The sequence below is a fragment of the Eleutherodactylus coqui genome, chromosome 1 (assembly GCF_035609145.1).
Source record: "Eleutherodactylus coqui strain aEleCoq1 chromosome 1, aEleCoq1.hap1, whole genome shotgun sequence".
Taxonomy (NCBI): domain Eukaryota; kingdom Metazoa; phylum Chordata; class Amphibia; order Anura; family Eleutherodactylidae; genus Eleutherodactylus; species Eleutherodactylus coqui.
In genome coordinates this window covers 392,973,055-393,030,443 of record NC_089837.1, presented here as the reverse complement: position 1 = coordinate 393,030,443, position 57,389 = coordinate 392,973,055, and the positions used below count along the sequence as shown (strand labels likewise).

The 57,389-nt window shown below is 44.6% G+C and overlaps 1 protein-coding gene across 1 annotated transcript; it reads left to right on the top strand.

Annotated features, from left to right (window-relative positions):
* Positions 1-30,244: 30,244 nt before the first annotated feature.
* Positions 30,245-56,580, top strand: LOC136579858 (inosine-uridine preferring nucleoside hydrolase-like). The gene is made up of 6 exons (XM_066579922.1): positions 30,245-30,279; positions 30,571-30,763; positions 33,711-33,890; positions 39,656-39,767; positions 43,439-43,575; positions 53,220-56,580. The coding sequence occupies exons 2-6, from the start codon at positions 30,581-30,583 to the stop codon at positions 53,559-53,561; spliced, it is 954 nt and encodes a 317-aa protein (XP_066436019.1). The 5' UTR covers positions 30,245-30,279; positions 30,571-30,580; the 3' UTR covers positions 53,562-56,580.
* The last annotated feature ends 809 nt before the right edge of the window (positions 56,581-57,389 follow it).

The following is a 57,389-nucleotide window of genomic DNA, read 5'->3' as shown; positions in this document are numbered from 1 at the left end:
CCACGCCGCGCGACACCGACTGCTGGCGACGTGCTGCTGCTGACACGTCTTGATTGCGAGACAGAGGTTGCGGAGGAGGAGGAGGGTGGTTTAGTGGAGGAAGCATACACCGCCGCAGATACCACCACCGAGCTGGGGCCCACAATTCTGGGGGTGGGTAGGACGTGAGCGGTCCCAGGCTCTGACTCGGTCCCAGCCTCCACTAAATTCACCCAATGTGCCGTCAGGGAGATATAGTGGCCCTGCCCGCCTGTGCTTGTCCACGTGTCCGTTGTTAAGTGGACCTTGGCAGTAACCGCGTTGGTGAGGGCGCGTACAATGTTGCGGGAGACGTGGTCGTGCAGGGCTGGGACGGCACATCGGGAAAAGTAGTGGTGACTGGGAACTGAGTAGCGCGGGGCCGCCGCCGCCATCATACTTTTGAAGGACTCTGTTTTCACAACCCTATACGGCAGCATCTTCAGGCTGATAAATTTTGCTATGTGCACGTTTAACGCTTGAGCGTTCGGGTGCGTGGCGGCGTACTTGCGCTTGCGCTCAAACACTTGCGCTAGCGACAGCTGGACGGTGCGCTGAGAGACATTGGTGGATGGGGCCGAGGACAGCGGAGGTGAGGGTGTGGGTGCAGGCCAGGAGACGGTAGTGCCTGTGTCTTCAGAGCGGGGTTGGATCTCAGTGGCAGGTTGGGGCACAGGGGGAGAGGCAGCAGTGCAAACCGGAGGCGGTGAACGGCCTTCGTCCCACCTTGTGGGGTGCTTGGCCATCATATGTCTGCGCATGCTGGTAGTGGTGAGGCTGGTGGTGGTGGCTCCCCGGCTGATCTTGGCGCGACAAAGGTTGCACACCACTGTTCGTCGGTCGTCTGCACTCTCACTGAAAAACTGCCAGACCTTTGAGCACCTCGGCCTCTGCAGGGTGGCATGGCGCGAGGGGGCGCTTTGGGAAACAGTTGGTGGTTTATTCGGTCTGGCCCTGCCTCTACCCCTGGCCACCGCACTGCCTCTTGCAACCTGCCCTGCTGCTGCCCTTGCCTCCCCCTCTGAAGACCTGTCCTCAGTAGGCGTAGCAAACCAGGTGGGGTCAGTCACCTCATCGTCCTGCTGCTCTTCCTCAGAATCCTCGGTGCGCTCCTCCCTCGGACTTAATGCCCTTACTACTACCATACTGATAGACAACTGTGTCTCATCGTCATCGGCCTCCTCACCCACTGAAAGGTCTTGAGACAGTTGCCGGAACTCCCCAGCCTCATCCCCCGGACCCCGGGAACTTTGCAATGGTTGGGCATCAGTCACGATAAACTCCTCTGGTGGGAGAGGAACCACTGCTGCCCAATCTGAGCAGGGGCCCGAGAACAGTTCCTGGGAGTCTGCCCGCTCCTCAGAATGTCTCATTTTCATGGAGTGAGGAGGCTGGGAGGAAGGAGGAGCAGCAGCCAGAGGATTCTGAGTTGCAGCAGTGGACGGCGCAGAACTCTGGGTGGACGATAGGTTGCTCGAAGCACTTTCTGCCATCCACGACAGGACCTGCTCACGCTGCTCATTTTCTAATAAGGGTCTACCGCGTGGACCCATTAAATGTGCTATGAATGTGGGGACGCCAGAAACGTGCCTCTCTCCTAATCCCGCAGCAGTCGGCTGCGCTACACCAGGATAAGGAGCTCGGCCTGTGCCCACACCCGGACTAGGGCCTCCGCGTCCTCGACCGCGCCCACGTCCTCTAGGCCTACCCCTAGCCCTCAGCATGCTGTATTACCAGGAATGCAGAAACACAACACTGTAATTAAATGTGTCGCTTATTGGCCTGTGGTTTGAGGCTGAGTTCGCTTAGGGAACGGCAGGAAATAATTTTGCGCAAGCCTGCTGTAACACTTAGCTGGCTGCGTATTTATTTGGAGAAATTTTACCCCCAGCACACACGGACCCACAACACTGAGCACAGTGACAGGCAGGCCAAATAGATTTTTTTCTAATCTTTTTTTGCACAAGGACCACTGCGTATATTCAATCTATATATGTCTTCTGGCCCTGCCTACGCAATTCTGTCCCTGATGTGTGTGACGGAACTGCAGTGTTGCACTGTCTGTTATTAAGTGCAACAGAGCGGTGATTTCAGAGCCAGGAAATAATTTTGCGCAAGCCTGCTGTAACACTTAGCTGGCTGCGTATTTATTTGGAGAACTACAACCCACAGCAGACACGGACCCAGAACACTGAGCAGAGTGACAGGCAGGGCAAATATTTGTTTTTCAAAGATTTTTTTGCAAAAGGACCACTGCGTATATTCAATCTATAATATGTCTTCTGGCCCTGCCTACACAATTCTGTCCCTGTAGTATTACTGCAGGGCGCAATGCTCTGCACGGCCGATATAGCAGAAAAAAAAAAAGTGCAACACTGCTAAAAGCAGCCTCCACACTACTGCACACGGTTAGATGTGGCCCTTAGAAGGACCGTTGGGGTTCTTGAAGCCTACACTAACTCCTAACACTCACCCTGCCTAACCACCACTTCTGTCCCTGTAGTATTACTGCAGGGCGCAATGCTCTGCACGGCCGATATAGCAAAAAAAAAAAATGTGCAACACTGCTAAAAGCAGCCTCCACACTACTGCACACGGTTAGATGTGGCCCTAAGAAGGACCGTTGGGGTTCTTGAAGCCTACACTAACTCCTAACACTCTCCCTGCCTAACCACCACTTCTGTCCCTGTAGTATTACTGCAGGGCGCAATGCTCTGCACGGCCGATATAGCAAAAAAAAAAAAAGTGCAACACTGCTAAAAGCAGCCTCCACAGTACTGCACACGGTTAGATGTGGCCCTAAGAAGGACCGTTGGGGTTCTTGAAGCCTACACTAACTCCTAACGCTCTCCCTACAGCAGCTCCAACACTATAGCACTGTCCCTCAGCTATCTCACAACGCATCTGAGGCGAGCCGCGGGAGGGGCCGATTTTTATACTCGGGTGACACCTGATCTTCCCAGCCACTCACAGCAGGGGGGTGGTATAGGGCTTGAACGTCGCAGGGGGAAGTTGTAATGCCTTCCCTGTCTTTCAATTGGCCAGAAAAGCGCGCTAACGTCTCAGAGAGGAAGCTGAAAGTAACTCGAACATCGCGTGGTACTCGTTACGAGTAACGAGCATCTCGAACACGCTAATACTCGAACGAGTATCAAGCTCGGACGAGTACGTTCGCTCATCTCTAGTTATGTTAATAAAATTATTTGTAATATATACAGTATATATTTTTTTAAAGTCAGTGGAATGTTATGAAAATGCAAGCCCTACTTTAGTACGGTAAGCAATGTATACCCTTTTAAGGAAAAAATAAAGATTTCAGGTATTTACTCCCATACTGTTTACAATTTTTGTTTTTAAACACCTATACCTTGTGAAAAATGATCTGCAAGGTGACCGACATTACCCACTGTATGCCCTGAACCAACGTCTTGTAGTGCTGAATGATGGGAGCGCTGAATTTGTTGAATAGTTTAGTAGTTTTCAAGTAAAGACAAGTAAATATACCGGTAACATAATGTAAAAGTTGGGCAGAACTCAAAGTAATACCAAGTGCTAATCACTGTCAGAAAATGACTCCCTGTTTGTGCATAAAAGGAAATGGGTAGCTGTTTAGTACAAAACATTCTGTGATTGGAGCTTAATATGCTCAATGTGAACTCTCTTCCCCAGGGGAATGGAACCCTCTTTTATATTCATCTTTTTATGGAAAACATTATGGTGCCCTGCTACTAAAATATAAATGGTTCTTCTTATGGCTCCTGGTAAAATAATAAACAGGAAAAATAATTCCACTTTCATCCACTAGATGGCAGACGCAGTCTGTGTGACACTTTTTTACAAAGCAGCAGGGACAATAATAATCCTGTTATATTACTTTGTCATTTCAGATTAACATATTCAGAAAAAAAGCATTATGCATGAAAAATCTGTAACTAAAAAAAACATATATATATATATTTTTTTTTTCTCTGTGGAAAAAATAAGCGACTTTAATACAGAGTATTTGTAGGAACTAGAGATGAGTGAACGTACTCGGTAAGGCCGATTTCGCAATCGAGCACCGCGATTTTCGAGTACTTCACTACTCGGGTGAAAAGTACTCGGGGGCGCTGTGGGGCGGGGCGTGGCGCGGTGGAGCGGGGGGTAGCAGCGCGGAACAGGTGGGAGCTCTCTCTCTCTCCCCCCCACTCCCCTCTGCAACCGCTCACCCACAGCGCCCCCGACAACTTTTCACCCGAGTAGTGAAGTACTCGAAAATCGCGGTGCTCGATTGCGAAATCGGCCTTACCGAGTACGTTCGCTCATCTCTAGTAGGAACAACAGGGGCATTTCTTACAACTGGCAACTAGTCTAGGAGACTTTTTTTTCCCACTCTTCCATGAAGAACTTTTTTTAACTGTGACTTTTGACTTGGCTGTTTAAAAACCCTTCGTTTATTCCAGTCTTTTCAAAGTCACTTTTTTCAGAGTCAACAAGGGAAGTTTATGTATTTGCTTACTCGTAAATAGAGATGAGCGAACCTACTCGGCCACGCCCCTTTTCCACCCGAGCACTGTGATTTTCAAGTACTTCTGTACTCGGGCGAAAAGATTCGGAGGGCGTCGTGGGTGAGTGGGGGGTTGCAGCGGGGAGTGGGGGGAAGTTCCCCGCTGCTACCCCCCACGCCGCCACGCCTCCCCCCGCCCCCCGGCGACCCCTGAATCTTTTCACCCGAGTACTGAAGTACTCGAAAATCGTGGTGCTCGATCAAGTAATTACTCGAAACGAGTACGTTCGCTCATCTCTACTCGTAAAGAGTCTTTTTTTTTTTGCCAAGTCGCATTTCATTTGCACAAAAATATGTGACTTTTTGCCCTTTTTGCACCCCGTTTTGTATGCTGGCATAGCTTAGCAATATAGGCATGGACTTCCACTGCGTCAGAGACTTATAATTTACACCAACCCACAGCTGGTATATAGTTCACATTCGGGTACATTGACCGGCCAAGACATCCACCTCTTAATAAATTTGACCCATTTCACTCCAGGGCACTTTGTATAGAACACCAGTGTAAATAAATGTCCCCAGTTTTGTTTAAAAGGTTTTTTGCTAAATAAATTTAATTTTCTTAAGCTGCCTATATAGAAAGAATAAAATAGCTTCTCCCGGGTCCCGCAGCTCTAGCACTGCACCAGAGTTTCTCCCACAGCTGCTCAGTTTTTACAGGCTGCAGTCAGCTTATTGATAGGACTTCACAGCCTCCTGCAGTCAATCACCGAGCTCAGCGGTCTTCCAGCAGCTAAAAACTCTTAGGTTGGCTTGATAGGCAATCTGCAATGGCTGCTCTGGGGTCTTTCAGAAGGCCCCCAGCTGCCATGATAACCACACAACACAATGATCTAATTGCGGGGGCTGTTTGGAGCCCCCAAACATCGATCGTAGTATTCAAATGCTGCTGTAAGAACTGACCGTACCGTGGAATTAACAGCTCCAACCAAAGCAGTTAGGGGTGGGTGTCAGCTGTCAGAAACAGCCAGAACCCACATTGTATGTAGCGGGGTCGACGCCAGATTATCTGCATACAAACCCTGAACCTCCATGATGTAACTGTATGCCATGAAGGGATAAGGGGTTAAATGTGGCTAAATTATTGCAGTGACTCTGCTGCGTGATAAATCTGGCATATCCTTAGGTTGTCTAATCCAACTTTATACCACCTACAGTATATTAGTTTTTGTCTTTTTTTGAGGTGGAGGAGTTCTCATGCTGCATCTTTGTTCTACCCTGTTTTGATTAGATCCAGAGGAAGGCAAAAAAACCCAATGAGGTAGAAGCCAATTTTACTCATTTAAGGGAAAAAAAGCCTTCCTGACTCCAATCTGTCAATCGGAATAATCCCCGGATCAACAATCCTTTTCAAGTTATTAGTGATTAGAACATATAATATTGTTTCGCACAAGGAATACATTTAGGCCCCTTCTTGAACTCTTTTATCGAATTTTACATCACCACGTCCTCAGGTAGAGAGTTCCATAGTATCACTGCTCTTACAGTAAAGAACCCCCTTCTATGTCGGTGTAGCAATCTTCTTTCCTCTAGACGCAGAGGGCGTACTCTTGTTACAGTCACAGTCCTGGGAATAAATAGATGATGGGAAAGTTCTCTGTATTGTCCCCTAAATGGGCTACCGCTCAAGCCTTGAGTGCTGAGTTAGAACAGATACATGAATTATCCTACTGATGTTAATAGATCTAGATGATTAATGACTGATGGTTTAACCCCCTAACAACCGCTCATACACCTTTTTATGGTGGCTGTTTAAGGGCCCTTATTCTGATGCATATGCATTTTTACGGCACTGTATCAGAAGCCTGACACAGGTCCCCATGCCAGGAGGAGTGTGTGCTCAGCTGTTGGATGGCAGCCTGGCACGAGGTCAAAGAGCGAGGACTGGAGAAACCGCTGAGCCCCATTGTTTAACCATTTACATGCTGCAGTTATTGCAACTTCGGCATGTAAAGGGCTGACAGACGGATGGAACGCTATGGCACTAGAGGCTTGAATATGGCCTCCAAGTCTGCCAGGTACAGTGACCTATGAGGCTCAGCCTCAGGCTTAGGGCTCTTTCACACGAGCATAGCGATTTTCGGTCAGCTGTGTCACAGCCACAGTGCGACCGAAAATTGCGTGAACAAGCACTCAAATTGTGCGCCTATTCAGACGGGCCGGGTCTGGTGCATATACGCTGAGCCTGGATTGCTGTCGGGCGGGGGAGGGACAGTTTGGCTCTGTTAAGCTGCCTCTCCCTTTCCACCCCCTCTCGGCAATGGGAGGGGGTGAAACAGGGCGGGAACCACCTCCCATTACAAACAACTAGCAAGGGGCGGAGAGAAGGAGGTGGGAGTTTAGCAGACATGCTGCTAAATTCACTCCCACCTCCCTTCTCAGGCAGCTCCCATTGGTTCCCATAGGAGTCTATGGGAGCCGCCACCATATTCCAGCCAGGATGATTGTTCCTGAACTATCTTTGCTGTTCGACATAAAAGCTTTTACGCTGCGGGAATACGTCCATCTGAACTGATCAGATGGGCAGTGTATATCGGCCTGACATACGCTCGTGTGAAAAAAACCTGAGGTTCATAGGCTTTATAATACACTGCTACAGTGAAATATAGCAGTGTATTATAAGAATAATATTCAAGTTAAAAAAGTATATATAAAAAAGTTAAAAAAGTTATCAAAACCCCACTTTTCTCCCTATACTATGTAACCATAAATAAATAAGATATAATACAAAAACACAAATCTAATATCGCTGCATTTGTAATGCACTAGAGAAAAAAGTTAGTACATTATTTTACCCATATGGTGCATGCCATAAAGAAAGAAAAATACAAAAAATCAAAAATAGCTTTGTCACCTTACATGGGATATAGAGTAAGCAAAACATTCTATGGATCAACAAATTGTACCATTAAAAAGTACAATACAAAAAAAAAAGAAAAATGTTAGGGGTCTTTGAATACAGCAACAACAAAAAAATACTTTAAAAAAGGGTGAAAAATAAACCTATATAAATTTTGCATCAAAGTAATCATACTGACCTGCAGCACTAATTTAACATATTATTTATACTGCACGCTATAAATGTTGGAAATGCTGATTGTGTTAATCTTGCCACTTAAAAAAAATTGAATAAAAAGCAATCAAAATGTTATATCTTCCCAAAATGTGGCAAGTCTGCATGCTGAGGGATGTGGTGTCTGTACCTGCACTTGTATTTTATATCAGTAATAAGCATGGCCACTGAAAGGGATTTTTGGCAATCAGTCTAGTAAACTTTTGGTACACATGGTTTGCCAAAGCACTTCTTCTCCCATACTACAGATGCAATCCAGCTTCTCTAAATTATCTGCAGAGCACGTCTCCTATTTGGATTCCCCCATCACCCTGGAGGAGATAGCGAAAGGTAAATCACTGGGCTCAGACGGCCTTCCAGTAGAGATTTATGTACAGTATTTAGGTTTTACTCCCTCGGCTAAACTTTCTCTTTAGAAGGATATTGGCAGAGGGTTGTCTCCCGGACTCATTAACTGATTGACTATAGTGGTCCTGTTGAAGCTGTACAAGAACCCTAAAGAGTGTGGGTCTAACTGACCTATGTCTCCTCTCCACACAGACTATAAACTTATTACTAACATACTGGTAAATAGAATGAACTTGCTTATTCATGATGCTATTCACTCGGACCAGTCAGGGTTTATACCTGGGAAGTCTACCTCCAACAATATTGGGTAGGTTCAGCTAGTGTCACAGATAGGCTGAAAGCAATAGCAGGATTGAACCTCGCATCTTTAGACCCTGTAATGGCTTTCCATTCAACCAAGTTCTCCTATTTGATGGCAATGCTACAATGTTTTGGTAGTATTTTCATTAACTGGATCTCCATTATATTCAGGAGTCCTTGCAGCACAATTCTCCTGAATGGGTTGCTCGCCTCTTCCTTCCACCTGGGTAGAGGCAGTAATGTCCCATTATCGCACATCCTGTTTGCTATATTGAACCCCTAGTCTTGCTCATACAATAGAACCCAGATTACATGGGTGTAATAACTGGCACTCAGGAGGACCGCATTGGTTATAGGCCAACAACATGGTCTTATTCATGTCTGACCCAAGATGTACTAAGCCATTTCCCTTATTGATATTTTTTTTTCCTGGGTTGCTCATCAAGTGGCAGAAATCTATGTTCATGCCACTTGTGGCACAGGGGTAGGTAATGCTTATGTGCCCAATAATCAATGCCTTGTCCGTTCATCTCATCCTAGTAACTGGGATTTTGCATACACAAGGGCCTAGAGGATTAATCTCCCTTTTCTGTATACAGGAGGTGGACAAAAATATGGAAACACCAAAGCTGTAGTCTCTTTTTTTATCTCAACCCTACACAATGATCGACTGTCTCTTACACTCAGCACATATTTCCATCCACGCTGGTGTTTGTCGGATGCAGTTTTTGCAGTCTTACTGTATATGGTCATAATCTTCGATACTGTGCCTTGTGATACAGCAAAAACTTCTGCTACCTTTGTTATAAGCCCCCAACAATTTGACCGTGTTGGAATTCCATCAGCTTTGCCATGAGTCCCTCACAACTCCACAGAACGCTGACTCGAAGACAAATGACGCTTACCACATGTTGGCGCTGTTATACAGATCACTGCATCATGCAACAACTACTGACTCAGTTGTATTACACATGTATGGATCCCGGACCATTAGGAGGGATCTGTATGGGATTTTAATCATTAACACTGAGCTGCCCTTTTGATATAGTTAAAATTTACTTGTAGTATTGTGAAATATAATTCATAGTTCCAGCTAACTTAAGGCAAATATTTTGTATGGTGTTTCCATATTTTCCCTCTGTACATATATTATTCAGTCTAAATTCTCCTCTATGCAGTTAAAAGTGGAAAATGAATGGAGAGCCTTTATTCTCTAATTTATGAGTTGAGGACTGGTGCATTGCCATGGAATCTCATTTATTGGTACCTCCAGCGGCAAACAACATACTCATTCAGCTCTACATTCTGCACCAATGTTATTTGTCTCCCCTTAGATTGCATCTTATCAATGGGCACCCCACCTCCCAGTGTCACTGATTTTTGCACCAGGTGCTGACTTCCTACATTTGAAATGTTGAGGTCATGGGATCCAGGCCTAGTAGTCTGTAGTAAGAAACAAAGCAGATTGGGAAATAGCACCCAATTGAAACTCTAATATAAAAGAAATGTGTAAATAATGACATGGAGGACTCACCTGGTGCGGACAGCTAACCAAAAAAAATGTGGCTGCCATACCTACAGTTCCGAAAAGCTGGGGATGGATTAAGCAACACTTCTTATGCATCCAATGCATCCATAGAGCAGGAGAGCGTCATGGAAAATCCAAAATCTAATGATGGAATTTCAGAGGGAAGAAAATTATGTGGTAAATGAAAAAAGATCCACGCTCATAAGAAAGTGCTATGAAAAATGAAGTATCGGTACTTACTGGAGAGAGGGGACTCTGAGGCCTCGTTTACTTGGGCGACAAAGTCACGCAATTTTGTCGAATTGGTACAATGCTACAAATTGCATGTACGTGAAGCTAATGCTTTCCAATGGGTTAATTCACATGTGCGATTTTTTGCAGCATGCAACAACCTGACACAAAAACCTTGTGGGTCTCGAGATATGCACGCGACTAATGAGGTTTTGCAGTCCATAATTTCCCATGGAGCTTTTCTCTCTATAGCATCGCATAGCATGAAAGTACGATTTTCGTGTTGTGCAATGCAACTTTGACAGTAGGAAATCCTACTGTCAAAGCCATAACCTAAGCCCTAGCTGCAGAAAAAAAAAATTTATATACCACCTTAGAAGCACTGTCAGCTCCGGCGTGTCTTATCCCCAACACAGTTCTCCTTCATCTCTTCTGGCCAGGGATTAAAAAATCCTCGCCTCCTAGAAGTGCTGCCTTTGACTGGCTGACGATCAGCCAATCACAGTCAGCACTCGATGAACCAATCACAGCCATTCGTTGAGCGCTGTCACTGATTGGCTAAATGTCAGCCAATCACAGCCAGCACTTCCAGCGGAGATTTTTCAATCCCTGGCCAGGAGAGATGAAAAACATTGCCGGGGACCAGGGAGAAGATGCAGCGGAGTCCCGGAGAGCGCTTCTAAGGTAATGTATACATTTTTTTAATTTTCTGCAGATATGGCTTATTTTTGGGCTAGGGCTTATATTTTAAGCCTGCCCAATTCCCCCCCCCCCCCCCCCGGAAATCCCCACAGGTGGTGCTACAAAATCGCAGTATCACCACGAGAAACCGCAGTGATATCGCACGGAGCAGCGATGCGATATCGCTGCGATTTTCTCTCGGCGATGCTGTGTCACCCATGTGAACAAGGCCTGAAAGAAACATTTGCTTGAGAAAGGTGTTATGTATACACCGAAATGCATTGCACTGCATTTATGTCTTATCTGTTTCTCACTCATTAATGGGTTTCTGTCATTAAAAAAAAAATTCTATACTTACCTATTTCTCTCCCATCAGTCTACTTACCAGATCTTCACTTCACCTATTTTTTCCTGTCTCCTGCAGTCCAGGGGGGTCACCACGCCTCCAGCTGGCTAATTCTTCCGCTTCCTGCGACATTATGTACATTCACAGGCAATTTCTTTTCTGCTCGGCAATATATGTTACGTCACAGTTGACAGTCCAGCACAGGTAGTGCCGAGCTATTGCAGTGTCTGCTCATGTGTGCTGTCTCTGCAATACATCAGCATTCCTTTCTAGCCAGTGAATGCTATGTCACAGGCACGTGACCTTAACTGACCTCAGGAAGAAGAATGTGAGGAATGCCGGCTTCATTACAGGCCAGCCGGCTGGAGGTGAAATGACCCGGGGCACTAGAGAAGCTCAGGGAGAAGTCTGCCTGCGGAGAAATAGGTGAGTATAGAATTTTTTTTTTTCCAATGACAACCCCCCTTTAAACCTATCTACTACTAAACCATCCTGGTTCTGGTGATTTGCTGTACCAACAGAGGGGAGTTCTATGTTTCTATGAGACTACCCTCTCTCCAGTAAGTACTGATACTTCATTTTTCGTAGCACTTTATTATGAGTGCGGATCTTATTTCATTTTCTCTTGAGCTACAGAGGTATTGTTCCATCTTCCCATTGCCATATTTCCTGACCCATATCTACAGGCCTCTCATTAGCAAAGCCATAAACCCACTGCACGCTGATGAGGGACAGTCACCATGAAACAGCTATCTGTGCATCATTATTCTGTATTCTGGCTTTGGCTTGCAATTCCCAGTCGTTGTTATAAGGCTTGTTTAAAAAGTCTGACATTGACTTGCAGGAATCCTGCCTTACAATTGTCTATCTTCCTATGTGCATATTTCCCAGAGGAGCATGGATGGCCTTACAAGTCTTTTTACACACCTTCTAGGTTCTCCTTAAGGAGAAAAGATACCCTTCCTGATCCATGTCTACAGGCCTCTCACTACCAAGCCAGAAATCTACTGCACACTGATAAGGGGCAATCAACCCAAAACAGTTGGCTTTGGCTTACAATTCCCAGTCTGTTATAAGGTTTGTTTAAAAAGTTTGACATTGATTTGATGTTGCCTTCAAATAGGTGACATTGCAGAGGTATTGTTCTATCTTCCTATAAACACTCCTTCTGGCATGTAAGGCAGTGATGATGAGATGGATGGATGGACAGACAACCTCCAATTGTGGCCCAGTCCCGCATATGGTTAACTCTATTATCCCTTACAAGAATAGGAAGTTCCCTGAAAAAGTTCCAGAAGGCGTGGGATATATGGTGTAAGTCTCTAAACACAGTTTTTACACAAAATGCCTTTCAGTGTCTATTAGCTCAACTACAAACTAGTAGCCACATCAGGTAACCCAGGCTGGCATGTGAAACATTTTGAAAATGAGGGAGATGGAATAATACCTCTGCAGCACCACCTATTGGAAGGCAGCATTCCTGCAAATCAATGTTAGACTCTTTATACAAGCCTTGTAACAATGCCTGGGAATTGAAAACAAAGACTTTCTCTATTTGACATGTCTCCAGGGCACTGACTGCTTGTTCAGATATGACCAGTTTCCCCTCTTCCCCCTGTCTCTTTTTCTTTTCCTACCCTTGAGAGTTTCTTTTTTGTTCGCAGATTGAAATACTTCACAACTCCGTATTAGTTTATATACTTCAATCTTTATTTACTGTCTGGTATGAAACATTGAAATTGCATTTGTTTGTACAAGTTCTTCAATAAAATGAGTTAAAAAACAAACTGTGCATGGAATGTGTAATAGGCATACAAGTTGAGATCTTAATCTTGGCATACACATAAACATTATACATTATATACACATATGCATATACATTCAAAATTAAAACCCAACAGACGTAAATAACCCCATTCTACCCTGTACTGCCAATTACAATAGCAAATTACCACTTGGTATAATGAAGGGGGAGGGTAACAGAAAGGGGAAGAATAAAAACCAAGGAAATGACTGCAAAGGATTAACCCTTGAAATTAAAAAGACTATGCATACAAATATATTGAGGAAAGAGGAAGAAAAAGAAACACATGCATTTTTATATGCGTTAAAACAATGGATAGGGAATAACTTTTTATATTAACACAACCCCTTTAAGAGACTGAGCAATGCAGCTTTTCGTTCAGCGTTCATTTTATGCATGTATAAAAATCATTGTTGGCCCGCTCACTAATCATTAGGTTTAAATACCAATAGTTCAGTCCAACTCATTCACTAAGGGCGTATTCAGACGAATGTTGTTTTCTCCCCTATGCGGCAGTAATAATCACGACCGCATAACTGGACAAAACGAAAGACTTGCCCTATCTTTCCCATGCTCATCGGAATAAGCCCTTATACAGTGAATGTGAATGACTGAACGATTTCTCGTTTGAACGAGCCAATGATGTATCTGCCTGTATAAACAGGCGGCACAGGCGAACAAGCAAAGTCTTGTTCGCTTGTTCACATGATACATCGTTTGTCGTAAACAGACCCTAAGTCCCAGAGTACAGTGGGCTTCAGTGCTGTGCATCTATGTCTCTTGATGAACCACAAAGTCTTGTTAGATAAGAGGTAGAGGAAGAGGATGGACCATGGTTGTTGGTTCTGACATCCAAGCTAAAAACCCCTCTTGTGTTTGGCCCTGATTCTTGACTCTCACTGTTCTCCAAATTGCATGAATCAAATAGCTTTGAATTCAAATCCAGTTATTACATATTAAGTTTACATCCAGATTTCCTAGATCCACAGTATTTGGACATGGAATAAGATAAAGCAAAGGTTTAAGGAGTAACAATTGCCACTGTTATCACCTTAACCTTCCTCTCCGCATTCTATACATCCTCTTTGCCTTTTATTCCAAGTGTCTCTTTTTTCAGATATTTTACAAATATTCTTGAGATAAGTGACCCTTTTTCTATGGCAATAATCACGCAAGGCACGCCATAAGAAACCACGAGCCCAATGAAGCAGTAAAAGCAGTAAATGCACATGCATTGTCTACATAATGAGCATGCTGAGATATTGTGTAGCGTGGTACATAGAAAATACATGGCTTATTAAAAGCTTTTATAAAAAATGTTGTTTTAAGAATTCTCCCACAATGTTAAATAAGTGCCCAAATGTAATGTTTAGAAAGCAGTAAACGGCCCTGTGAAATGTAAATGGGATGCACATCTAAGTTGCCAATTTAAGCCTGTCAGCCATGATGGATGGTTTCAGTAACCAAATATTTCCCACAGAAAGCAACATGATTTTGTTTGCGGCATCCTGGTCTCTAACCAATTACCTCTGATACAGGATTTTCATTCCATGTGGGTAAAGAAACGCAAGCAATGTTTCATCTCCTTTTTTAAGCAGTCATTCAGTATGTAATAGTGTTCCACAGAGATATCATGAATTCATGTCAAATATAAGAGATGATGAAACATAAATACAACTTCTGAATACTGTCAGACACGACAATACTACATTACCTGGAAAATACCTTGTTCAACCAAAAGAGATTACATTAGGTGATTTCAAACAAAGCTCTATTAAATGATCTTAAGGGCTTATTCACACAAGCGTATATCAGGCTGATATACACTACCATCTTAGCTGTCTTCCCTTTCCCTCCCCCTCGCCGGCTAACCTCCTCCCCTCTGGCTGTTTGCAATTGTAGGGGGCAGGATGGGGGCAGAGCTAAACTTCCGCCCCTGTACCTTGTCCATAGTCCCATTTCAGTGCAAACAGCCGGGGGGGGGGGGGGGGGGGGGGGGGGGGGAGAAGAGAAGAGGTGAGCCAGCGAGGGAGAGGGAAGACAGCTCAGATGTAGTGTATATCAGCCGGCCGTGAAAATGGCGGCCGATATATGCTCGTGTCAAAAAGCCCTAAGAGTGAGTTCACACATCATGGAATTGCTGTGAAATTTTGGCTGCAAAATGAAAACTGTATGAAGGAAATTTAAAGGGGGTGTCCAGTTGTAAATGATTATTGGTCTATTCTTAGAGAGGTCATGAATAGTAAATTGGTGGCAGTCCGCCACCTGAGCCCCCTGCTGATGAGCCATTTATCAAACCAGTGTATGCATGCACTGACTTGATTTCTGGAGGAAGCAAACAGCTCTGTTCTTACTGCAGTGGCCAGGCTTGGAATTACAGATATTAGTTTCTATTCACTTAAAGCCTGATCACTGCAGTGGGTACAGAGCTGTCTGCTTTCTACAGAAATCATCTGAGTGTGAAAGAATGTTGACCCAGTGAACAGTTCATCGGCGGAGTTCCCGGGCAGTAGACCCCCTCTGATCTACTATTGATGGCCTATCCTGTAGATAGACCAGCAATGCTTTACAAGTGTACAACCCCAAGAAATGTCTGTATTGTGCAATTGTTTGTCTGGGGTAGTATGAATAAATTAACACGTGGGTGTTATCAATATATAGTAGCATAGTATGTAAGGCAGAAAAAAAGACATATGTCCATCCTGTTCAGCCTATTACCCCCCAATGTTGATCCAGAGGATAGCCAAAAAAAAAAACATGGCAGAAGCCAATTTTCCCCATTTAAGGGAAAAAATTCCTTCCTGACTCCAATCTGGCATTCAGAATAATCCCCGGATCACCGACCCTTCTGAAGTTATGAATGATTATAACATACAATATTGTGTCACTCAAGAAAGACAGCAAGGCCCCTTATAGTATTTTTTTGAGTTTGCCATCACCACGGTCTCAGGCAGAGTTCCATAGTTTCACTGTTATTACAGTAAAGAACCCACTTCTGTGTTAGTGTAGAAACCATCTTTCCTCCGGATGTAAAGGATGCCCCCTTGTTACTGTCACAGTCCTGGGTACAAACAGATCATGGGAGAGATCTCTGTACACTCAGCCTCCTTTTTTCTAAACTAAATAATCCCAACTTTGATAACCTCTCTGGGTACTGTAGTCCATCCTTTCCGTTTACTACTTTAGTTGCCCGCCTTTGTACCCGCTTAAGCTCTGATATGTTCTTCTTAAGTACCGGTGCCCAAAATTGTACACTATATTCCATGTGTGGTCTGACCGGTGACTTATAAAGAAGAAGAACAATGTTCTCGTCATGCGCCCCTAGACCTCTTTTGATGCACCAATGATCCTATTTGCCTTGGCAGCAGCTGCCTGACACTGGTTGCTCCAGTTAAGCTTACAGTTAACTAAAATCCCCAAGTCCTTTTCCATGTCAGTGTTACCCAGTGGTTTCCCATTCAGTGTGTAATGGTGACATGTATTTATTCTGCCCATGTGCATAATCTTACATTTATCAGTGTTTTACCTCATTGCCACTTTTCTGCCCAAGCACCCCACTTATCCAGATCCTTCTGTAACTGCTTTGCTTCCTCTCTAGTGTTCATTTCTTTACATAGTTTTGTGTCATCTGCAAATATTGATATTTTACTATGCAATCCTTCTACCAGGTCATTAATAAATATATAAAAAAGAATAGGGTCCCAAACCAACCCCTGTGGTAACCCACTAGTAATGGTGACCCAATTAGAGTATGTTCCATTTATAATTACCCTCTGCTTTCTATCATTTAGCCGGTTACTTACCCATTTACACACATTCTCACCCAGACCAAACATTCTTATTTTATACCTTCTATGCTGCATAGTATCAAATTCTTTGGAAAAGGCCAGACATACAAAGTCCAGTGACTCTACTTGGTTCAGTCTAGAACTTACTTCCTCATAGACATTGATCAGATTGGTATGACAGGAGTGACCCTTCATAAACCCATGTTGATATGGAGTTATACAGCTATTTTTCATTAAGTACTCCAGGATAGCATCTCTTAGAAACCCTTCAAACATTTTACCCACAATGTAAGTAAAACTTACTGGTCTATGGTTTCCAGGGTCCCTTTTTGCCATTGCCAATGGATGTAACCCTACATATTGATTGGTTAGTATATCCATCTACATTATCAAGCAAAATGAGAACACACAGTTGTTAATTTATAAAGTATTTCAGGTGTACAGATCTTGGGATCACTGAGGATCCTAGCAGTTGGGCTGCCAGTGAAAATATTTATCCTCTTTCCTGTGGATAGGGAATGGATGTCATTAGTTGGAATACCCCTACGCAACTGTACTTTGCCTTGACTTGTGAGCTATATATATTGTTATATCTGTTGAGTGGTGTTGTGTAAGGGGAGAATACGGGTGTGTTGATAAGATTGTAAGCTCTTGTGCTGTGCCGCCGGTGCTTCCCTAGCATCCTCACTGATTGTTCCTACTTCCAGGGTGATAGAAGGTAATAGCGGCTGGTTAGAGACGGCCTGCGGCTAGGCAAAAGCTTGGAGGATATTGAAGGCGCACATTATAGAGCACAGCGCTGCATGGCACAAGAGTCTCAGCTTCCCCGCTGAGTGTATGTAACTTTCTGGGGGAGTTCGGGTTGGTTAAGGGCTCTGCCAAATTAAGTAAAATCTCATTGCTACGGATTGGTTTTGAGTCGCGTCTTTTGTTCAGGACTTCGCTGTATTCTGGAAAGCCCACCCCGGTCGGCGGCTTACACTTGGCGTAGTTCGGCAGGATACAGCGATCGTCATGGACGAAGACGTGGCGGGAAACATTCCCCTAGCGCCAGCGGCCCAGGGTGCCCCGGCGCAACAAGATTTCCTAGCCCCAGTACCTGTCACGCCAGCCCAAGTAGGGTACTTATCGGCTGGAGCACTAATGCAGCACTTGCCAAAGTTTAACGGTAAAAATATGGGGTTGCAGGACTGGACCGAAAGGGTACAAAGTATAGTTAAATTGAGTAATTTGATACCTGCGCTGCGTGCAGAGATAGCATTGGGAGCCCTGGAAGGCGACGCTAGACGGACCGTGATGGTACGGCCCGAGTCAGAAAGAGATACTTTGGAGAAAATATTCTCCCTGCTGGAGGGGGCACAGGGAGGGCGAACCAGGGTAGCGCAGTTGCGCAGCAGCTTCTTCAACCGGTCCCAGCGAGAGGGTGAAACGTTGATACAATACTCTAACACCCTACAGGAAGTGTTGAATGAAGTGCAACGACGGGATTCAGGGGCCATGGGAGCTTTCAAGGAAGTGGACCGGCTACTACGAGACCAATTTATTCTAGGACTATCCAATAGATTTTTACAGGATAAACTGCAAGAGATGACCCGGGCAGATGCTGACCTGACATTTTATAACGTTTACCGGGCTGCTGTAGAGAGAGAAGAAGAGCCCACGGCTGTGAGTGTGCAGGCAGTGAGTAGCACCCAAGTGACAGGGGCCCGGGGAGGTCTTGAAGACTCCGAGTCCTTGAAGGATGTGGTCCAGGCCCTACGAGCAGAAATGAGAGAACTCCGCCTGGAAGTGTCCCAGATGAAGGCGGACTCATCCAGGGCCCCGGGATTGACCCCATCGTCCTGCCCACCTCCACAGAGAGTGTTCCGGGGGCGAGGATCCATTAATCCAGACCCATCCGGGGTGCGGGGATCAAGGGGACCTCTTTGCTGGAGCTGCCGACGGTATGGCCATATCGCTCGAGAGTGCCACCAACAGACGGAACCTGAGCTGGCTTTAAACTTCCGACTGCCGCAGTAACAGGGCATCCTGCGGCAGTTCCCTCAGAGCTAAGCCCACTACGCAATGAACGCGATCTCTATGCTAGCAGTCCCATTATGGAAGCTGAGCTGGAGGGCCAAAAGGTACACTGCCTAGTGGATACCGGATCGGAATGCACCCTGATGCCGTTGGAGTTTTTCGAGAGACACTTCGGGCATATGATGGAACCGGAAGATGGAAGTGTTATCCGGTTGACAGCTGCCAATAATGGTGCAATGGATGTACAAGGGATCGTCTGGATGCGAATCTGGCTGTTTGGGCAGGACATTGGCAAAAAGGGGATCGTGCTGGTAGATCATCCGTCCCGAAAGGGACTCGATGTAACGCTGGGCATGAACGTGCTGAGAGACCTCGATCATCACCTCTATGCCAAGGAAGGGCCTAAATACTGGCAGCGGACCACCACGCACCGGCCAACTCAAAAGGTCCTACAGCAGATGGTGAGGAGCTGCAGTTTACAGAAGAGCCTCATGTCAGGGTGTCCTATTGGGCATGTGAGAGTACCGCTGAGAGCTCCAGTGAAGATTCCACCACGCCAGGAGAAAATTTTGATGCTTCCAGTGGGAGCTGGGCGGCCACTGAATGGACTGGAGGTCCTGATCGAACCTGCTCCACGGGGAGAACTGCAGAACCGCCCACTGGTAGCCCGAGCACTCGTCACCGTGAAAGATGGGTGCGTGCCTATACGCTGCCTCAATGTCTGGGACAGTGAGTCGATCGTTCCTGGGAATACCCTGCTGGCTGAAGTTCATGTGCCCGAGGGCGGTGTCATTCACCGGAGGAGCTTCACGCTACAGCCAGATGGGAGGTCAGCTTGGACCTTTGCTGTGAAGGTCCAGCAAGAACAGGCCCCAACAGCTGAGTGGAACGGTCGAGTGATCATGTCTCTGATGGGAGTGGACCCCCGCTCTCTGACCCCGGGGCAACAAAAGCTTCTGGAAGACACGCTATGGGAATACCAGGAAGCGTTCTCAAGGCATGATGAAGACTTCGGGTGTGCCACCGCTATCGAGCATGAAATCCCTACCCGCGACGCTGCGCCAGTTCGAGAACGGTACAGGCAAATCCCACCCAAGATGTATCAAGAGGTGAAAAATATGGTGGCCAGAATGCTGGAAAACCAGGTGATACAGGAAAGTAAAAGCCCGTGGGCTGCTCCTGTGGTCCTGGTGCGAAAGAAAGATGGAAGTCTTTGGTTCTGTGTAGATTATCGGAAATTGAATGCCCGAACCATCCAGGATGCTTATCCTCTACCACGGATCGAAGAGTCACTATCCTCCTTGGGTCGAGCCAAGTACTTTTCCACGCTCGACCTGGCTAGTGGATATTGGCAAGTGCCAGTAGCTGAAAAAGACAAGGCAAAGACAGCCTTTATCTTGCCCATGGGACTATATGAGTTCAATAGGATGCCGTTCGGACTGACCAACGCTCCAGGGACGTTTCAGCGGTTGATGGAGCACTGTCTGGGTGACCTAAACTTTGAATCAGTATTGATATATCTGGATGACATTGTGGTGTTTGGGACTTCATTCGAAGATCATCTTAAAAAACTGCGGCAGGTCCTGGGACGACTACAAGATCATGGTCTGAAAATCAAGCCCAAAAAGTGTCAACTGCTTCAACAGCGCATAGAGTTCCTGGGACATGTAGTCACTCCAGAAGGGGTACAACCGGCCCCTAGCAAGGTGGAGGCCGTGCAAAAGTGGCCCCAGCCAAGAACCCTACGGGAAGTACAAGCGTTTCTAGGCCTGGCCGGTTATTACAGGAGATTTATACCCAAGTTCTCTCATCTGGCCGGTCCACTAAACGAGCTGCTGAGAGGCACAACTGGAGGGCCCAGGAATCGCCCCATTGAGTGGGGGCCACGACAGCAAGAAGCCTTCGAGGCATTGAAAAGAACTCTGACCAGCGCCCCAATCCTGGCCTATGCACAGTTTGATAGCCCGTTCTTGCTGTACACGGATGGAAGTTTACATGGTCTTGGAGCTGTGTTATCTCAAGTTCAAGACGGGCGTGAGAGGGTCATTGCCTATGGCAGTAGGTCGTTAAGGGAGTCGGAGCGCAACCCTGACAACTATAGCTCCTTTAGGTTGGAGCTTTTGGCGCTGGTCTGGGCCATGACTGAGAAGTTTGCAGAGTATCTGACGGGTGCAGAAGTGACTGTGATGACGGACAATAACCCGCTAGCGCACTTGGAGAACGCTAAGCTAGGCGCCCTTGAGCAGCGATGGATGGCCCGCCTTTCCAAGTATCGATACCGCATCCAGTTCCAGTCAGGGAGGGAGAACGGCAACGCCGATGCCCTCTCCCGAGTTCCAGTGGGGTCGCCGACCAAGAGGGGAGAAGAGGATTTAGAAGACACTGAAATTCCACACCTCGGCAGAGTACCACCATTCCAGAATTTGACACATTCAAGTGGGGTGGCTTCAGGGATGCCGATGGTGTTGGGGAAGACGTTGGGAGATTGGGACCGAGTCCAAAGTAGCTGCTCGGACCTATGGAAAGTGAGAGAGTGGGTCCGAACTAAGGTTTGGCCTCGCCCGGACGAGCGGGCCAGTCTGACGCAGGAAGGTCAGAAGTTGCTGAGACAATGGGATAAGCTGAGTATTAACCAGGGGCTCCTGTGCCGGACCATATACGTACAGTCAGAGCTGCAGCACCGGCAACAGGTTGTCATCCCTATGTCACTGGGACCAGCTGCCGCTCAAGAAGCCCATGAGAGGGGGGCTCATTTCGGGAGCGCGAAGACGTACCAATGGCTCCAGCGCTTCGTATATTGCCCGGATTTGGGAGAAATGGTGACCGAGGCATGTCTGAAATGTCGGTCCTGCGGGCTGAGTAAAAGCCCCGAGCAACGGGCCCCTGTGCAAACTATCCGCACTTCCGCCCCCCTGGAAATCTTATTGATTGATTATGTACAGATCGGGTACTCTACCTCAGGACGCCCCTACTGTTTGGTCATGACGGACCACTTTACAAAATATGCAGTGGCCGTGCCCACCAGAGATCAGACGGCTGAATCGGCTGCTGAGGCAGTCTGTAAACACTTTATACAAGTGTTTGGGTGTCCGCGGAGAATTCATTCAGATCAGGGGGCATGTTTCCAGGGTGCTTTGATGAGGGAGCTGTATCAGCTCTATGGTATCGAACGTTCCCGCACGACTCCGTACCATCCACAAGGGAATGGGGCGTGTGAGCGGTTCAACCGCACCTTGATACAGATGCTGCGGACTCTAGAGGAAAGTCAAAAAGCCCAGTGGCCAGAGTACTTACCTGAGCTGATGTGGGCCTACAACAATAGGGTTCACAATACCACTGGTTACTCTCCACACATGCTTATGTTTGGGAGAGCAGGCCAGGAGATCGAGGATCTTCACATGCCGGATCCGAGACAGCCTCCGCCGAGAAGCACCACCGCCTGGGTGCAAGATCATCGTCGCCGACTGAGAGCAATACATAAGGTTGTGGGTGAGCGCCTGAGACAAGTGGTGCACCCCAACCCGGGGCCAGTGCAGATGGACGAGTATGCTCCAGGTGATCGTGTGATAGTCAGAGCCAAGAGGCAAACCGGAAAATTGGATGGGCGGTGGGAGGCGGTTCCATACATAGTGAAGCAGAAGGTAGATCCTGATATCCCCGTGTATGAGGTTGAGCCCGAGGGGAATGGGGGACCCTCAAGGAACCTCCACCGTAACATGTTGAGACACTGTCACTTTCAGCAACCTGCGGCTGATAAGGAGATGCTTATCCCTACCCCTAGTATTGGGGAACCCCTGGTAGATGATGAATGGTGGGTAGTTCCTGTCCCGGCCATGTCGGAGTCCCCGGTCGTGACAAGCTCGCTACCCAGGGAGAGAGATGCCCAGCCAGCAGAACCACATCCACCGAGTGTGCCAACTGTCCCTGGTCCTATGACTCTACGCAGGACAGCCAGGTCCACCGCTGGTGTACCCCCACAGCGCTACGCGCAGGATGAGTTTGAGTGGGGGAGGTTGCCGGGGACGGCAACATCTAGTGGGGTGGCATGTAAGATGGTGAAACAGTCCTCCTGCTGGGAATGTCCGTTTCTGTTGTAACTGTCATTTTGTTTTTTGACCGCAAGAGGTCACTGTGCTCTGGACTGGGACAGAGAAAAAAGAAGTGCATCATGACCATAGAGAGGAAAGCGGTTAGATGCGTGTGAGCGAGATGAGATGAGCTGGTGAGGACTGCAGCTAGCGAGACAGACACTGCGATCCACCGGAAAAAATACCCCAACGAGGACCGGAGCTTCTGTGAGGGGAGCTGCATTAGAGACTGTTCCAGAGCTTGTCAGACTACCATCTTAACGGAGAAGATGGTCATTACAGACCGGGCTCAGAAGTAGCGGCGTCAGTGAGTTCATATGGTTCTTGGATGAAATCCTATTCCTGCGTTCCGGACAAAGTCTAAAGGTACCCACCAGACCCGGGTCAGCCAGAGAACTAAGGCCTCTGGTGTAACCGTGCACGCACCGCCAATCTGACTGAGACTAATAACAAGGCCGGCAGTTAGCTAGTTTAGTTAGGCATACTGATGGCCGCCAGCCGCACTGCTGGGGACTGAGCTGTCCGACATAGTCCTAACACACAGAGAACTCTATACTCGTAGAGCTGTCTAAGGATATCTACAAGTCACACGTTACGCAACTGTACTTTGCCTTGACTTGTGAGCTATATATATTGTTATATCTGTTGAGTGGTGTTGTGTAAGGGGAGAATACGGGTGTGTTGATAAGATTGTAAGCTCTTGTGCTGTGCCGCCGGTGCTTCCCTAGCATCCTCACTAATTGTTCCTACTTCCAGGGTGATAGAAGGTAATAGCGGCTGGTTAGAGACGGCCTGCGGCTAGGCAAAAGCTTGGAGGATATTGAAGGCGCACATTATAGAGCACAGCGCTGCATGGCACAAGAGTCTCAGCTTCCCCGCTGAGTGTATGTAACTTTCTGGGGGAGTTCGGGTTGGTTAAGGGTTCTGCCAAATTAAGTAAAATCTCATTGCTACGGATTGGTTTTGAGTCGCATCTTTTGTTCAGGACTTCGCTGTATTCTGGAAAGCCCACCCCGGTCGGCGGCTTACAATGGCACTCTTTTATTAGGCTGGTTTTACACGACTGGATTGATCACGGATCAATCAAAAGCATTGGATTACACAATTCTGCTCACATTAGCGGGTCGGAATTACATAATCCACTTGCAGAACGCAGCATGTTCTATTTTACCTCAGATATATGCGACATAGAGCACATTGTACTCTATGGTCGCGGATATACCGGCAGCCCATACACAACTACATGTGAGCAATGGGGCCTGGAATTTATTCAGTTGTGCCCTGAAAGCAGAAGGGTCTTCCCTCCATTGCAGGCCTAGCCATGTGTCCATTAAGCAGATTAGGGCCACAATGGGTATGTTTCTGAACACAGGACAAACGGGGGGATCCATTTTAGGGTGAAAGTCTTCATTCCTATGTGTGCTGTACAAAAAAACTTTTAAAATGACATAATTGCCACAAAAAAAAAAGAAAATCGTAATTTTTTCTTTCTGCTTTGCTTAGATTCATTCAAAAACTGTGAGGTCAAAATACACACCACAGCCCTAAATGAATTCGTTAAGGGTTGTATTAGTGTTCAAAATGGGGTCATTTGTGGGGGTTCTCTGTCGTTTTGACCACTCAACGGCTCTACAAGTGGGCAATGGGGACTAAATCACCTTCATGCAAAATGTCTGTTCTGAAAGCCACCTGCTGCTCCTTTCAGTTTGAGCCCCATTATGCATAAGGACATAATATTAGGGCCACAATGGGTATGTTTTGTGAACACAGGACAAACAGGGGGATCCATTTTGGGGTGCAAATCCTCATTTTCATGCACTATAGAAAAAAACTGTCTTTAAAATGACATATTTGCAAAAATATAAAATTTTATTTTTTCTTTTCTAAATTGCATTGACTCCTGAAAAAAGGTGCGGTCAAAATACTCCTGACCTCCCTCAGTGAATATAGTAAGGGGTGTATTTTTTTAAATGGGGTCATCTATAATTCTGACACCTAGCGTACAAATTTTACGTATAGAATCTAATTCTCTCACTTCCTGGTGTCATAGAAACTTGAAATTTGGCACGGGCATTGATTATGCCATAAATAGAAAAAGTTGATGGGTCCCAACTCAATTATTCAATTCTATGCGCAAAAGAATTAGCGTCCAAATTTTACGTACAGAATCTAATTCTCTCACTTCCCGGTGTAATTTGGCGCGAGCATTGATTATGTCATAAATAGGAAAAGCTAATGGGTACCAACTCGATTATTCAATTCTATGCGCAAAAGAATTAGCGTCCAAATTTTACGTACGGAATCTAATTCTCTCACTTCCTGATGTCATTTTATATAAAGGAAACGTTGCATGGTTGCCTCCCCGTGGTATTTCCTGGGTAACGCAGAGAACTATGCAAAATGGTGAAGATATGTTTTTCCTCAGTATCTCTAAAGTAACCACGACTTCATAAGATTTTCCGTGTGAACACCAGATAAACACCAGTACCAAATTAACTCGGGCGGAGCCGGGTATATCAGCTAGTAATTATATATACAGCTGATATGTTATATATCGCCTATATATAGTGTGACATGGAGCATGCTGGTATGACCTGGGTATCTCCTGTATATAATTATACATTCAGCTGGTATAAGTTTTACATCTCCTGTATATAGTGATATGGAGCATGCTGGTATAACCTGGATATCTCATGTATATAATTATATGTACAGGTGGTATAAGTTATACATCTCCTGTATATAGTGATATGCAGCATGCTGGTATAACCTGGGTATCTCCTGTATATAATTATATGTACAGCTGGTATGTTATACATCTCCTGTATATAGTGATATGGAGCATGCTGGTATAACCTGGGTATCTCATGTATATAATTATATGTACTGTTGGTATGTTATACATCTCCTGTATATAGTGATATGGAGCATGCTGGTATAACCTGGGTATCTCATGTATATAATTATATGTACTGTTGGTATGTTATACATCTCCTGTATATAGTGATATGGACCATGCCGGTATAACCAGGGTATCTCATGTATATAATTATATGTACAGCTGGTATGTTATACATCTCCTGTATATAGTGATATGGAGCATGCTGGTATAACCTGGGTATCTGCTGTATATAATTATATGTACTGTTGGTATAAGTTATACATCTTCTGTATATAGTGATATGGACCATGCTGGTATTACCTGGGTATCTCCTGTATATAATTATATGTACAGCTGGTATGTTATACATTCCCTGTATATAGTGATATGGAGCATGCCGGTGTAACCTGGGTATCTCCTGTATATTATTATATGTACTGTTGGTATAAGTTATACATCTTCTGTATATAGTGATATGGACCATGCCGGTATAACCTGGGTAGATCTTGTATATGATTATATTTCAATGGCTTTGCTTCTGCTATCGGGATTCCCGCTTGTTATTAAGATCAGACTTGCCCTATAAAACATACATGGGAGAAAGATGGGGCAGATCCTGTCTTTCCTTGCGTATATTATCACGCGAGAATCACGCTAATGAAAACGAAACTATTGAAGTTAGTGGTTTCATTTCGTTACATTTTGTGTAATTTCCACGGCTACAAGCTTTGCTGGCCTCACGTTGTGTTTAAGCCCTATGAGCCTGGGTTCACACAGGGCAGATTTGCCGCGGCAAATCCGCCCGCGGCCGCTAATCTTGGGGTAAGCCAGCCATGTGGACGAGATTTCTCAGAAATCTCGTCCACACGGGACGGCTAATCCGCTGCGGTAAGTCAGGCTGAAACCACGGTTTCAAAAGATGCAGCATGTCTGCTTATTGTTTACTTCCTTCGCGGCCGCGCTCTCCTCTATGGGAGCGCCGGCCACAACGGAAAAGCGAGCGGATGGGCCACTTCAAAGCCGCCGCGGGTTTCTCCGCGGCAGAAATCTCGCGGTTTTTGCTGTGGCCAAACCGCGGGATTTCCGGCGGGAATACGCCCCGTGTGAACCCAGCCTAAGGGCGGTTTCACAGTTGGGTTGAAGATTTGGCACAAAATACTGGAAGAGCCGCCTGCGCCTTATATTCCAGCGAAGACCGGGCAGCTGAGCGGGAAGCCAACGGGCCCATTATAGACAATGGATCTGCTAGGTTCTCTCATAAGCCGTTCAACCATGGGGATTCCTCTGTCCCGCTCCCTAAAGCAGGAGCTCCACCACCCTGACAGTCATCTACTTCTCGGCCAACCCACAACCTGACTGCACTTCCCCAAATCAGCCACTTGTCGGAGTCACATTTCTCTTCTCATTAGTGGGGGATATCTGCTAATTAACCGTCTCCGGGCTTCGGCTCCGTTTTCTATGCCCGTTTGCACTCTCCGTCAGTCACGCGGACACTACAGGATGTCACACCGCATCCAGGGAGGCCCGCTCCGTCAGCCGCAGCTTCCCGCCCCGCGGTCACAAGGCAGCCGGGGGCGGAGCCTCGTGAGGCATTCCACACCGCTAATGATTAACAGCACAGGGCTTGTGGGAGAGCGAATCAGAGCAGTGGGCGGGACTTAGGACAGAAGTGTTACTGCCGGGAGCGCGGAGGACTCGTGTGCAGGCGAGTACTGGATAGCGGTGGTTATAGGGCGCAGCGCCGGTGTGCGGGCAGTACCAGCTGTAGCTGCTGTGCTTTCCCGCTCTGGAGACTTGCAGCCGGCCCCCGGCTATAGCTTACCTCTGTGATAGAACTTCGTACTACTTAGTAGAGTGGGAGCCCGTTAGTCGCGGCCGTTATACTCTCCCCGCATCACTGCACATAGACTGCAGGCTTCGCCATGAAGGTACCTGCAGGCGCCTGGGCTTGGTGCAAAAGTTCAGGCAAAACCTTGTTAAAGGGACCCTGTTATGTCCCCACAGCACCGTAAACTAAGTTCTAGTAGCGGACGTGACCGGGAGCCGCCATCCAGCTGTGTCCCCTCTGGAGGGCGCACAAAAATGTAACTTGTCCCATGTATGTGCTCTCCCACAGACTTGCAGTGCAGCCCCCTGTCTGATGCTCAGCAGGCACCGTATTGATGGGGAGATTTGTTATTTTCAGTTTCGCATCCATCCCACAGTACTAACTAGAGGCTATACCATTTCTGCCTGCTGGGAGGGTTACCAGTTTAATTACTTTCTATAGCCCCCTAAAATAAGCTGCAGACCATAAGTATATGTCAGGAGGATGAGCTGTGATCTCCTCTATTATAAGGCCGATTTCGCTTGAGCATAAGCATGATTGTGCACACTTTAGTGCAACTTTTTTGCACTATAAGGCTGCATTCCCACGAACGTATATCGGCTCAGTTTTCACGCCGATCCGATATACATCGTCCTCATGTGCAGGGGGGGGGGGGGAGGATGGAAGAGCCAGGAGCAGGAACTGAGCTCCTGCCCCCTCTCTGCCTCTCTCCGCCCCTCTGCACTATTTGTAATGGGGGTGGGGCTAATTCTCAGAACTTAGCCCCATCCCGCCTCCTTTCATTGCAAATAGTGCAGAGGGGCGGAGAGGAGGCAGAGAGGGGGCAGGAGCTCAGTTCCTGCTCCTGGCTCTTCCATCCTCCCCCCCCCCCCTGCACATGAGGACGATGTATATCAGCTGGGCATGAAAACCGAGCCGATATACGTTCGTGGGAATGCACCCTAAGTGAGCTTTTTTGGGGAGTGTATCAGCATATTGTACTGCAAGCAGATCTGAGCTGCTCAGCATTGAGATCACATGACCATCTGACGGGAAAGAAGCCAGGAGTTTCATACAGAAATAACTAACCAAAGTAACAATAGCTGACTTGTATATGCTGGGGATAGCTACATAATGAATGAATTATAAATCCCCGGGGCGGCCCTTTAATGAATTTGCTTTAAGACAATAATTAAATAGTCACATATCTGTTTGGACAGCAATATCTGGACTTGACTAGTGAGGGGCTGCGATGGGACCCTTGTGGATTACATAACACTTGCAGGCAAATGGGACTTTTACCCCAAAACAGACCTGGAAGCGAACAGTCAGAAGACTCCTCTTACGGTCTGTGAGCGCTTTATGTATTTTACTGATTGTTGTGCCGCCTCTCATATGGTAAAGCCTTACATTTAAGGACAAATAACTAGAGAACTACTTTCCCTTATAGATCCACAATACAGACCCCCTGTGGCTCTATACTGTGGCCCCGTAGACCCTGCTTGTGCCATATGGTAGCTTGAGCTGCTGTACCTCCCTCCGCTGTCTGCGCAGTGCCTGATCCTAACCTAGCCACCCATCGTTGCCTCCTTGAGGTGTTTTTTGTAATTAGTCAGGTAATATACTCTATACAGATGGCAGCAGCTTTGTGGTTGCCCAGCAGGAGGGTGTTTGAGAAAGGTATTGACATCTTGCCCCTTCTCTTATGAGCCAATTACATTAGTTTATTGGTGCATGTCCATGGGCGGACTTTTGCTGCGGAATCCGGAGCGGGTGCCTGCCTCTGGGTTCCGCTGTAAATACCTTCCATAGCAAGCTATGGAAAGGTGATTTTTATTTATTTATTTTTTTGCTCCATTTTCCTGCAGTATCCACACTCATAGCTTCTATTGAAATCAATGTAAGCCGTCCAGACTGCAATTGACATTGCAGACAAGCCGTGGGAAAAGCAGGAGTTTAAACCCCCCCCCCCCCCAAAAAAAAAACCTGCAGTGTGCATGTCCGACGGTGAGCCGTGCTGCCCATCCGCAGTACAAATAAATCTAACCGAAAGCAGGTACGCATGGACGCCACTGCTGCCAGTGCCAGATTCCGCTGCGGATTTCTGCTTGCGCAATCCGACCCGCCCGTGTGCATGCAGCCTATGGCATCATAGCAGCTGAAGATTGGGGGCATGTCCTATATATATATTGGCATAGCATAAGGAAAAAATTTTGCGTGGCATGCTATGTGGGCACCACTTTCTGCTCCCCACTTCACAATAGAAACCAGTGCCAGATCCGTCACATGAAGGACACTATGTGATTATTAGTTAGCTTGGCTTCACATCTGCACTTGGCATTTCGGAATCCCCAGTGCCGGACGGACCCCATTGACTATAATATGGGCCATCCGCTTTCTGCCCAGCTGCCCATTTTCTTCCAGCATTTTGACGGAACCTATGACTGGAGGTTCCGAAGCAGATGTGAAGCCAGCTTAAGAGAAACAAAGTAATCGTGTAGACATGATACCGTCTAATGGCGAACAAAGAAATGTTACAGCAAGCTTTGGTTTCTTCATCAGGCTCATAATAGGAAATATCTGAAGGAGCATCTTTACACATGAATGAACAGTAACAGCGCTGCCCCTCCCCCGATGGTGACATACAACGGGTCCATCAAGATCCCACTGTGGTGGCCGTAGCATTGGCCGGAAGAACAGGACAGCATGTTGTGCTATTCTTGCTGTCGTATCTGCCAAAGCTGTTAATGGGGGCTCCGACAGCTGCCTTGGGGTGCTCGGTGGGAAAGTATTCTCACTTGGGAGTAGTTCGCTGGAAAAGGTTGAGAAATACGGCATGCCACAATTAATGATTTTTTTTTTTCAAAAAAAGCCTCAGTGTGAAACGGAAAGCATATAGGAGGGCCTGGTAGATTTATTTGTGCATTAGCTCTAAGCTGCTTCTTTTCTACTCTCCTAATGTGTGTTTTATGCAACCAGTGATGGTCCTCTTTTCTCAGAAAGCTGAGGCCTGTATACAAATATTCTTCCTCTGGAGTTCACAGATGAGATGAAGTATGAGCGAGCCGGCCGCAGATGTCATAAACGTAACTCTGTCTTTTTGCTTTGTCAGGCTTCACAAGATGGACAAGAGATTGCTGCTGGTGGATGTGGACTGCGGCGTGGACGATGCACAAGCGCTTATGTTGGCACTGGCGGCTCCTCATGTTGACATCTTGGGAATCACCTGCTGCCATGGAAACACTTCCTTAGACAATGTCTGCAGGAATGTTCTACGTGTCTTAAAAGTCTGCAACAGACTCCAGGTGACACGTCGTTCCCTGCTCTGAGCTTCATTTTCAAAATAGGCCAAGGAAATAATCTTTGATGAACCGCTGCTACCAAAGCTGAACACTCATCCTTGGGTGGGAATGGGTTTGTTGTCAGACCTACAAAGGGCCGACTCCAGAGTGGTTGTCCTATACCCTGCGCCTGTCTCACTGCATACTGGCCAACCTTCACGTCAGCGATGATCAGAAGTGGTAGTCACCCTTCTCACCATCTCCTGCCAGTGCCTCCATAGTGAAGACTCTCACATAAGTATTACTTGGAAGTGCCCAAGATTTTGGTTGCATTAACTCCCTAGTGACAGGCATATTTTGGGCCTTAAGGTCCAGTAGTTAGTTTTTTTTTTTTTTTTTAATTGTCACATTCCAAGAGCCACAGCTTAGTATTATATTTTACTGGACAAATTGTGTTTTTTAATTACACTATTTTTGGGTACAAGTTACCTATAAATTAACTTTTTTGGTGGTAGGGGCATTTTAAATTTTTACACTTCATCATGCCAGTTGGCCTAACTTCACATCAGTGTTTTTTTTGTCTGTTTTTCTGTTCCGTCTAAGGCTCAATGCACCCGGGCGTATTTGCATTGTGGAATCCGGAGCGAGTGTCCGCCTCCGGATGCCGCAGCAAATACTGTCCATAGACATGCTATGCAAAAACGCTTTTCCATGTCCACCAGCAGAAATCGATAGCGATTTTCCGCACGCTGAGGAAACATTGCAGCATGTTGTGTTTTAGCGTGATTTCCGTGCAGACGGCTTCCATTGAAGTCAATGGAAGCTGTCTGATCTGCGGCCTGTCTGCAGCTGTCACTGCAGACAGGCCGCGGAATCCACGTCATCATCTAGCGACGACGCGATGCCATGTGTACTACGCATTAGGCAGGTGGAAAGTCCGCATTACCGATGAAGACACAGCAGACAGGTATGCAGGGGTCAGCGGACAGGCATCGGGTCGGATTCAGCTGCAAGATACCGCATGCAGAATCTGACCCGGCCGTGTGCATTCGGCCTTAATAGAAGAAAAACGGATTCAGTAAAAACTCCATTGATTTCAGTGGGAATTCTTTAGTTGGTTTCAGTTATTTGTGGTTTCTGGGTTTTTTTGTTTTGTTTCCATCCAAAAAAGTGTGAACTGGACAGAATAGACTTTTTTTTTTCTTTTACGTTGTACTTTATTGGGGACAGACATAAAAGGAAAGTATCCTGTTTAATATGATTGTGCAAGTGCAGTTGTAAAATAGAGATACATTTCAGTGAAAACTGATCATAACGGATGTGTAATTGATGCAAACTGAAGCTAGCTATCCTACTTTTTGACAGATCTGTTCGTTTCAGTTAGACATCCAGTTTTTTTTTTTTTTATTTTGAAAAACAATATTTTAGTTTTAGTTGCACTACGGGACTTCACCATGTGATCACTTCTGTGATGCACTGCAGTACTTCTGTATTCCAATGCATTATACCTAACTGTATAAAACTGTCAGTTATTCCATTAGGCCTTGCCTCTGGCTTAATAAGCATGAAAATTCAGCAGATCTGGGAGGCTTAGTTTATTTACCGTCTGCCATTACAACCCTTCAAAACTCTGCTATTGTGTAGCGGGGTGCCAATGGGATGACGGGGAGCACACTTCCCTTTATAAACAGCCATGGTCCCACAGTCGCTATTGACCACAGCTTCTAAGGGGTTTGAGGACCAGCATTAGAAGTTCTTCTGATCCTGGTCATTTGTGTAGGAACTCGAGTGTCATTACATATCTCATTACCCACAACACCCAGTTTTGGACACCTGTGCATGCCTTATGCTGCAACATCACAAAAACACGGCATTATGGCATAAGACCCCTTAAAGGGAACCTGTCACCTGCCTAAAGCACCATTAACTGAGTTATGCTGTTAGGGCAAGTGATAGAGAGACGGGTGCTGTATTATTTTATACTCGCCCATTCTCAGGGTGCCCGCCAGTGAAGTCTGCGTGCTGACCGAAAATCTGACTCTTACCAGAGCAGAGTCCCGTGTGCTCGCTCTGCTATACAAGTTTATGGGAGACCGTGCATGGGACACTGAAAAGAGTAAGATTTTAGGCCAGTGTGCCGACTTAAAGGGGTTCTGTCATTAGAAACAAAATCAATACTTACCTATTCCTCCCCAGGCAGCCTTCTTATCACATCTCCTCACCAATCTTCTCCTGGCTCCTCCAGTCGCACGGGTCACTTCATCTCCAGCCGTCCGGATCCTCTTCTTTCTGTGACATTACATAAATTCTCTGAAGTCTCCTTCCTGCAGGTCAGTGTACGCTATATCACTAGTGACGTAACATTCACTACCTAGCAGGAAATGTCAAAACGTATGTTGGGCTATTGCGACGACCGCACATGTGCGCTGTCTTGCGGCAATAGTATATGAACCCTCGGGGCAAGACAGCACGCATGCACTTTCCCTGTAATAGCCTGGCATAGGATTCACCATTTCCTGCTAGGCAGTGAACATTACGTCACTAGTGACATAGCGTACAATGATCTGCGGGAAGTAGAATGCCTGTGAATGTATGCTTCGTCACAGGAAGGGGAGGATCTGGCCGCCTGGAAGTGAGGCAACTCAGGGGACTGGAGGAGCCAGGAGAAGATGCAGTAAGAAGGCTTCCTGGAGGAATAGGTAAATATTTTTTTTTTTATTTTTTCTAATGAGAGAACTCCTTTTTTACAGGCGGGCACCACAGGAACCCATGGGTGAGTATGAAAACGCAGCACCCGGCTCCTTATCACCTGCCCCAACAGCACCATAACTTAGTCTATGGTGCTTTAGGCAGTTGACAGGTTCCCTTTAGTGACGTCTATAAAAAGACGTTTAAGTGGTCTTTAAGTGGGTATGTTTTTTTGCTTTTTTTTGTACAAACTTAAAATAACAAGCATATATTGGTCTTACAGATTCCTGTATATGGAGGGGCAGCTAGATCCCTATTGGGAAATTGTCTCCATGCCAGCCATTACCATGGAGTGGATGGACTGGGTGATGTACCAGATCCTACATCCCCTGATCTGGACTTTCTACAAAAAGAGCATGCTGTTCTTGCAATGATAAGGATAGTAAATGAAAACCCTGGACAGGTGGGTTAATCTACAGACAGCAACCAGTTTAATATGTTTTCTGCCTCTAACATGGTTTAGTAAGTCACTTTTTATAACTATAATAGCCTTTTCAGAGAGCGCATGTCAGGATTAGACAAATTCCAGTACTCAGCCAGTACACCTAAAAAATCTGCTGCTGGCACCCTGTCTCCCAGAAAAAATGCAATAAAAAGCGATCAAAAAGTCATATGTATCCAAAAATGGTACCAACGCAAACTACCTGTCATTTTTGTTGCAGTTTGTGCGCCGTAGAAACAAGACGCACCAAAAGATGGCGGAATGTCGTTTGTTTTGTTTTTTTCATTTTACTCCACTTAGAATTTTATATAAGTTTTTCTGTACATTATATGGTACATTAAATAATACCATTGAAAAATACAACTCGTCCCACAAAAAACAAGCCCTCATACAGCGACGTCGATGGATAAAAAAAAGGAGTTCCGGTTTTTTAAAAGGGGGAAGAAAAAACGAAAATGGGTGGGAAAAAAAAGGGCCGCGTCATTAAGGGGTTAATAATTATACTTGGATTATTATGTATTATTGTGGCTGGAGTCACAGAATCCCTTTTTAAAAGCATTAAAAAAATTAAAAGTAAGCCAGAATGTCCAACCTGATAAAATAAGACTGGTATGAGGTTATTTATACGGATGCGTATTACAGGAACAAATTCTCGGGCTGTTCCTTTGGTATGCTAGGAGGAAGAACTTGTATTAGTTTGAAACGCATAAGCCTGGTGGACTGAACACCCCAACTTTTTAAATTTTAGGTCCTAAATGTTATTGTCCAAGTTCATTTTTTTAATATATTCCTGCTTTCCATGTATAGCTGCACAGCTCTTCTATTAGACCCTGCCAGAGGCCTTGATTAGGCCTGTAATTGTATTGTGCTAAGGAGTAACAGGAGGAGTCGCTTTCCTCCGCCAACCACTTACATCCACAGTTGCTACTGAACTCGGAGCGTAACGCCGCCTGCAGACAGCTGGGTGGGATCCCACTGCGAGAATACTCACAGCGGGATGCGGACCCGTGCCCCTGCAGAGGCCTGCGGCTCCCCCGCTCCCGACGTATTCCGTCTCCTGCTATGCGCCGGCCAGCTAGCGCAGAGCGGAGCCAGCCCGTCACTACTGACATGTCTGTGTGGACCTCTGCAAGACCCGCACAGAAATAGAACATACCGCAATTTGTTTTCCGCGTGTGTTTTCATGCGGACAAACCGCGGCTGTGTGCATAGGATTGCGTTTTGCAATGCAGTTCTATGCAGACAGGCACAGGCGGAAATTCTGCGGGAAATCCCGCTGCAGAATTTCCGCACATGTGCAGGGGGCCTAAGAAGTTTGTACGGCCGGGATTGGAGGTCCCTCTGCTTCCAGCCATTAGGGTAGGAGCTCGGCAGTCAGTAGGCAGCCAAGCTCCCACTCTTTCCAACACGGTACATGTGTCGGCCTTAGTGGCTGCTGTAAAAATATATATGTCTGGTCACTAGGGGTTCAAGCATGGTTTAGATTACCGTTTTTACTTTTGCAAGGATTAACCCTTTCCAATCCACTGTCTGACGTCTGAAGACATTCTGATTTGAAGGCTGTACAGCTCCGATGTCGGAAGACTTACGGCAGAGTATTTTTACTGTATATTACTGGCCACTCTGTTGTCGGGGGCCTCTCCAGCATGTCCTACACCGCAGTACTGGCTATAGCCAGCAGATGGCGCCATTGTATAATGGCAGAAAGAGAAGGCCCCCTAGGAAACCCTGAATCCAAAATTAGATTGCAAAGGGTTAACGCCCCTTCTCCTTCTTACTGTTCATTTGTCAATTGTCAGCATGGTAGTGATAAACGCCTTAATATGTAACTGAACACCGTTATGAAGGAACTGCACATAAACACATCTTACACAGTTGTTTGCAGTTTATGCTAATAATTAGGATAATGATATTTAAATTGAGTCTAAAACTGCTCTGCTGATTTATTTGTGATACTATGTTTGTTTCATGCCTACTGTAACATTTACTTTTGGATTTCCCCTTCTTGCTTTTTACCTGTTTTACAGTTTTATCTAAATTGAATCTTGCGTTGTAACACACAGAGGTGGACATTAATTTCCACTGATGTCAATAGCATTTTACAAAATAAAAAATAAGTAATTCTCAAGTGAATTTGTGATTTCTGTTTAAATATGACATTATTCCCTGAGAACCAGGTGTATAATCTTACGTGAAAACCTGGGTTTGAATAACTTTATTTTCTCTATAGGTAAGTTAGCTGAACAATTCTATTACAGCGTTTCCTATTTTAATTATTTTTTCTTCAGCTACCAAAATTTTTTTGGCTGCATTTTTTTTTTGTTTTGGGACATATAGGGCTATTTTTTATTTACATCTCAACAGAACTTTTTTCAGTTTTTTTTTTTTTCTTTTTCTAGTTTTCAATAAAAATAAAAAGTTAAAAAGAAATTGTCTTTATGGTTTTTAATTTTAAAATGTAGTATATTTACGCTAAAATAAAATATAGCAACATGATCCCCATTTTGTTTTGGACGTTTTGATATATATTTGTATAGTCTTGGGTTACAGGGAGCACAGGTTGGTATCAGCTCTGGTTCATTTTCTTCTAATCTATCTATCCTTATTTTTGGATCTTTTTTTTTTTACCATCTATGCCCCCCCCCCATGACATCATATAAAATAGGGAATAATTAACATTGTGTTAATTTTACATGTTTCCACTGTAACTGCAGCATCCATAGGAAGACCCAGTTACAGGGAAAAACATCACCTTGCAGTGACAATAGTCACTGGCAGAGCTGGTCAGGGTCTGCTAAGGCCCTGCAGCTCTACCTTGGCAGAGGACACCTTGTGATCACGTAATCGCTAGGTTCAATAGTGGTAGTGGCACTCTTGCTTTCTCCATTCACTATACAGCCCTCATTAAGTGCTATGTAGCCTCTGCCTACTCCTCTGGGTCCTCGACTGTGACTAACAGCCTGTGTCATAAATTTACGGCGCTTGGTCCTTATTTGGTTAAAAGGAACCTGTCACCTTGGAACTGCACCATAAACTAAGTTGCCGTACTGAGAGTTGACAAGGAGCTGAGAGATGTGATTTTACTACTTGTCTGCTCCCCGGTCCTCGCAGTGTCTCTTACTGAAGATCCTGCTCAGCACAAATATCCAACTTTTTAAGAGTGCAGTGCATGGCATTCTGAAGAGAGTTGGGTGTTCGTGCCAAGCAGGATCTTCAGCAAGGGAGACTGTGGGGACCGGGGAGTGGGCGAGTTTAAAAATTACATCCACCAGCTCCCCATTACCTCCCGGACTGCACCATAGCTTAGTTTATTAATCACTGTGACAACCAAGGCTCTTAGAGCAATTTAGACTATTTGTCACTGAAAAGGCCTGAAACTAAAATATAACCTTTATTAATTTAAACGATAAAAGACCATCCCTTATTAAACAGGATGGTTAAGACCCAAAAAAAAACCAGACACAAAGTTACAAACGAACAAATACAAAGCCTATGGGGTTTAAGCAAATATATGGGCATACAGGGTCAAACCGAACTCCTAACCAGTATCAGTAAGAGTTTCTAACAAGGGCTATCAGATGAAATGATAGCCTCTGGCCGTTTCCAAATACATGTAAGACCAGACGTACTAGCCACTAAATGAGTGACTTTTTGTTGCTATACACTGATGAAAACGTGCATATAATGAAAGGCACCGTTCCAAGCAACAGAAAACTGAATGCCACTCACAATATACTAGATGGAGGATTAATAACGATTTAGTAATCACACCCTACTAGTAAACGTATTGTGCTCGTATACCCACTTATGGGGACACAATACCGTGTCCAAATAATTTAGTATTGCTACTATTTGCTTCCCAATAGGAACATAAATCTGTCAAGACCCAGTTTTTATAAGGGTCTTTAATTGTGTGAAATCTAAATTGTCACCAACAACTAACTCAAGAGCTGGACCTATAATGACAGAAGATGTGGAAATATGTCAGAAGAAGTCAAGCTACTTATAGTATATGCCAGCTCGCAAAAAATGCAAGTTGAATGAGCATATGTGTGATTAGCTAGAGTCCAATATTGACTAGAGCAAACAAAAACGTCCACAATCGTCAACGCGTTTCCACAGCGCAAAACAGATTATTTACGCACTGCTTCATCAGGACGAAAATGAGACTAAGTAGTACTCAAGGATTGTACAGTAAGTACCAAATTGTACTCAGGTTGTTGTCACAATAGATTTAAGTAATGAACCTCAGTTGCGCGAAACTGGATGTAAATTACTAGCGCCTATTGACTGATGTTTAATACAAAAAGAAAGGGCTGGAAGACTGGTTGCACTAATATGAAAGCAAACAAGTTAGTTTGCGATATAGTGCAAATAGTACATACTGCCTAGTAAAGACAGACATTTAACTAGACAACCCTTGTTGTTCAATAGATTCGTTGTTTATTTAACCGTATAACAACCAAGGGTGCTAGTTGCTTAGAAGTCTGGGCACCAGATGCTTGGCGTTAATATCCCAGACTATCTAAGATGCCAGGGAGGTCACTTTAGGGTTAAGATGGTAAAACACCTAACCTGGCTAAGTTGCAATACGGTCCAAGATAATGACCGCTAACTGAACTATACTACCAGCCCCTAAGAGGCAACACTTCAAACTGACAGACCTGGTCGTCCTGATGAAGCAGTGCGTAAATAATCTGTTTTGCGCTGTGGAAACGCTCTTCAGTTAGTTGTTGGTGACAATTTAGATTTCACACAATTAAAGACCCTTATAAAAACCGGGTCTTGACAGATTTATGTTCCTATTGAGAAGCAAATAGTAGCAATACTAAATTATTTGGACACGGTATTGTGTCCCCATAAGTGGGTATACGAGCACAATACGTTTACTAGTAGGGTGTGATTACTAAATCGTTATTAATCCTCCATCTAGTATATTGTGAGTGGCATTCAGTTTTCTGTTGCTTGGAACGGTGCCTTTCATTATATGCACGTTTTCATCAGTGTATAGCAACAAAAAGTCACTCATTTAGTGGCTAGTACGTCTGGTCTTACATGTATTTGGAAACGGCCAGAGGCTATCATTTCATCTGATAGCCCTTGTTAGAAACTCTTACTGATACTGGTTAGGAGTTCGGTTTGACCCTGTATGCCCATATATTTGCTTAAACCCCATAGGCTTTGTATTTGTTCGTTTGTAACTTTGTGTCTGTTTTTTTTGGGGTCTTAACCATCCTGTTTAATAAGGGATGGTCTTTTATCGTTTAAATTAATAAAGGTTATATTTTAGTTTCAGGCCTTTTCAGTGACAAATAGCTTAGTTTATGGTGTAGTTCCAAGGTGACAGGTTCCCTCTAAATACATATGAGAAGAATTACATAGTAACATAGTAAGCTAGGCCGAATGAAGACAACATCCATCTAGTTCAGCCTGTTAATAGTTCCTACCTGTCTAAGGCCCGGGTCAACAACCCGCTGCTCCCTTAAAATTATATCCTGTAATATCCTTCTGCTCCAGAAAGACATCTAGTCCCCTCTTAAATTCCTCTATGGATTTTGCCATCACCACGTTTTCAGGTAGAGGGTTCCACAGTTTCACTGCTCTTACAGTAAAGAACCCTTTTCTGTGTTGGTGATGAAACCTGCTTTCTTCTAGGCGTAGCACTTATTAGAATTGTTACTGTACTTTTTATATTCTTCTACCTTATAGATTACATTTAACTGCAGGTGACCCTTGTTGCAACTGGTCCATTGACTAATCTTGCTTTAGCTGTGAACATGGATCTCGCATTTCCACAGAAAATTAAAAGCCTTTTCATCATGGGTGGTAATATGGAATGTAAGTATGTATATTTGTACTAACCCCTTAGTACGGCATCCAGTTTTTATTTCTTTTTAGTTGTTTTGATATCCTTGCCTTCCAAGAGCCATCACTTTTTTTTGTGGACATAGCTGTAGGAGAGCTTGCTTTTTGCAGTATTAGGGCTCGGTCAGACGAGCGTTGTTTTTGGGTGTGCAAAAAGAGCGCTTCTAAAAGAATCAGTGGGTTTCTAAAGAAATGCTCACATGAGAGATGTAGTAGAGGAAAAGGGCACGCACCTAGCCAATGTTCTCTCTTCGGGTCTTCTTCGCATGAAAAATTGCCCGGTCACGCGATTTCAGCAGATGCGAGCGATTTTTTTTTTTTTTTTTTTGCGAGCCTATGGGTGCATAAAAAAAGCTTGTCTGACCGAGGCCTTAATTGTATTTTTAATGGCTCCGTATTATTTGTGGAATGAAATGTAATAAAAGTGATTGTGAAGCAGTTTCTGGGTGTATTTTGTATAGCATTCACTTTTTGTTTCACTTTTCCTCTGCAGTTCAGTAAGATTACTGTGATACCAAGTTTTATATAGTTTTTTTTTTTTTTGCTTGTGTGTTTTACAAAATAAAAAAAACCCCTTTCTCTCAGAAACAAAATTGCTGTGGCACCATATTCTGAGCCCAATTCTATTTCTATCCTTCCATGGAGCTGTGTAAGGAGTTTTGTTTTTTTCCCTGAAGGCAAGCTGTTGTCTATATTGGTACCATTCCATTTTGGGGTATATAAAACTTTTAAGGGCTCAGTGAGACGGTCATTTTTATGTGCGTATGTTACCTGCGTTTACGACCCGCATCTATATAGAACCAATGCTTTTCAATGGCAGCGGTCATATACCCGATATTTACCTGCACACAAAAATGCGCAGCGGTAAATATAGGGCAGTGGATTTTAAAACGCAGGTAATCTGTCTTTTTTGGATGTGAAACCCCTAGATGCTGTCACATTCAGGGCTTTCACCTTGTGCTCAATGGGGATGGCAGCCCCATTGACAACAAGGTCAAGCCCCTGGATGTGACAGCATCTAGGGGTCTCACATCCAAGGAATCCCCTGCTGCGGCTGTCACAGCCAGCACTTTATGTGCGCAAAAACGCGGCCAAGTGCGTTTTCTTTCAGCGTGATACCCACTTCAGTTACGTGAATTGTTTTAAGCATGCATTTTTGCGCACATACATTTACACATAAAAACGCCTGTCTGACTGAGCCCTTAGATAGCATTTTTTATTATTTTTTGGGATGGTGACTGCAAGCAGCAGTTCAAACTCTGATTTTCTTCTGTATAACGTTGTTCGCTATGTGGGATAAGTAAGAGGATATTTTAATGGTTGGGACTTTTCAAGGTTGTAGCAATAACAATTTATATAATTATTTTTTTTACATAAATATTGTTTTAAAGTTTGTTGTTTTTTCCTTTTTATGTATACTTAAAAAAATGAAATATTGAGAAACTGTTATTGCATAATCTTTTTTTAATTTGTACCACTAGGGGAATTTACCACCTGATTATCTGTGTAATACCCGCAATAATTCTGTATTGCGGTATATTGTGTCTGTCAGCATTATCCTATCAAACCTCTAGCATAGTCTCATAGGAGTACTTAGGTGGCAGACCTGGTGACAATTGTTAGGTCCCCAATTGATATGACAATGTATCATCATGGAGGGTCAATTGATAGATGGAAGAGCCCCATACATCTGTACAATAGCTTAGGTACTGTGGTCTATGTTCTTATCTCTTATTCCAGCCATTGCAGATAGGCGTCCTCTTCAGAACACAGCCAGCAACTGCTGCATATGTAGTTTGTTCAACTCCCATGTTTGCAGTGCTTCTTAACTGTGGGGCACTTCAAGAGATTACCACTGAATGGGTGATGATTGCTAGATAAGTGCGAGGTTTAACTGCTGCAACGCCACGATCACACCAACGGGGTCCCAGACAGCAGACCGTGGCTATGAGGATTTTGTATGGATTGGTGCTCAAACATGCACTCTGTCACTCTATTCAAGACTTATAGCATTGAATGAAGTAGCCGAGCACAGTGCTGTTTCCTTTAACCCCCTAAGTGACCAAGCCTGTTTGCGCCTTAATGACCAGGCCAAATTTTGGAAATCTCGCATTTGTCACTTTAACGTAGAATAACTCCATAAAGGTTTATCGCATCCAAGTAATTCTGACATTGTTTTTTCACCACAATTTACTTCCTTTAGGCCTTAGTCAGACGGGCGATTTTTCGCGCGATTTGCGCATGCGCATGCGTCCGGCGATTTTATAAAACCATTGCTTTGCAATGGTATCGGACACATGAGCGCTTTTTATGCGCTCGTCCGATAAATTATAGAACAAGAAATCGCAGATCGCACCTATCTGCGATCTGCGATTCCTGTTCTCTTCTCTATATGCGCTCAGTGGGGCCGGCGGCAGCAGCGCCGACCCCATTGAGAACATATAGAAGACAAATCATTCTTCTCTGCCACAGCTGTGACAGAGAAGAACGATGTTTGCCCATTGAATTCAATGGAGCGGCAATACAGCCGCTCCATTGAAAGCAATGGGCTGCCGGCGTGCGCGGGGTGAATTGTCGGGAAGGGGTTAAATATATAAGCCCTTCCCTGCAATTCATTCTAAAATGTGTTAAAATAAAAAAAAATTGTATACTCACCTTTCCGCTGCAGCCGGAGTCCAGCCGCGGCCGCTGTCAGTTCTCCTGAACTGCTTCTTGGCACTATTCAGCCGGCGGGCCTTAAAATCCCCGCCTGCTGAATGATCTGCCTCTGATTGGTCACAGCCCTGACCAATCAGAGGCTGAAAACACTCACACACCCATTCATGAATTCATGAATGGGTGAGTGACTGCTGCCTCTCAGCGCTGAGCCAATCAGGGGCAGGTCTGACTCACATCCATTCATGAATTCATGAATGGGTGTGAGTGAGGCATGCCTCTGATTGGCTCAGCGCTGAGCCAATTAGGGGGCAGGTCTGACTCACACCCCCTTCACACCCACTGCAGGACGGCCACGCGGAGCTCCGGCTGCCGAGAGAGGGTGAGTATACAATTTTGTTTTTATTTTAACACATTTTAGGATGGATTGCAGGGAAGGGCTGTATTGCCGTCTCCATTGAATGCAATGCGCTGGACAGCTCCGGCCCGTTTCTAATGAAACGCGGCAAGGAGCAGATTTTCAGGCGATTTGCGGGCGACTTGCGCGCACCGGTCACGCGATTTGCGGATGCGCATCCGTCATGCGATCCGCAAATCGCGCGAAAAATCGCCCGTCTGACTAAGGCCTTAGGTGGTAAAAATAGACCGATAGAATTTCTGTATATGTATTTATTAAAAAAGGGCTAAAATTGGGAACATTTTGAAAAAAATTGACCTTTTTTTCACATTTTTAACTGCAATATCTCAAATATGTGCAAACGTACTGTACAAATTGATGATATATATAATTTCCATCTGTTTACTTTTTTCTGGAAGCATATTGGCCACCATCATTTTGTATTTGTATTGTGCATCCTGGTGATTTTCTTTAATAAGGTTTTTTATTGAGATAAAGATGAATTGATATTTTAGAATCTATTTTCTCTAGCACTTTTTTCAGCTTTTTGTGTGTATAGATAAAGTATCTGTTATATCTATTTTATTTTTAGCAAGAGGTAATGTGACAGTTTGTGGCGAATTCAATTTCGCCTGTGATCCAGAAGCAGCTTACATTGTACTAAACCGCTTTGATTGTCCGACTCATATTGCAACATGGGAATTCACTTGTAAGAATGCCCTTCCTTTGGTAAGTTGTACATTTTTTTTCATTATATAATGAGAAATGGTTTGTTTTCAATCGTGTTCATTTGACCAAAATTAATGCTAAAGTGGCTCTGCAGAAAAAAAGAATTCTGAAGATTATTGTCCATACATGAGATTTAGGATGCATTAACCCCTTAAAGCTACAGGACGTACAGTTACATCCTGCAGCTTCGGGGCATGTATGAAAGGGGATTGCGGATGCCGGCTTTTTCTTACAGGCAGCATATGCCCGTTACAGCTCCAATAAGCCACGCTGCTCATCAGAGCTGTTAACCCTTTAAAAGCCGTTGTCAATCCTGACAGCGGCATTTTAAAGCCCCTACTGATATATGGGCATCCCGTACAGCCCCCGTGATGAGATCATGGGTTGTGTGCGGTTGTCATGGCAGCCGGGGGGCCTTCTAAAAGGCCCAAGGGCTGTAATTGTAGAGTGCCTATGAAGCCATTCCTGTTGCGTGGCTGGATAGAATGCCTGTCAGTTCGCGGTATAATGTAATGCTATGGTATTACATCATACTGCAGTAGCAATCAAAACATTGCAAGTTCTTGTCCCCTCCGGGGACTAAAAAAGTAAAGATAAATGTAAAAAAGTTTTACTTATTATTAAAAAGAATAAAGTGTAATAAAAGTTAAAAAAAACTAACCCTTTTGCCATCTTTATAATTAAAGAATCTAAATAATAAAACAAAAATACATATTTGGTTTTGCTGTGTCTATCAAAGTAACGCATTATTTACCCCACACGGTAAACGTCATCAGAAAAAAATAAAGCATGCCAGAATTGCATTTTTTTTGGTCACCCAGTCTCCAAGAAAAACGCAATAAAATGCAATCAAAAAGTCGTTTGTATTTCAGAATGGTACCAACGGAAGCTACAGGACGTTTTTTCCATTTCTCTCCACTTTTGTAAAAGTTTTGCAGTACGTTATATGGTACATTAACCCCTTAGTGACGAAGCCTGTTTGCGCCTTAGTGACGGAGCCAAATTTTGCAAATCTGACATGCGTCGTTCAACGTGGCATAACTCCGTAAAGGCTTTACATATCCCAGTGATTCTGACATTGTTTTTTTGCCACATGTTGTACTTCATTTAGATTGTAAAAAGAGACCGATATAATTTGTGTATATTTATTAAAAGTACCAATATTGGAAAAATTTTGAAAAAATTGTCATTTTTTCACATTTTCAACCGTAATATCTCAAATATGTCCAAACATACTGTACAAATTTTTGATAAGATATGTATTTCCATCTGTTTACTTTATTCTGAATGCACACTTGAAAAACTTTTGTGTTTTTTTTAACCATTTAGAGGACGTACAAATTTAACATTACTTTTCAGCATTTTGAGGAGCACTTTGTTTTCCTGCACCAAGCCAAGTTTGCAGAGGCTCATAAGTGTCAGAATAATAGATACACCCACAAATGACCCCATTTTAAAAACTACACCCCTTAGTGTATTCACTGAGGGGTGTCATGAGTATTTTGACCCCACCAGTTCTTTTCAGGAATTAGTTCAATTTAGGGGCCAAAAAATAAAATTTCATATTTTTGCAAATATGTCATTTTAAAGACATATTTTTTTCCTATAGAGCCCATGAAAATGAGGATTTACGCACCAATATGGATACCCCCGTTTCTCCCGTGTTCAGAAACATACCCATTATGGCCCTAATCTTATGTCTGGATGCATAACGGGAGTCAAAATGAAAGGAGTAGTCGGTGTCTTTCAGAACATAAATTTTGCTTGAAGGCGTTTTAGGCCCCATAGCACTTTTGTAGAGCTCTTGAGTGGCCAAAACCAAAGAGAACCCCCACAAGTGACCCCATTTTGAAAACTAGACCCCTTAACGAATTTATCTAGGGGTGTACTGACCATTTTGACCCCACAGTTTTTGAATGAATTCAAGCCAAGCAAAAGGAAAAAATTGTGATTTTCATTTTTTTGTCAATTCTGTCATTTTAAAAACAGCTTTTTTTGTACAGCACACGCATGAATGAAGCCTTTCATCCCAAAATGGATACCCCTGTTTCTCCCGTGTTCAGAGACATACCCATTGTGGCCCTAATCTTATGTCTGGATGCACAATGGGGCCCAAAACGAAAGGAGTAGTCGGTGGCTTTAAGAACATAGATTTTCCTTGAAGGAGTTTTAGGCCCATAGCACTTTTGTAGAGCTCTTGAGCGGCCAAAATCAAAGAGAACCCTCACAAATGACCCCATTTTGAAAACTAGACCCCTTAATGAATTTATCTAGGGGTGTACTGCCCATTTTGAGCCCACAGTTTTTGAATGAATTGAAGCAAAGCAAAAGGAAAAAATTGTGATTTTCGTTTTTTTGGCAATTCTGTCGTTTTAAAAACTGCTTTTTTGGTACAGCACACACATGAATGAAGACTTGCACCCCAAAGTGGATACCCCTGTTTGTCCCGTGTTCAGAGACATACCCATTGTGGCCCTAATCTTTTGTCTGGATGCACAACGGGGCCCAAAATGAAAGGAGTAGTCGGTGGCTTTCAGAACAGAAATTTAGCATGAAGGTGATTTAGACCCCATTGCACACTTGTAGAGCCCTTGAGCGGCCAAAACGACAGAGAACCCCCACAAATGATCCCATTTTGAAAACTAGACCCCCTAACGAATTTACCTAGGGGTGTACTGTGTATTTTTACCCTACAATTTTTGAATAAATCTAAGCAAAGCAGTAGGAAAAAAATTACAATTTTCATTTTTTTGGCAGTTGTATCAATTTAAAAACTGTTTTTTTTGTACAGCACACATAGGGATGAAGACTTTCACCCCAAAATGGATACCCCTGTTTGTCCCGTGTTCAGAACCATACCCCTTGTGGCCCTAATCTACTTAAAGGACGCATGGCTAGGCCTATAATGGAAGGAGCACCCGTTGGATTTTAGGGTACAACGGAATAAATTCCAGGCCCTATTGCCCACTTATAGAGTCATTGAGCGTCCAAAACTATAAAGACCCCCACAAATATCCCCATTTTAAAAACTAGACCCCTTAACGAATTCATTTAGGGGTGTACTGCGTATTTTGACCACACAGTATTTGAATAAATTTCAGCAAAGCAGAAGAAAAAAATTACAATTTTCATTTTTTTGGCAATTTTGTCAATTTAAAAACTTTTTTTTTTGTACAGTTTACATAGGAATGAAGACGTTCACCCCAAAATGGATACCCCCGTTTGTCCCGTGTTCAAAAACATACCCATTGTGGCCCTAATCTACTTACAGGAAACATGGCAAGGCCTGTAATGGAGGGAACACCGGTTGGATTGCAGGGCATAACTGAATAAATTCCAGGCCCCATTGCTCATTTGTACGGAATAAAAATTGACTCCCTAAAATCCCCCCCCCCCCCTCCACGCCCTTTTCGGCGTTCCCCAAATCTTAGATAAAAGTAATAATGTGAACTGTGTAGTATTTCCAAAGACGGGTAATTATGGAGGCTGGTTGGGATGGGCACATGGGGCAATAAAACCGGGTATCCCCCCTCCTCTCATGCTTTTTGGGAGTCATTTTTTGACCTCAGTGGCGGGGATGGGGTGTAAAAAGTGGCGCTCTGTGAGCCTTTGTAAGCTTGATGAGGTGCGGCGGTCTCACACAGAAGGCGCTCAACAAGCTGCTCCTGGAACTGCAGGAAGGCGAGCGTTCCCGGGGCTTCTTGTAAATTGCGTATTACAGGTAGCGGTCTGAATAACGCCGGGCTCACACAGCCGTAGGTGGATCCCGGCTGTGAGCCCGGCTGTGACCCTGCGTACGGCCGCGTAATGTACTGCGCATAACTGCGTACTTACACGGGCGGTCATGTGCAGTACACTTTTTTTTTGTTGTTTGTATTTCCCGCACCGTCGCTTAGCGATGACGCGGGTACCCGCAGCCCGTATACAAGGTAGTTGCGTATGGGCTGCGGGTATATCCGCGACCATGGAGCACAATGGGCTCTATGTTGCCGATATCCGCGGTAAAATAGAACCTGCTGCGTTCTCTTTTCTGCGAGTGGATTACGCAATTCCAACCCACTAATGTGAGCGGAATTGTGTAATCCAATGCGATTGATCTGCGTATTACCGCGGATCAGACGCATGCGGAATCCGTAATTCCTATCCGGTCATGTGAGACCGGCCAAAGGTAGATCGCTACCATTTTTTCACGTGACCGGGGACCGCTCAACGAGGCCACCCGTCACTGCTCCAGTCTCTCGGTGACCGTTGGTCGCCGAGAGCAAGGAGATATTAAGTTTCCTGTGCTCCCCGACTCCTGCACATGTGTCCGGTGTTTTGCCAGCGGTCGCATGCGCAGAATACGGGAAAGTTCACGGAAGAAGATTGCGTCGGGGTGCAAATATGGAGGCCTCCGGTAAAAAATTTTATCTCCTCTCACCGATCGCATCGGTGAGGGGAGATGAACCTTCCCCTTTTTTTAACTTTTACGTGATCGCCATTATTCTTTGGATAACGGCGAACACGTGATCAGGAACCGCTCACCGCGGCCCTCCGTGAAATCTCCAGGCTCTCGGCTAAGTTTTGTAGCCAGGAGCAGGGAGATTTTAAAAAACCACGGCTTTTGCGCATGCGCCTGCCACATTGGCGACGGGCGCGTGCGCAGAAGCTGGGGTGAGGTCCGCGGATAAATCCGCAGGCCTTAGGTACGTCATTTCATCCTCCCTCACGGATATGATCCGTGGGGGGAGATGAAACGCAAGCTTTTTTTAACTTTTTAAAACTTTTTTTTTACTTTTTGCACTTTTTTTTTTTTACCTTTTACCCCTTTTTTTATTTATTTTTTTTTTACTTTTTGCACTTTTTTTTTTACTTTACATGATCACTGTCATCCATTGGATGACAGTGATCATGTCCCTGGTGACATCCCTCTGCTCTTGGCTACACATGGCAGCCAGGAGCAGAGCAATTTTGAATTTCCCGGGGCTCGAGCCCCTCTGTGCACGCGCCCGATGTCAATCATCGGGCGCGCATGCGCAGACGGGGATTTCGGGTCCCGGGACATCGGGACATCGCAGAGGACCGGGGGTGAGTATCTTCACCTCCCCTCATGGATCCGATCCATGAGGGGAGGTGAAACTTTACTTTTGTTTTACTTTTTAAACTTTTTCGCGATCACCGCTATCGCAATGGATAGCGGTGATCGCGGGCCCGGGGACCGCTCGCAGTGGTCCCCGGTAACACCTCCTGGTTCCCGGCTACCTTCAGGAGCCGGGAGCCAGGAGATTTTAAATTTGCCGGGGACACCCGGGCTTCTGCGCGTGCGCGTGACGTCATCGTCAGGCGCGCATGCGCAGAAGGCCGCCGGCGGGTCCGGGAGGACCAGATCTCCGGGGGACACCGCCGACAAGCCGTGTGAGTATTTTCAGCTGCCGTGATGGATCCGATCCATCATAGCAGCTGAATTACTACTTTTTTACACCGTTTTATTTACTTTTTTGCGATCGGCGCTATTCATTTTATAGCGCCGATCGCAATGCCGGGGGGGACTGCCCGCATCCTGGGATGACAGCTCCATGCTGTCGGCTACCTGCGGGCACCGAGAGCATGGAGCTGTCACGTCCTCAGGCCAGTGGGCATCAATCCAAAGAGGATGCATAAAACTACGTCCTCTAGGATTTAGGCCCACTTTCTGAGGACGTAGTTTCCCGATGGGGCCGTCGTTAAGGGGTTAAATAGTACCACCAAAAAATACGACTCGTCCTGTAAAAAACAAGCCCCCAGACATCTATGTCGAATGATAAAAAAAAAGTTACGATTTTTTTTAAAAGGGGGAAGGAAAAAACAAAAATGGAGAAAAAAAAAGGCTGCATTCTTAAGGGGTTAATACAGAGTTAAAATATAACTTTTACCTGTAGTTACTATTATGGGGAACTTTAGGAGGTTGTCTCATCACATCGCCAACAGAGCATTGCTTTCTGGATGATTGGCTAACTCAGGTGGCATCAGCCAATGCAAGCTGGCGCTGCGTTAGCCAATCACAGCCATTCAATGATGTCATTGAATGTCTGTGACTGGCTAACGCAGTGCCAGCTTTCATTGGCTGACGCCGCCTGAGTTAGCCAATCACAGCCTTAGCTTTCTGGAGGCGGGGATTTCAAGCCCTGCACCCAGAAAGCAATGCTCTGTCGGCGAGGAGTAGGGAGCGACAGGGTACCGCAGAATGCCGAGGGAGGTGAGTGTTGTTTTTTTTTCTACTTCTTATACCCGGTGTATAAAACGACCCCCGACTTTGGAGAAGATTCTCTGGGGTTAAAAGGTCGTCTTATATGCCGGTAATTACGGTATTTATATTTTTATCTATACATGTAGTAATCTTTATTTATATAGCGCCAATATATTCTGCAGCGCTTACAAAACGGGAGAACAGATGCAAAAAAATTGATTAAAAAAACTACTGTTACATGTAGTAATCGATTGATTGAAACCGTAGAGGTGAGGGTCCTGCTCCAATGAGCTTACATACTACACATAATGGGGTGTGTAGGGGTGCGCTACAGAAGATGGCCTGTAGGGGGCAACAGACAATCAGTCTGGTGCCTGAAGCAACAGGGAAAACACCCACAGGTGTGGCCAGTGAGATAAAAAGGCTTGTTCCTGCTGAAGAGACAGAGTGTCTGGCTGAGGGCCAGGTAGACAGCTCAGTGGAGCTGCAGGGCTGTTACCCCGAGTGTGTGGCTGAACAGGCCAGAGGTGGACAGGGAGACTCCCCTCACCTCAACACCTAGCTGAGGTGTGTGTCTGGGAGGACTAGACGGAGCTAAGCTGGCTGCTGGACCCTGGCAGCCTGTGTGACTGGCTGGACAAGGAGAAGCCCTGCTGTGCGCTGCACCTGTTTACGTGCTCTGGACTATTGTTTGTTTTGCTTGAAGCTAAGGCTGGACTTTTGTTTTGCTGGTGTAAAAATAAACGCAGGTCACGCCTGCTTTGGACTGCACTCGCTGGTGTTCCATCTCTAAATATCGTGAAAACCGCACGCTACCGAGCTATTTCCCCACAGGTGATACAGATGGTAAAGGGGCTGGAGATGTGCACGGTATGTCGAGGTGTAGAGTGAGGGATGCTGTACACATAGACAATGGTCAGACTTAAGCCGTATAGCGGCTGAATCAGTGTTACTGCAGGGGACTGTTGATTAAGGTTAGCAGGGATTGCAGTCAGTAGGACAGGGAGCGTGTTATCAGGTGGAGTAACAAAGGTTTGGTTTAGGAAATAAATTGTGTCTCCTGAAGAGGTCTGGTTTTAGAGAACGCCTGAAATTTTGTGGATCAGAGATTGCCCAGATAGTTTTGAGTAGCGCGTTCCAGAGGACTGGTGCTGCTCTGCAGAAGTCTTGGAGGCGAGAATGAGAGGTTCAAATTAAAGGGGTGCTTAATCTGATTTCGTAGCGGAGCAGATGGCTCAAGGTGGGTGAATGACGGGGGAGCCAATGTAGGGCAGTGTGGTGCTGTGGAGAGCTTTATGGATGAAGGTAATGAGTTTGAATTGAATTCTATATTTGACAGGAAGCCAATGCAGTGACTGGCACAGGGCAGAGGCGTCCCTGTACTGGCTGACAAGGAAGATGAGCCTGGCTGGCACATTCAGGAAGGATTGGAGAGGGGAGAGTCTGGTGTGGGGGGAGGCCGATCAGCAGCGAGTTGCTATAATTGAGCTGAGAGTGGATGAGGGCAGCACTGAGCGTTTTTAGCGTGTCCATGATGAGGAAAGGGCGGATTCTTGTGATGTTCTTGAGGTGCAGGTGACATGTTCGGGAGAGAGATTGGATATAGGTGGTAAAGGAGAGACTGGAGTCGAACATAACCCCAAAGCAGCGGGCATGCTGGGAGTTATGGTGGTACCACATACTGAGATGGATATGGCAGGATGAGGTCAGTTAGTAGAGGGTGGAAACACCAGTAGGTCTGTTTTGAGAGGTTCAGTTCTAGGTCGAGAGGACATAGTATGAGAGACAGCGAACAGACAGTCTGTGGCGTTCTGGAGGAATATTGCTCTGATGTCGCGGAAGGAGGTGTATAGCTGGGTGGTACTGAAAGCCAAATCTGATGGTTTGAGGTAGAGTCAGCAAAGGAGACACTGAATGAGCGGTCAGACAGATGGGAGGACAATAAGTAGAGAGCAGTGTGTGTATGTGTAATTTCATATATATATTTCAGCATTTTGCCAATAAAATATACTTTGTAGTGAAAAAAGCAAACCTACACATATTGAGTATTGCCTTCATTTATAGTGACCTGTACTGCATGTTGAACGGTGTAGACAGAAAATTAAAAAAGACTGTATTGGTGGTTTTTGCTTATCCCACCTTTTTAATAGTAAAAAAACTGGAATGAAAATCAATTTAATAGTCGTACGTGCTTTAAAATGGTATTGGTGAAAGCTACAGTACAACACTCTTCAAGAAATAAAATGCAAACCTCTATCAATAGTTCTGGCTCTCAGAATATGGTAGTACACAGGAGGAATTATTTAGTGATTTTATTATACAATAGTTAAAAACTATAAAAATGGGGATTGGAGTAACCTGCAAAATAAGTGAACGCCATAGGAAGGGAAAAACAGAATTGCTATTTTTATTTACCATGCCTCTTAAAAATGGAATTACCAAAAAGTCAAATGTTCCTCAATACGGTACCAGTGAAAACTACAGCTTGTTCCACAAGAACCAAAGTCCTCATACAGCCTTGACAGAAAAATGAAAACAAAAAGTTATGGCTGTATGGCTATTGTGACACAAAAACAAAACATTTTGTATTATGCAGATAGTAAAGCATGGAAAAACCTATAGAAACTTGGTATTGACATAGTCAAAGGGAACCTGTCATTACTTTTATGCCCCATGAACTATATTATGGCACTCAAAGGTCAGGGAATGGGGAGTCTGGGGAGCAGTCTGCTTCATACCTATGGAGTGCCCCATTCTTGCGCTGTGTCCTCGTGAAGTTGGCGTGTACACAGCGTGACTCTTTTTGGGGAGCTCTGTGCAAGCGCTCTCCCATCTTTATCTTTATGGTAGAGCACGTACACAACCATCTGAAAAGAGTCATGCTGTGTGCCAAGTTCGTGGGTACAGAGTGCAAGAATGGGGCACCCAATTGTGAAAAACAGCTCCCCTTTCCCTCACCTTTTGAGCCATTTAACGTAATTTATGGGGCCCAGAGGTGATGACAGGTTTCCTTTAACATAGCCCCATTATCTGTAGTATGTAAGCATGTTGGAGCAGGCCCATCACCCCTACTGTTTCCATCAATTCTATCTTTGTATTTTGTATCTGTTCTCCCGTTTTGTAAGCGCTGCAGAATATGTTGGCGCTATATCAATAAAGATTATTATTATGCCGCACAGTGTGAAATGCTAACATGTAAAACAAAATAGCAGAATTGCTTCTTTTCCCAGTTCCCCTTAATGCATTAATAAAGGTTCATTAAGAAGGTATATGTATCCTAAAATTGTGGCATTGAAAATGACAACTCATCCAGCAAAAAAACAAGCCCTCATCCGTCTACATAAGCAGAATTGTAAAAAATGAAATTGCTTTCTGGCTGTAGATGTGAAAAACGTACCCATAAGAATTTATCCCCTAAATCACTATTCCATTTTTCTAGGATTTTTACAATGAGTGGATCTCTCAGAAAACAGAAAAGGCAGAATTCATGAGAAAGATATCTGCGCATGCTGAAGACTTCACTAAACTCTCTACTGAGGAGAAAGGCTGGACGGAAGGATTTCTACCTTGTGACGCCTACGTCATGGCTGCAGTTGTAGATGACACATTTGTCACTGATGTTATTAATTGTCCAGTAGGGGTGGAACTTAGTGGTACGTTGACTCGCGGAATGATGGTGCTGGACACATCAGGCATGCTAGAGAGAAAACACAAAGTCTTTGTTATGATCAAATGTGACACAGAAAAATTGAAATGCCTCCTTACGAAGGCACTGCAGTAATATAGTGTGACATAAGCACTCGCAGGCAGGTCATTTTAAAGTTAGGGAAAAATCCTTTCATCCATCATGTTCAAACTAATAGTCTGGTGATAGTTTCCTATACAAACTGGTTGTGTATGTAAGCAGCATTTTGCCTCTAAGTTTTAATCTATTGCCAGATGCTTAGCAGTATTCGAAGTGGAAAGCCCCCTATCTACACCTAGCACACCCCTACTCATGATGTTTATGTACACGTGCTCTGCACACACCTGCTTTGAAAACTCTTGGGACCTGCAGGCTAATCTGGTATCTATGTATTGCCAGTTTATTTGAACACTGCTTGCATTCCTCAACCCCTTTATTCTGCATCGCCATTGTTTGACGGCGGCTGCATGAGAAGCCTGGCATGGGTCTCCTGTGCCATGGAGAGCGGGTGCTCTGCTGTCAGATGACAGCTGGGCACTTGATCTAACATTGGAGACCGAAGAATCCTCAGATCCATGGTGTTTAACCTTTTACATGTCGTGGTTAGTGCGACCACAGCATGTAAAAGGCTGACAGAGGAAGGGGGCTCCCTTTCTCAACCTCAGACCCCCACAATGTGATAGCGGGTCCCAATGGGTTGCTATGGCACTCGGAAACTGGAATATAGCCTCTGGGTCTGACAGCCACGGTGCCCTATGAGGCTCAGCCTGTGGATCAAGTTCATAGGCTTTCTAATGCATTACTATACTGAAGTATAATGGTGTATTATAGGAATGATAAAAGTTTGTTAAATTCAAGTCCCCTAGTGGGACAAAAATAAAAAGTTAAATAATTGTAAAGAAAAAAAAGATATAAATCTAGCAAAACCTGAAAAAAAAAAACTGTATAAACCTGGTATCACTGGAATCGGGCTGCCCCAGATGATGATATCAATTATTTATTTTGTACATTGAACGCCGTAAATTTGAATCCAAAAAATAAGTGGCAGAATTCCCCCACCCTAATCCTCCTAAAAAAAATAAAGCAGATTATATGAACCCGCAAATGTCATTAAAATATACAACTTGTTCCTCAAATAACCCCTCATATGGCTACGTCGATGGAAAAATTAAAAAGTTATAACTACTGGATGAAAAAAAAACTGAAAAATTAGTTGGTCATTAAGGCGCAAACAGGCTTGGTCACTAAGGGGTTAAAGAATGATATTCTGACCTGCACAGTACCACGCTAATAGATAAGAAGAAAGCTTTGCCTTACATTTTATAGCCATGTTGTCAGCTGTTCTATCATTTGATAATTTAGAAATCTCATGTAATGTCGTTATCTATGGCTTATAAGTTCACTGCAGACCGAGGCAGGAGGAGTCCAACATGAAATGGTAGTGGTGAAATCTACTCTCGACCTCCCCACAGATTGATTTGCCATGTATCATGGATTCTAAGTATAATATTTTGATTTTTCTGTATCTTGCTGACTTGTATTTCTTGTTAAATCTTGAATGCTCGTATCGCCACTACTTTTGATATATGTATATCTACTTTATTATCACTTTAACCCCTTAGTGATGGCTCTACAAAGTTTTTATGCCCTGCCATTGCAGGACGTGTATGGAAGGAGATCACGCTGCTATCGCCGGGTGTCAGTTGTTTATTACAGTTGACAACCACAGGCAACAGTCCCAACACATCGTGTGGCCAATCGGGGCTGCTAACCCTTTAAATGCCGCTGTCAATTTTGACAGTGGCATTTAAATCCCCCGAGCGATGTTTGGGGGGGCCTGTATGGGCCCCCAGCGGTGAGGTCGGGGGACCCGTGCGGGTGTCATGGCAGCCGGAGGCCTTCTTGGCATTATACCTTTCCTATCAAGCAATCCCTGTGGGGTGGCTTGATAGACTGCCTGTCAGAATGCAGTATGATGTAATGCTATAGCATTACATCATACTGCAGGAGTGATCAAAGCATTGCTAGTTGTGGTGCCCCCTGGGGACTAAAAGAAAATGTAAAAACAATAACGTTTTCTTAATTATTGAAGAAAAAAAGTAATAAAAGTTTAAAAAAAGCAACCTTTTTTTTTACAATAACAGAATCTAAATAATATAGCAAAAATACGTATTTGGTATCGCTCTGTCCGTAAAAGTCTAATCTATCAAAGTAATGCATTATTTACCCCACACGGTGAATGTCTTCCAAAAAAAAAAAGAAAGAACGCCAGAAATACACTTTTTTGGAAACCCTGTCTCCAGAAAAATGTAATAAAACGCGATCAAAAAGTCGTATGTATTCAAAAATGGTACCAACGGAAATGACAGAACGTGCCGCACAAAATGAGGGCAGAAAATAGAGACAGAAAATAATTTTAAAAAATTAAATATCTTCAAAAAAAGTAGTACAACAACAACAAAAAATAAAGTATATAAGTTTGGTATCGTAGTAATCATACTGAACCATAGAATAAAGTTATCAGTTAATTTTTGTTGCAGTTTGTGCGCCGTTGAAACTGTAGGCACCAAAAGATGGCAGAATATCGTTTTTTTTCCATTTCTCTCCACATTTTTAAAAAGATTTTCAGTACATTATATGGTACATTAAATAGCACCATTTGAAAAATGCAACTCGTCCCGCAAAAAACAAGCCTTCATACAGCTATGTCGATGGATAAATAAAGAAGTTAAAATTTTTTTGAAGGGAGGAGGAAAAAACGAAAATGAAAAAATACCAAAAAGCTCCATCACTAAGGGGTTAAGTAAACTTGATGAATACTTGTGTGTATGAACCTACTTGTTCTTGGCGTGTAACTCGCCATAAAACACCTGTCAAGTAAACAACATGTTCCATATCTATTTACCAATTGATGGTTAAAGAATACCTGCACTTTCATTTCAGAGCGCTCCTGCTCCTTCAGCCGTTTTTTGCTCCTGTCAGCGGCTGAAGACAGCCCCATATAGCACTATATAAGCACTACAAAATGGCGGCTGGAGCAAGAGTGCTCTGAAGTGAAAGTGCAGGTATTCTTTAGAGAAACACTACAGTGAAATAAAATGTTATCTGTCTTGCACGCCTCGCCTCGTTGTCACATTCATTACTATTATGTATATTGCATTCACTTTTATGCAGTACAGCTTTCTGTCTGATATTTATCAGACACCTCTTGATACCCTCACACCCACCCTGGCTTTCTTTTTCTCTATGCTGTGTTATAAATCCCATGATGCATCAGCACAGCATCACATCGGCCGCCAGAGGCAGTAACATGATTGCCTGCTAGGTGGGGGAGAATGTGATAATTATCATTAACGAACCGCCATGAAGAGCATTTGTGTGGCAGTCTGTATAATTGCACCATACAGGAAGTTCTGGTAGTTATTGTCTTTAAAGAAGAGGAAGTAATTCCCAGAGGGTCATTGTGAAATCACTTTCTCCAATGCAGAGAATTTGTGATGTCATCGGCTGTCTTCCATGAAATCGGAAAAGGCCAATGGGCTGCACTGGCAATCGGAGGCTGGACAGTGGTCTCCGGATCTGCCATGGCTTTCAATGTAAGTGAAAAGCGATAATACTGCAGTGTATTATCTGAGCAATCATAAAATTGCAGGTTAAATTCCTCTACAGCCACATAAAATAGTGGAGAAAGTAAAAAATAGTTTAAAAGAAAAATCCACGTAAAAAATAGTCCCCTCCTTTTAAGTTACAAAAATGAATTTAAACAATTTGTCTGGTATTGCTGCAGTCATAATTAATCATACCATAAATTAAATACACTTTTTATCCCACATAGCATCGCAAAGAAAGAGCCAAAATATTTTGTTTTTTTTTTTGTTAATTTTGCCTATTAAAAGACGCAATAAAAGTGATCAAAAAAAGCCA

What these genes read in the sequence shown, in the direction of transcription:
- LOC136579858 (XM_066579922.1), top strand. Translation starts at nt 30,581, where the DNA reads ATGGACAAGAGATTGCTGCTGGTGGATGTGGACTGCGGCGTGGACGAT. An exon ending in AAGTCTGCAACAGACTCCAG is followed by an intron (nt 30,764 to 33,710) that starts GTGACACGTCGT and finishes TTGGTCTTACAG; the next exon opens with ATTCCTGTATATGGAGGGGC. An exon ending in CATGGGTGGTAATATGGAAT is followed by an intron (nt 39,768 to 43,438) that starts GTAAGTATGTAT and finishes TTTTATTTTTAG; the next exon opens with CAAGAGGTAATGTGACAGTT.